Source organism: Macadamia integrifolia, chromosome 3, assembly GCF_013358625.1.
Source record: "Macadamia integrifolia cultivar HAES 741 chromosome 3, SCU_Mint_v3, whole genome shotgun sequence".
In the NCBI taxonomy this organism is placed as follows: Eukaryota; Viridiplantae; Streptophyta; class Magnoliopsida; order Proteales; family Proteaceae; genus Macadamia; species Macadamia integrifolia.
Window position 1 is genome coordinate 22172350 of NC_056559.1, and position 62940 is coordinate 22235289.

A 62940-nucleotide genomic window follows, 5' to 3' on the forward strand; every position below is an offset into this window, starting at 1 on the left:
ATTCCCTCACTACCCACAAAAAATGATTGTTGCTCTGTTTCAGACACGATGCTAGTTCTTTCATTTGGTCATCTCCAAGTCCAGAAATGCTTCCAAATGATACATAGACAACAGAACCAGTTTCCCTCATGTTTAGCCAGTTCATGCAGGTGTCTGTACAGGGATTGAAAAGATTGAGACCATAATCTTCATCGCCTTCAATTCGCTTATCGAGGTAGATGGATGGCACAGTTGGTCCGATGTCTTCAATGGCCAAATCTTTGCCATTGAATTCACAATCTGTTGCAGAGGATGCAACATTACATGATTAGTTTATATATAGAAGTAGGAACACAACTCAACTTTCTTATCCCAACTAAAAGGGGTTCTTTCTCCTATCAGATCTATTTCAAATCCATACTAGTAAATCACAGTTTCTAGTTCTAAGCTATATGCATATACGAACACCAAAGTTCTCAAAACAGGACTGGATCCCTTTCTGTTTGTATCAAGTAACAGATAATGCCTACCTCCTGCTCCAGCTTATCAAATGAGTTAAAAAGGACCAAATCTGCCTTTTCGATGTTGGAAAATTGGTTTACAAATAAGGTCAGCACCCCCGGGTACGATCCATTTCCAGAAACAAAAGAAGGCAGATCGGTGATTGCAAGTGGTGGCAATCCAGGGATGGAATTGACTGTGCCGGTCACTGGAAGTGTGAGTAGACCCCTTTGCACATAGTAGTAAATGCCGCAAACAGCGCAAGATTGGGTGAAGAAGGCAGCACCAATTAAGTTGAGCTTTTTGGCCACATCCAGAGCCCAGGGAAGAAAAGGGTCATACACAATACAACTTATAGGATCACCTAAGCTTTCTTGTTTCTTGATGAGTTCTGTTAAGGTCTTTGAGCCCACCATCTTAGAGCGCTCAAAGTACTCCTCAATGCTGTCTTCTTCCCCGCGACCGTCGTCATAGCCGTAGGAGAACGTCTCGATTATTATAGGCCTAGTTGGGGCGTGCATAGTCGTAGATTTGGCAAAATGTCTGGTGATGGCCAGTGTAACTCTCAGCCCTTTGGAGAGCAATCTCTTGGAGAACTGGAGGGGTGGGTTAATGTGGCCTTGGGCTGGGTAGGATACAACTAAAACATGAGCATGATGAGCACTCTCTTCCTTCTCCATTCTTAGGAGTTTGTTCTTATGATTCAAGAGTTCTTTATGGGTTATTTATATGATCTAACTAGTGTGGGAACTGGGAAGAGCGTCACTGCTTGCATTAGCAAAGGGGATGCCCACTGGTTAATTAAGACAAACGCTTGGGTCTAGCCGTTGGATGCCGCCTTGGACGCCCAAGGCATTGGAGATGATCTTTTTCCTTAGAACCTGTTGTCTAACGGCTTTATCAAACAAGGAAATAGTAAAACCAGATTGACCCATCCTAATCATACTCTAACTCTATGGTTGAATTGTAAATATGCAATCCTAAAAGGGATGCAAAAGGTAATGGTAAAAACAAAAAAATAAACAATATACATAGGTTTAAGAGGTTCGACAAGATTACCAACTACTTTGGTGAGATGAGATTTTGTTTCATTATCAATGGAGAATAAGGTTACTATAACACCGTGAATCTAGAAGCAGCTGAATTCCCAGTGTTAGTATCTAGTTGACATGGAGGCTAATGGCTATTCCATTATGGGTCACCATATACAGCCATAAGAGGAAACAACTGGCATATTCAACAACCAAGTAGGGGGATGAAATGGCCAGAAAGATGTGGAACAAATCCCACACCTAGTGGACTTAGAAGCTCAAGGGTTTAGGCTGCTAGTGACAAAAAATAGGGTCACCGGTAGGTTGCCCAGTTGACAACTGACCAACCAGTTAGACCTACCAGAGGCCTCACAACAAGCAAAAATTGGGATATTTTGCTGTGGGGCCCACACCACTACACATCAGCTCACCATTTTTGCCCCATATTTGAGGGTCATTATGCTGATTGTATATTACCTCTCAGATCAGCAAGAGGTGGGACCCACACAGAGATATTGAGGAATAACCTCATTAGGTTATTTTAAAGACTTAACCAAACACTCAGGTTGTTGGCTATATATGGAAACCCCCACCCCCCTTTCTCTTATTCTTTCCATAGAATTCATGGGTAGAAAGATAAGGATCGAGAAGGAAGAAGAAGAAGGGGGGAAAAGTTGCAGCTGTGTTGCTACTGCCATGCCATGAAGCTATTGTTGCCTTCCTAAGATGCTGCCAGATGGTTGCCAGTGTGGCTACTATAGTTGGGAAGGTGCTTAAGAGCTCGACAGTTACACCAAGAGCATTGTTGTTACACCGACAAGTCCTAGGAATTGGGAAAGAGGTAAGATTCCTCAACCAACCCTGTAAATTGGTAAGGGTAGAATTCGGCTAGTAGTATAGGGTCAATGTAGAGTTAAATTGGAAGAGGGGAATTAGCAGTGTGGACCCAATTCAGCTCCCTACAACTGAAACCCTAATTTTGGGACTTGGATTAGGACCCAATTGACTGTACAATTGTCCCAGTAACCATATAGATCAAGGGGCTTTGGCCAATTGGGAAAAATTGGTTGTAATTGGAAGTGGGATAAAGCCACACATATTCCAAATTTTGTCTGGGAATGGGCAAAAAATATAGCTGGATCACCCGGGCAGGAAAATTGGGCAAATTGGGACCCAATTGACCCTGTGCCCAGTGAATGATCTCAAATTGGAATTGGACAAAAGTTCCATTAATTTCAATAAATCTAATTAAAGGTCAATGGGTGATGAATTAAGTGGGATGGATATCTGTCTGCTCATTGAACAGAATCCCAATTAATTCCCAGAAAACCCTACCGGGAAGAAATGAACTCAATTAGGGTTCGAGGGAATTGGGCTGCAAATGGCCAAATTGACACCTTACTCATGTTAAATATCATATAAGGAATCTGTTGAGTGAAAATTGGAGCCCGGAACCCAGGAATTGTTCCCGACAGATTTTGACCATAGATGGGGCTGAATTCTATTTTTTGCAAACCATTTCCGATAGGTGGTTGTGGCTAACCGGTGGACACAGTCCATACCTGTTGATGGGGGTCCAAAAGTACCATTGGTTGCCCTCGGTGCTGCTTTGTGACTTCCATTGCCTCGGGCATGTGTAATGGGCATGTGACAGACTTAATTTGCTCAAGAAGGGGGATATTTTAGGAAGGCAAGAATGAAAAGAGAATATTTGTATGGAACCTAGTTGTGTGAGAATCCCCACTCAGTCATTCAGAGGGCTTGGAAATTAAAGATTACCTCAACTTAGTATTAGAAGACAAAAATGCAGTATCTTGATCCTGTTAGGCAGATAGAGGACTTGTAGTTATAAGGGTTAGGTCAGCGACCTACATATGAGTTAGGAAACCAAGTTGGCTAATTAGGTCAGTTGGTTGGAAGATATATTGATTTGCATCTGTGCCTATGCTCAATAGTTAGTTTGAATTTGGGTAAGGGAATTCAATGGGATCTTCAAAATAGAGCTATCCTTGGATAGTAAGTAATGAAACTAAATTTAAATATTAAATTAATAAAATTAGGCCTAAGATACACGGCGAGGATACATGGCGACGAGAATCCAACGAAAGGACATTAGATTCAGGTATCAAGGTGAGTGAGTATTTGATTTATTTTGTGAAGGTTTTTTATATATTTTATTTTTGTGTGCCTATGTGTAGTGCTGTGAAACTCTGTTTTGGTTATATTTTGTATAAATTATATATAGTGCACATGTGGCATGGTCTTATTGAGATTGATGTAACCGTGGTTTTGTGGATGTATAATAATATAGTTAAGTGGTAATGATTGTAACATTAATGGTCTGAGGCACGGTGTGGCCAATGGAAGATTCCGGTTCCGTGGGCTCAGAGATCAGTTTTGTAATTATAGTCACAGTTAGATGATTGGATGCTATGGGTTTCTATGGATGCATGTAGATTGCATATAGTTTAAATCACATCCCAATGCTGTAACCCTTGCCAATAAGGGGTAAGATATTGGCTAATCCCACTTGGTGGTAGGTCATGAAGGACTACTATGCCTGGATATGACGTACTGTATCATTAGAGGGCACAACATGGTACGACATATTGTACGCATAATTGTCGGACAACATGGGAGACCGATCACGGTGTGGGATTCAAGGGAAATGACTGTCAGAGTTATTTTTTAGGAGTTGACTTGGGGACCGAGGTTCTTTCTAGGACTCATTGACTCTTGCCTGCAACTATCTTGTATCCTTAGAGCCCGACGTACTGGGAAAGGGGATACCACTTATGTTGCTTATAACACTTATACACTTCATTGAGACCTAGTAATTAGAATGGATATAATATAAATAAATGGATCATGTGGTTATGCATATGTGGCTTCATAGATTGTTGCTATTGTGAGCATGTGTTTAACATCATATTTGGATGTGTGTGCTTATCTGCTCACCCCTCACTGGGCTTGTGAAGCTCACTCCTCGTGGATTTATATTTTTAAATGGTGGAACCGAAGCTGAAATGGATAAATGATCACCAATGGTCATGGGGCTGTGACTGCAAGGCACAATGAAGAAGATTGTGATTTCCTTCTTTATTCGTATTTGATATTTAATTATTGTAAGGTGTATTTAATTATATGTTCTATGGGTTAAAGTTTGTTGTGCCTGTAATTTTATTGTTATCACTGTAGATTTGATCATCACAATTTATATTAATTTATGAATTTTTATTAGTGTACTTTGATTTGTAGTAAATGATTCCGTGGATTTGTAAGGTAGTAGACTGCTTTTGTGATCCTGGTGGAGGTAGGCTGATTGGTTGAAAATCCAGTGTCGCATATCTTGGCTAATTTGAGGCAGGGAACGATAGAGTAGTATCAGAGCAAGACACTCTTTATTGACTCTATAAAATACGAGATTGTAGGTGTGATGGTGATCAGTTATGGAATTAAAGTAAAAATCTCAAGATAAATACGAAAGCCTCACGTACTCAGAAGGCATGTAAATCTAATGCAATAATAGGCCTCTCTAAAGCAATAGGTTTCACAGAGAAATTACCCCAATTCTCTTGGTTGGCTGGAGTTTGGAACCAAATGATATCAAAACCCTTGTTCTACATCATCTTGGGCTTATAGTCCTAACTTTAGTATTCTGACCTTGAGTGGGACTATCTGAAAAGACCAATGTTTCGATTTTTGTAATGTTTATATTTTGCTTTGAGTTTTTGCTCTGCTGATGGCCATGCCAAAGGTGGAACAAAGATTTGAAGAGTGTTCTCATGTATTCTTCTATTTCTTCATTTTTCAATATATTCATTTGTTGACCTTTAGCAAAAAAATCAAAACTCTCGCGACAAGCCATTTAGTATATAGGAATGGTAGCCACCTTGCTACATGTGAACCGTGGTGAAGACATGGTGATCTACATACAAGAATCACCAAAATGAAGTAAATAGAGTGCACAAATAAAGGAAAATACAAGAAATCCATAAAATGATACCCTAGGTTATAGTTCTTCTTGAGAAATGGAAATTTCACCATAAAACAAGGAAAATGCGGAAGAAGGAACTTACTAGTGACTTCGTACGGAGCTAGAATTGCAAGGAAATAGCCGGGAGAGTGGTAGCACGAAGTGGAGCGGAAGACTAGTGAAGGACCACTTGAAAATCAGAAATTTGAAATGAAGAATAAAGCTCTCGGCCATTGTTTAAATAACAAAAAAAAGGCCACTGGCAGGCCGATCATGGCTCCTAACCCGCCGGTTGGACCTACCTGTGGAGCTAAAATTTTCCTGCTGATATTTGTGTTGACATAGTGGAACCTATAGGAGTTGCCCTTGGATTTGTGACAATGAACTTGTAAATTTGAAATACCTAAGGAATGAGTATAAAGGCTGGGAATTGAGGAATAAATTGAGAATTTTCAGGATGTTAGTAGATCAAGTGTGGCATGTATGTATAAAAAAAGAAGAAGAAACATCTATGCTTGGTAGATGGAAATTAACTACCTTAATGATTTGAGGATGGATTTATACATGTGGGAGTGTGGTACGACCTTAACGAGAATTTAATTTAAAATTTGTGGAATAAGAGTAAACTAGGTTATGATATGTGGAGAATCGGGATATTTTCAAATTTTCCTATGTAGACCCAAAATAAAACAAGTGGATGATATGAGATTTACCCAACAATATGGGTTAAGAAGGAAGAAATGTATGGAATATTGGGAATTTCTAGAGTTTACGACTGGCAGCCTGAAACTTGCACTGTCAAGAAATTGTTGAAGCTACCATGGATCTAATAACTTGAAATTTAAAAAAAAGAAGAAGATAAGTAGTAGTGTTGGTGGATTACTAGACGGTATAAGTATACCTAGAGTCTGGTATGAAGGTAAGCAATATAAATAAGGATGTGGATGTGAATGGTCTAAAAGAAGACCAGAATAGATTAAATTGGGATGTGTATATGATACACTAACTTTGTGTATAAAGTATACTGAATGAAGTGGAGACCCCTATAAATAGAAATCCCGAGTCTGACATATGCACCAAAGAAAAAACTGAAATCAGGAAATCAACCAAGTCGAAAAGAGAGTGGTATCCTCAGGAATTCTGTAATCCACACGGAGATTAGGAGTATGTATGGTGGTGTATATATATATATATATATATATGCACTTTGGAAACGAATAAAACACCTATTGGAAATGAAGAAGATACTGCATAAGCCAGATAGATGTAACAAAATAAAGTTGGGAAGATGGAGTGATATATTTATTTTCCCTGATTTCTAAAACATTAAGGAAAAAGAAACTGGTAGGGACCAATATAACCAGAAGATCTGTTATTGTGCTTATTAGAATTTATTTCTGCTAACCAAACAAGTAGCCATGTTAATCGTAGCACATGTAAAGTTTAAAATGTGTAACTTAGAGACTAAGAGTGGTATTAAAGTGAATATGATGAATCCTCGATGATGAACAACTTTACAAATTTCGAGGACGGAATTTTTATAAGAAGGGGGAATTGTAACACCCTAAATCTAGAAGCAGCTGAATTTCTAGTGTTAGGATCTAGTTGACACGGAGGCTAATGCTATGCCATAAGGAGAAACTGTTGGCAGATTCATCGGCCAAGTAGGGAGATGAAACGGCCAGAAAGATATGAAACAAGTCCCACACCTAGTGGAATTAGAAGCTCAAGGGTTTAGGCTGTTGGTGGACCAAAAATAGGATCATCGGTAGGTTACCCAATTGACAACCGGCCAGCCGGTTGGATCTGTCGGAGGCTTGAAAACAAGCAAAAATTGGGATCTTTTGCTATGGGGCCCATGCCCCTACACCTCAGCTCACCATGTTTACCCCTATATTTAAGGGCCATTACGCTGATTATATATTACCTCTCAGATAAGCAAGAGGTGGGACCCACATAGAGATATTGAGGAATAACCTCATTGGGTTATTTTAAAGACTTAACCAAACAAGCCCTTAGGCTGTTGGCTATATATGGAAACCCCTTCCCTTTTCTCTTATTCTGTCCCACAGAATTCATGGGCAAAAAGAAAAGAGGTAAGGAGAAGGAAGAAGAAGAAAGGAGGAGGGAAGAGCTGCAGCTATGCTGCTATGCTATTGCCATACCATAAAGCTACTGTTGCCTTCCTAAGATGTTCCCAGAAGGAACCAGATGGCTACCAGTGTGGCTACCACAGTTGGGAAGGTGCCTGAGAGCTGAACAACTGCACCAAGAGTACTGTTGCTACACCTGCAAGTCCCAGGAACTGGGAAAGAGGTAAGATTGCTCAACCAAACCTGTAAATTGGTAAGGGTAGAATTCGGCCAGTAGCATAGAGTTAGTGTAGAGTTAAATTGGAAGAGGGGGATTAGCAGTGGGGATCCAATTCAGCTCCCTATAGCTGAAACCTTAATTTTAGGACTCGAATTGGGACTCGATTAGTTGTACAACTGTCCCAATAACCCTATAGAACAAGGGGCTTTTGCCAATAGGGTAAAATTGGTTGTAATTGGAAGTGGGATAAAACTAGACATATTCTAAATTTTGTCCGGGAATGGGTAGAAAATATAGTTGGATCACCTGGGCAGAAAAATTGGGCAAATTGGGGCCTAATTGACCTGAATTGACCCTGTGCCCAGTGAATGAACTCAAATTGTAGCTGGAAAAAAGTTTCATTAATTTTAATAAATCCAATTAAAGGTGAATGAGTGATGAATTAAGTGGGATGGACCTCTGTCTACTCAATTGGACAGAATACCAATTAGTTCCTAGAAATCCTACTGGAAACAAATGAACTCAATTAGGGTTCGAGGGAATTGGGATGCAAACGGAATTGACACCTCACCTATGTTAAGTATCACATAAGGAATCTGTGGAGTGAAAATTGGATCCCGGAACCCAGGAATCGGTCCCCGCAGATTCTGATCACAGATGGGCCAGAATTCTATTTCTGCAGACCATTTTCGACAGGTGGCTGCGGCCAGCCAGTGGACACAGTCCATACTACCGGTGGGGGTCCAAAAGTACTGTTGGTTGTCCCCTGATGCTGCTGTGTGACTTCAACTACCTTGGGCATGTGTAATGGACATGTGCCAGACTTAATTTGCACAGGAAGGAAGATATTTTAGGAAGGCAAGAATGAAGAGAGAGAATGTCTGTATGGGCCCTAGTTGTGTGAGAAACCCTGCTCAGTCAATCAGAGGGCTGTAGAAATTACAGACTACCTCAGTTTGGTAGCGGCAGACAAAAATGTAGTATCTTGATCTTGTTAGGCAGAGGACTTGTTGCTATGTGGGTCAGGTCAGCGACCTACATATGAGTCAGGAAACCAAGTTGGCTAATTAGGTCAGTTGGTTGGAAGAGATATTGATCTGAATCTGTGCCTATGCTCAATAGTTAGTTTGAATTTGAGTGAGGGAATTCAACGGGATCTTCGAAATAGAGCTATCCTTGGACAGTTAGTAATGAAACTAAATTGGAATATTAAATAGATAAAATTAGGAACCTAAGATACACGGTGATGATACGTATTGATGGGAATCCAACGAAAGGACATTAGATTCGGGTATCAAGGTGAGTCAGTATTTGATTTATTTTATGAAGTTTTTTTATACATTTTATTTTTGTGTGCCTATGTGTAGTGCTGTGAAACTCTGTTTAGGTTGTATTTTATATAAATTATATATAGTGCACATGTGGCATGGTCTTACCAAGATTGATGTAACCGTGGTTTTGTGGATGTATAGTAATATAGTTAAATGGTAATGATTGTAACATTGATGGTCTGAGGCACGGTGTAACCGATGGAAGATTCCGATACCGTGGGCTCAGAGGTCAGTTTTTTAATTATAGTCATAGTTAGATGATTGGATGCTATGGGTTTCTATGGATGCATGTAGATTACATATGGTTTATATCACATATTAGTGCTATAACCCTTGCAAATAAGGGGAAAGGTATTGACTAATTCCACTCAGTGATAAGTCATGGAGGACAACTACGCCCGGATAAGACGTACTGTATCATTAGAGGGCACAACATTGTATGATATACTGTACACATAACTGTCGGACAACATTGGAGACCGATCATGGTGTGGGATTCTGGGAACATGGATATCAAGGTTACTGTTTACTGGTTGGCTGGGGAACCGATGTTCTTTCTGAAACTCATTGACTCCTGTTTGCAACTAACTTGTATCCTTGGAGCCCAACGTACTGGGAAAAGGGATACCACCTACATTGCTTATAACACTTATACCCTTCATTGAGACGAATAATTAGAATGAAGAGGTTCTTCTTACGATGGCCAAGGCAGTTGGGTGACCTATTGCTATTGATCGAAGGACAAAGGACTCATATTATGGCCATTTTGCGCGTCTGCGTTGATGTAGATGATTCACAGCCTCGGGTGGAGGAAATTTATGTTGAACGAGAGCAAATATCCTCTCCTAATCTATTTATTTTCAAGCAAGTGGTGGAATTTGAATCCCCACCATCACGATGTGCTTTATGTCATCTTTTTGGTCATAGTCCTGAGGGGTGCCCGTTCAAGAGAAACGAGAGCAGTATGCATGAAGACGTTCCGAGTGTAGCCCATGCTGATCAGAGACCACTGCGCATGAGACGGGAGTGGCGTCCTCGTCAGGCTCAGCCGGAATGGTTCATCCACCTATGGAGTCACCGCCGCAGGAGGCCGTGCAATCTGCTGAGGCTGAGGTACAGCCAACGATGGGAGTTCCTAATTCCCAGGAGAATTACGCCAATTTAGGGAACTTCTTAGTGCGTGATTCTCCCCAGTGGCAGTTTCCTACTGGGAATGGGATTTCTACCATTCCGGCTGTCGTCTCTAAGGGGGTTTCTTTTTTTTCAAATCCTATGTTTCCTATTTTGAGGGAACCCAACAATAATGGGCTTGAGAATGTGGATACCGGTTCTGACCCATGCTCACATGGATCAGGCACTGATGGATTAAGCATAGATGGGGACTGCTTTGAAAAAGGACAGCTGGAAGTTATACTTCAGGCTCATGAAAAATCAGACGCTACCTTACTTCCTGAAGCTTCCTATGCTGCCATTGAAGTTGAGGATCATGGTAGAACATCCATTGTTCACCATGATCTCTCTATGCATTCTCCCTATGCTGCTGAAGACTCGTTCACCACCGTTCCTCGAAGAAAGGGTAAGGCCAAGCCGGGGATGTGTTTACCTGCTGCTTATGGACAGCAACGCAGACATGGAGGTAGAGAGCAGAACTCCACTTTAGTTATTGCTGAGGGTGTCAATCGTCGCACCACTAGGCTGTCCAATAAAACTGTTCCTCAATGAAGTGCATCTTCTGGAATATTAGAGGAATGGGCAATGGTCGCGCACGCGTGGCATTGCGGTTATTGATTAAGGAGCATAACCCAATTTTTCTTTGTATTGCCGAGCCTAAAATTGATCTTATTAAGTGCCCAAGAAGTTTCTTTCACACCCTGGGTTACTGTTCAGACTTTATTCACAATGTTAGAGACTCTGCATCTTCAAACATTTGGTTCTTATGGAAGGAGGGGATCAAGTAGCCTGTGGTAGTTCTCAGCTCTGACCAGCATATTTCAATGTATATGGAGGTCAATAGTATTAAATTCTTTATGTCTATGATTCATGCCAATTGTTTTAGAGCAATTAGAAGGCAGCTTTGGTGCGATCTCTGTGGTTTAGTTGGATCGGCAATCCCTTGGCTTGTCATGTGGGATTTTAACTGTTATTTTTTCTCCCATGAAAAGAGAGGCCCGGGTAAATTTAACACTGGTTTTGCTGAGGATTTTTCCTCTTTTATGGATGCTGCCTCTCTATTTAGCATCCCTTCCACTGGCATGAAATTTTCTTGGACAAATAATAGAAGATTGGGTAGTGTTAGTGCTGTTCTTGATCGCAGCCTATGCAACCAAGAATGGTTTGATGCTTTACCAGGAACTTCTCAGCAGATTCTTCCCCGCAGCTATTCGGATCATTCGCCAATTGTCCTGAACCGTTTTGAGGTTCCCTGCCCTCCAAATGCTCCCTTCCATATGCAACGGTTTTGGTCAGAGCACAGGGATCTCAAGGACACTGTCAGGTCCTCCTAGACAGTTCCAATTCATGGCACTTCTATGTATGTGGTTCTTCAAAAGTTGAAGCGCCTGAAAGGCCCTATTCGGGAGTGGGCCGGATTAGTATTTCCTAAGATTGACGTGGAGGTTGGTAGCAGGTCTGCAGCTCTTCTATCCATTCAACAATCAATAGAGGCCAATGGTATGGATGATGATCTTTTCTCTCAGAAATTGCAGGCTAAAGAAGAACTAAATAAGGTGGTTTTGCTCCATGAAAAATTATGGCGTGAAAAATTTAGGATCAAGTGGCTTAGAGAAGGTGATCGCTGCTCCAAGTTCTTTCACTTTTCTACGAAGATTCGAAAAAATAGAAATATGATCAGAGAGATTCAGGATGGTAATGGTGATATTCTGACTGAAGTGGATGCTATTGGCTAGCATTTGGCTTCCCATTTTGAAGATTTTGGCAAAAAGGGGGTTTCTACTTGTCATGATTCTCTTTTATCCGTCATTCCAGAAATTCTCACCGAAAGGGATAATGATTGGCTCACTGCCATTCCTTCAGATGAGGAAATAAAGGGGCTGTTTGGGACCTCGATCCGTCAAGTGCGCCTGGTCCCGATGGATTTCTTGGAGTTTTTTACACCACATACTGGGATATAGTAGGTAAGGACATCTGTCATACTATTAAAAATTTTTTCACTGAGGGGATTATTATGAAAGGAGCAAATACTAACTTTTTTACTTTGATCCCTAAAGTGGATAATGCATGTAAAGTGGGGCAATATTGCCCTATTTGCCTTGGGAATTTTTTTCTAACAATCATTCCTAAGATTATGAGATCCAGGCTAAGCTCTTTCCTTCCCCATTTGATATCTGAAGAACAAGGAGCCTTCCACAAGGGTAAAGTGATTTTTTCTAATATTGGAGTTGCTTCTGAGCTTGCAAATATGTTCTCGAAAAAGTGCTATGGTGGCAGCTTAGGGCTAAAGCTTGACATTCAAATGGCTTTTGACACCTTGGAGTGGAGTTTCCTCTTTGCTGTTATGGAAAAGTTTGGGTTCAACCAAACTTGGATAAAATGGGTTGAGAAACTTTTTTCTTAAACAAGAATTTCTGTTCTGGTTAATGGCGGCCCTATGGGGTTCTTTGGAGTTGAGAGAGGCCTTCGTCAAGGGGATCCTCTACCTCCCATGCTTTATATCCTTGCTGAAGAAGTCCTCTGTCGTGGACTTAGAGATCTTAGGGACAAAGGGCGTATAAAGTCTATTCCAGGTCCAAGGAATGTTTACACCCCATCCCATCTCCTTTATGCTGACAATTTGTTGATATTTATGAGTGCAGATTTGAGAGGAGTCAGATGTATTAAAAATTTCTTGGAGATGTATCAAGCTTTTTCGGGGCAGTTCATCAATCTGGAAAAAAGAAAAGTTTTCCTGAGCTCCATTCCAGCTGGTCGCAAACACAGGATCAAAGAAATTCTTAACATTCCTAGCTGCGACTTCCCTACAGGTTATTTGGGCATGGATATTTTTAAAGATAGAGTTAAGAAGGAAAGGATTCTGCCTCTCATTGATAAGTTTAAAGCTAGGCTCGTTGGGTGGAAAGGAAGGCTCCTTTCTTTGGCAAGGAGAGTAGAGCTGGTGAAGACTGTGATGAGCAGCATTCCTTTACACAACTTCTCTATTTATCTCTGGCCTACTTCATCTATTGCTCAGATGGAACAATGGATCAGGAATTTTATTTGGAGTGGGGATGTGGAAAGTTCTAGGTCAATTACAGTAAAGTGGGACAAGGTATGCAAGCCAAAAAATGAAGGGGGTTTGGGTATACGTCATTTGGGAGAGATCAATCTGGCCTTGATTGCAAAGCTTTGCTAGTTTATTCGCACTGACTCCTCTGAATTTGCTTCATTCCTTAGAGGTCAATTTATGACAAGCAAGGGTAGCCTCAAGAGGTATGCCTTCTCCTCTTCTATTATTTTTCGTCTTAGAAGGGTTTGGGAGTTTGTTTGTGATGCTGAGCGATGTATTGGTGGGGAAGATTCCAACATTAAGTTCTGGTATGATTGTTGGGTTGGTGCACCTCCTCTGGTTGATGAGATTAATTCAACTGATCCATCTATTTGCAGTCCTTCGTCCCTTGTTTCTGATTATATTCAGGATGGTAATTGGAACTTGCCTTTGCTCCATTCTATGTTGCCTACAAATTTCAGTAATTGTGTTGCAAGGATTCCTATTCCATCTGTGGATGTGCCTGATAGCCGAATCTGGTCCTTGACGAAGTCAGGGAAATTCTCTGTTTCTTTGGCATGGGAAAAATTAAAAACAGGTATCCTATTAATGGCTGGTGGCGTGTGATTTGGCTAAAAATTTTCCATCCAAGATTTTCAATTTTTGGACGGCATCTGGTGTATGGATGTCTCCCAACTGAGGATTTGATTTCCAGAAAATCTGTTCCTCTTGTCTCCAAATGTAGTCTTTGTGGCAAATGCGAGGAAAGTTTCAGTCATTTATTTTTGGATTGCGATTTCTCTGTGACTATCTGGAACACCTTGCTGAATTTTTTTTTATCAATGATGGAGTGGGTTCCCTTCTATTGAAAGTCTTTTCTCTTGTGGAAGAGAAAATCAGCGGCTGTGCATTGCAAAAATTTGTGGTCTTCTCCAATTATGTTTGTTCCTTTTCATATATGGGCAGAGAGAAATCGAAGAAGATTTGATGAGATTGCCATGACAATAAATCAGATTCACCAAGTCATTTTGAAAGATCTCAGTGATTTTTCATCTGTTAATCCGGTGCAAGTTAACTCGGTTGTTGATCTTCTGTTAACCAAAAAGCTCAACATCTCAACCTCTATGTCTCGTGCTAGACATATCCAGGAATTGTTTTGGGTGGCCCCATCTAATGGATTTCTCAAGCTCAACATTGATGGATGTTCTCTTGGAAATCCAGGCCAATCAGGAGCTGGCGGTATTATCAGGGATGGTAATGGATCAAATATTATTTGCTTTGCTATATACGATGGTGTTGGTTCCAATTTCATGGTAGAATTTGCTGCCTTTTTCCATGGTTTGGAATGTGCATTTGGGAGAGGCTACAATAAACTTTGGATTGAGTGTGATTCCCAATCAGTAGTGAGCTGTATTAAAAACCATAAAATTCCCTGGTGCTTTCAGCAGCAATAGAGATACTTTTGGCACTATCTGGATAACTCTGACTGGGTAATATCCCACTGCTTCAGAGAGACAAATTCAGTCGCTGATAAGTTGGCCAAGCATGCTGCTACAAGTCGCTTCTCACACATCTGGGACTCTGCTCCAAGCTTTATCCTTTCTGATTTTCAATGGGATAGTCAAAATAGGCCTCGATTCAGATTCTTGTAATTTTCTTTTGCCTTCATTTGTGCTTTGTTTTTTTTCTCTGCTGATGGCAATGCCGAAGGTGGAGTAAGATTTCAAAGAGTTATTCTTGTACCTTTCACTTCAATAATAATACAATTTTGCTGACCATTAGCAAAAAAATGAGACCTAGGAATTAGAATGGATATAATATAAATAAATGCATCATGTGGTTATGCATATGTGGCTTCACAGTATGGTTGCTATTGTGAGCATGTGTTTAGCATCATGTTTGGACATGTGTGCTTGCTTGCTCACCCCTCATGAATTTATGTTTTTAGATAGTGGAACCGGAGCTAAAGTAGACAGATGATCAACAACGGTTGTGGGGCCGTGTCTCCAAGTGTAACGCCCCACCTTCCGTAAAGGAGATATGGAGGTTAATAATCCAAGGATTATGTCTCCAGGGTTGAACCGTGAATCAATTGAGTGATAAATAAAAAGAATAAAATTTTAAATATATATTAAACACAATATCAGAATAATAACAATAGAAGTTTTTAAATTAATATTTAAAAGTCATAAAGGTCTCCAATTAGTCAAAATTTAATAATATCATCCACAACCAATTAAATCCTTTATAAAAAATTATTACATCCATAATTTAAATCTTTAAGACTAATAAAATGATCCATAATCAACTGAAATAATAAATGTTCTGTACGTCCCCTTTAATCTCTCGGTTTTCGCCACTAATCAACATGTCAGAGTGCTCTCCATATGGGTAATGATTTAGTTAAGTTTCTAGGGAGGAACATAGTAAGTAAAACAACATACAATATCCATAAGTTTAAAAACATCAGCATAGAGCAATAACACATGCAATAATATTTTAAAATCAAATATGCAACATTTATGCCAGTTTACAAGGTCAATTATTCTCAATCATGTTCATTTAATTAATTCATTTACTTTGTTTGCTAGGTGCCCCACTTGCTCTATGGCTTGTATATAAGGGTGAAACAAGGCCGGGTTGGGCCGAGTTTTTTAAAAACGTAACCCTAGGTCCCAAAATTCAACCCAACCCTAACCCAACCCTATCGGGTTCATGCTCAGGCCCAACCCTACCGGGCTCAAGGTTGGGCCAGGTTGGGTCGAGTTGACCCTAGCTAGTCTTTTTAGTGGAATCACATTCCGATAAGTATGATTCAATTCCGATTTCAATTCCTAAGATGAATTGAAATTCGAATTTTTAATTAAAACCCTAAAATGAATTCTTCTATTAAACTATACTGAATGTGATATTTTATCATTCTTTCATGGAGATTTCATGTGCCCCTATTTTTCCATGTGACCCTTTTTTTAATCCCCTCCACCAAAAGTCAACATATTAATACATAATCCAATCATTCACTGTTGTTAGAATTTCATCTTGATCTACAATAATGCTTAATTTCCACTATGTGAGGACCAAAAAACTCAAGTACTGCAAGCCCCCATCTCTCCTCATTCCTTATTTCATGGCTGTAGAGATGGGTTTTTCCTTTGGCTTTGTGCTCTCTTTTGACTATGTTGTTCTCTATCATATTCTTGTTACACAACAAACTTAATGACAACAACAAGAAACTCCCTTGGCTAGGAGAGACACAAGCATTCTACAAAGCACAATAATAATCAGAGTTAGACTCAAGGCTCGTTAAGGTTGGGTTGGGTTTTCTATGCCTCAACCTAGGCCCAGCCCAACCCTACACAGGGTTGGGCCAGGTTGGCCCTCATAGTTAAGTTAGATAGGGTTCGGGCTCAGGGGGGTTAGGGCGGGTTCGGATCATCAGGGCTAAACTTACACCCCTTCTTATATATATATCATCCCACACGCTCTGTGTCTAATTCATATCTGGACACCCGAGTGATAATTAAAAATCAAGGTCCCTTAGATGCCCCACGTGCTCCGTGATTTATACATACATCATCCCACACGTTCTGTGGACAATGGGTATCTTGATATCCAAGTAGGTCAATAAACAAAAAAGGGGTGATTCCAAGGGTAGAAAATTTAACTTGCACCACACGCTCTGTTGGCTGAATCTATGGAATGTCCCTCATGTTCTATGACTAACACTTGAACCCAGGGTCTATACAACTTAGAACCCGTTTGGTATCGTTCCAAAAAACCGTTTCTATCATTTTTTCGTTCTATTGGAACAAAAAAAAAGCAAAAAACTATTTGGTAACATTATGATATGTTTAAGTTTTTTTGAAACAAAAATTGGAAAAAAATGATTTGGAGGATGAAATACGGAACGACAAATTGTCGTTCTGACCAACAAGTTTCGTTCCAAAGTTGAAAAAAGAGAACGATTTTGAACCCTCGTTCCCGATAAAATCAGAGCCGAGGGCACACAGAGCAGGAGAAGAAGCACGATTGAAGCACCCGTCTTTCACTTCTCACCCTTTCACCTTTGCGCACACAAAGCAAGAGAAGAAGCATGATTGAAGCTTGAATCCTTGACACAACAGGTATATCATCCCTTTCTTTCTTCTTCTTTATTCTTCATCTTCATTCTTCTTCTTCTTCTTTGCTCTTCTCTCTTTTGTACGAACCCTAAAAAAATTTTGGATTTTTTACAAACCAAGTTCTTGTATCGTTCTTCTCAAAGGAGAACTCTGCTGCTCATCTCTGCTCGTCGATCGCATCTGGAAATCTCAGATCTCATCTGTGAAGACTCATCTCTGCTCATTTTCGCTCAAACATGTATGCCTATTTCTATGAAATTGTGATGTAGAATGGTACTGTTATGGAGAAAAACTAAAATATTAGGCAATTGGAGACTTGGGTTTTATAAGGTTAGTGGTTATATGTGGAGTCCAAAGTAAATGTTGACACATTTAGCTCTCGATTTCTCCTCTTTCTACTTGTTTAGTTTCCACTTTTTCTAATATGGTAGATTCATTCATATCTACTGTTTCCCCTGCTCTTCTATATAACTGTATGCCTTATTTCTGAAGTTACATTTCTTAAAAATAAGAGCTTATCACTTAAGAGGCTCAATTCTCAACTTTGAAGCATATAGCACTGATGGATTCACATGCCAGGAAGAGAAATAAATTCGGTCTTCTAGGTGTCATTCTCCAATCTTCATTCTTCTCTACTGCTACCATATACTATACCAGTAGACTAGCATTTAGTACTGCTTCCCTAGCAATCTATGTATTCAGAATTTGAGATCGAAGAAGCAATGGGTGGTTGGATTGGTTTTGATGGACCTTCACACTCTCCTGAATCTTGACCATTCCAAAGCTCCCCCAACCTTCACAAACTTAGCTTTTTTTCGAATCAAAAACAAAAAACTCATAAGACTATCTTTCCACCATACCACTCCATTTGGGGGAAAAGGTGCAGAAAAAAAAAAGAGGGGAGGGGGGAACAGAGTTCAGCACAGCTTCAGCTTAGAATATCATAAAGACTCGGTGAAGAAGTGACATAGGCAGGCCTTGTTTGATTATGGTTCTTCAGTTTGCTTCAATGAGGAATTCATGGTTCATTCTACTTATTACTTCTCATTGTCTCATGGTATCTGTTAATGGTATTTGTTGATGTAATATTCATTACATGGTTGTTAGTTAATGGATAACTGAATGTAGCTTCTCTGGACTTATATATGGAGGGTATAAAAGTCCGATTATAAAGTCTTGGTTACAAACAGAGGCATACTAGAATTAGTACAAGAAATTGTTATTCTGCATGCATATAATAAGTTTTATTTACAAATGTTTGTATCATATTCAGAAGATGAGCTTTGTTATTTCTTTTTTTAGTGTTCAGTCTTTTTTAACCTAGTATGCTAACTTTTTACGCTAACTTATAATATCTAGCTATTATGTCTAGAAGTAGTATCCCTGCCGTTAAGTGGTTAGAACTTGAGACCACTGTTTTCATTGAGGTAATAAGAAAAACTGTAAAACATGGTCACAAATCCGGTAATTCATTTAACAAAACTGGATGGGAGGACATTACAAAGCAATTTCAAAAGGCTTTAAATCATACAGTTGGGAGAGAACAATTACACACCAAGATGAACAAGTTGAAACACGAGTAACAACAATTCAAGAGACTATTTGACACAATTGGATTTGGGGGGAACTCAATGACAAAATCAGTCATAGCTGATGATGAGTCCGTATGGGATAGGGTAATACAAGCACAATAGATCTCACTAGCTAGTTGAATTATTTCAAAATTAGATTGCAATGAGAAGTACATCTGAGTGATACAATGATTGCTTATGCAGGAAAATCTAGGTTGGTTGAAATATAAGAAGTGTGGACTAAACAACTGGCCAGATTTGAGCATGAAATTTGTGGATGCCTATGCTAGAGAAAACTTAGGGATTGACAATGCTTATGATTTGGATGACATCGAAGCTGATAATACTATTGATATTGAGCAAGTCTTTGAATCTCATAGTACCCCGGTGCATTTAGGCATGACTGACCCCTTCTATGAGGGTACTCCTACTCTAACTCAGACCACCACAAAGCGAAATCTTGATAGGACACCCATCGGAAGAAGAAAAAAGAGCGCCAATAAGGGAGATAGCCACGTCAAGGACTTGTATCGGAAGCATTTATCCATTAAAATTGAGAAAGTATCTAGTACTTCCGTTACATCTCCTGTTCGTGGTGGGAAAAGTACATCTCATCCTCGAGATTTCAGTGTGAGTGCATGTGAAGCGGCATTATCCTCCATACCGGATATGTCAAAGGAGACATACTTAAATGCCACCAGTCGTATGTGTGCTGATCCTAGTTGGAGGGAGTTGTTTGTCTGTGCAGAGCCTATTAAGAGGACTTGGCTTTTAGATACCTTGGAGTAGTTTAGGGGCAATCTGTCCTTTGTCTGATTCTACTGTTGAGACTAATTATGATGGTTATGTTTGAATACTACTTTTGATAATTTTGGATTCAGGACAATACTTTCGATGATGGCTACTTGTGTTTTATTTCTTTTGTTTTTTTTTTATTGATGTGTGTAATGTTGAACATGTGTTTTGGGTTGAGACGATGTGTCAGATTGTTATGTTTTATAGTTATTTGTTTGAAATTGATAAGTAGTTGTAAATTTATTGCAGTTATGTCAAATGCATTATGTGAAACTTCTAGTGATGAAGAAGATATGATCCTTCACATGGGAATGGAATTACTGAGTGAGACTGTATATATTCTGGAACCATGTAGGGATAATATATTTTCAGGTGCTGTCATGATGCATGAGGTATTGAATGGGCATACTAACAGATGCTTTGAAGAGTTTATGATGGAACGTCATGTCTTCCTCAACCTATATAATTATATTAGACATAGGGGGTGATTGAAAGACACGACCAACATCCGAGTGGATGAACAACTTGGAATGTTCCTATGGATTGTTGGGAAGGGTTCAAGTAATAGGGACACCCAAAATCATTTCAACCACTCAGGAAAAACAGTTAGTCGAACATTCAATGTTATCTTGATTACAATACAATGCCTGGCTAAGGAGAAAATCAGACCGCCAAATTTCAGTATGATACCGACAGAGATTGCACAAAACCCGAAATACTACACTTTTTTCAAGGTAAATATGTTAATATGATACTGTTTGTAATTAAATATATGAATATTTATATTCTCATATGCAGTGACCATTTAATTATTACTATATGTCATAGCACTGTATTGGCGCCATAGATGGTACTCACATCCATGGATAGTTTCAAGAGATGATCAAACTCGATATAAGAATCGAAAGGGGATCACAACTCAAAATGTGATGTGTGCATATTCATTTAACATGCGATTTATATACGAGTATGTGGGATGGGAAGGTAGTGAAAATGATTGTCGAGTACTTGAACAGGCAATAAGTGATCCTCGATTGAGTTTTTCACATCCACCTCCAGGTATTAACTTTATTCTAGTATATTAGATTAAAATTTGAGTGTATGCGTAATAACATATATTATTTTTCATCTGTAGGAAAATATTATGTTGTCGACTCTGGGTATGCTAGCCAATCTGGATTTTTGATACCATTTAGGGGTGAGAGATACTATCTACCGGACTACAAAGGGCGTAGAAGATCCCCAAGAATAGCAAAAGAGTTGATCAATTATAGGCATTCATCATTTCGGAATGTCATTGAACGTACATTTGGGGTATTGAAGAACAAATTTCAAATTTTAAGACTAATGCACCAGTTCCCAATGAAAGTTCAGGCATCAATCGTACTGGCATGTTGTGGGCTACACAACTATAATCGAGAAGAGCATATTGTTGATGCTGAATTCGTGGGGATGAGTGATGATTTAAAAGTCGCAGAAGATGACTTGAATTTGCCACATGAAGATTTCGTTGATCATTCTACAGTATAATCAAGTCAACGAAATAGGATAAAAGAGATGAATGCCACTAGGTTAAGAATTACAAATACAATGGCTAGACAACAAAGGATGCCAAAACTACTAGTTGAAAACTAAAATCGATAATTATTTTGACAAAATTGAAAACCTAAATTGATGTTTCTAGTGATGTAGTACTTGTTTTATGTTACATTTATGTATGTGGTACAAGTTGATATATTATTATGAATATCAAATATTTTGATGCTATATTAACTTCTTTGATATTTAAATTATTGTTACAGATGACTTCTTCTATGCCCCCACTCATAATAGCAAATTATGAAATTTACGGGAAGAGTTGTGCTAAGTATACAATCAAGTTGGGTAAAAATATTGTAAGAGAATTTTTCAAGTGTCAAGATTCATGTAATTTGTTCATGTGGGTGGACCAACTACATCTATGCAGATGTAGTAAAGGTCAATGCAAAGTACGAACTATGACGAAAGGTCTAAAAAATGGACAGTATTTTCTATGTTGTCCAAATTCAAATAAGATGAAAGACATCCTCCATGCATCCAAGTCTATAAGATGAAAGACATCCTCCATGTATTCAAGTCTTTAGATTTGGACAAAAAGTGAAAAGTTGGGGAATTATGTAATAATTAACTTGGACAAGGAATTATTAATTCTATACTTTATTCATCATTTTGAAACCATTTTTTTTTTTTTTTGGTATGTAATACTTTATTGTCCTAAAGGATTAGTAATCTCTAAACCTATTTTAATGTTATTTCTATAATTGGTGACTTAAAAAAAAGTTTTTAAAACAAGCAGTACCAAACTGCAGAACTGTCGGTTTTTTGTTCGGAAACTGTTCCAGAAATAGATTCACCAAACAACCTTAAATCGTTTAAAAACGGTGTTTCGATACAGAAACTGAAATTTCTGTTTTTGACACGAAACGGAGTTTCTGGAACAGAAATGATACAAAACGGAGCCTTACACCCTTCCATGGCCCCAAAATTGCAAGTGTCAAATGTCATAGGTCTTATTCATTATTTCCATAATTTAAATGCACATGAGATGAAGCGAATAACCAAGTGTGTACATTTTATCACATGCAATAACACATGATTTAAAGAACTAAGCAATTCATTTCTCATTCATATTTTAAAACATATACTTCAGTCCATGTACATACATTATGTATTAGAGTATTTAAAGAGCATTATACTAACATATAAAATAATAAAAATTACGAAATTAGCCTTTAAGCATTCAATAATACACATGATTATGTAAACAACCTCTAATTCATATACTCATAACGGAATGAATGAAGACAATAAAAAAATGCTAAATTAGCTTCTAAATTACTAGTTTATGATATGATAGATTTAATCTAGTAGAGAGATCTAATTTAACCCCTAAAACCATGAAATCATGGTAATGCCTATTTAATTGACAAGGAACAACAAATCAGCCCCTATTGTCATAGAGACAAAATATGATCAATTTAATTAAGTGAATATACCAAAACAGTCCCTACAAATTATAAATTAGAATAGGAAAAAATTTACTAATACAGTCCCTAATCATTAAAATCAAGGTAACATATATTTGATTCAAATAGAAATGCTAACAGCCATTAAAACCATTAATCGAAATAGTACCCAACATTGAACAGTTAGAAAGAAATAGATTGATTAACTTATAGTGTTAACAACCCCTAAAATCATCACTAAAACAGTCATATCATTTATCACTTTGAATGGAATGAAAATGATAAATTAGTAGTACTAATAGCCTCTTAAAATCATCATTAAAACCATACCTAACATGGATAAATTATAATGGAATGAAAATGACCGATTAATAGTACTAACAACCCCCAAAATCATCACTCAAACAATACTTAATATGGAATATTTATATAACATAGAATCCATCAAGAACAATACTCAACAACCCATTAGAATCGAATTTAAAATAGCATAATATCGATCAAGGGTGAGTACTAATCAGCCCCTAAAACTTAATATGTAATATATATATATATATATATATCCACAAGGTCTTAAAAGAAAAGATGGACATAGATATATACAACAAAAATATATTTTCATGCAAATATAAAAAGATTAAAGAGTAGGAAAACCACATGCAATATGGAAACTACAAGGATACAAAACCCTAAGAATTTATTTGAGGATTAGAAGGGTAAAAAAAAAAAAAAATGTAGAGAGAGTGTGATGGTTCTACTCGCTAGGTTGACGATGTAGCTAGATTCATTGCTTAGATAAGGGTATTCGAGCTCTTCCTAGGAGGGTAAACCGATGGTGGATACAACCTATGTTACTTCTTCTCCTTTTATTCTCTCTTCTTTTCCTATGGATGTAAACCATGAGGAAGGTTGCAGTTGGTATACCTTTTCTCCGTTTTTTTTCTTCCTCTCCTTCCTCTATTTTCTTCTCTCTTTTCAAATTAAAAAAAAGATTGATAATGATGGTTACCTAAATTTTAGGAAAAGAATACTAATCACCCTATAAGCTTTCCTAATTAGAGGTGTAAATCAAGATATAAGTAAGATTGATGACGGTTTGGGACTTTGGGTGATCAAATCTTTCTTTTTTTTTTGGTAACACGGGTGATCAAATCACCACCCTTAAAAATGTATCCTCAATCCGTCCTATGAGTCATGACGTTATCCCTTTTCCAATCACTCAACTACTTACCAAAAAAAAAAAAAAAATACCAATTTATCTCCAATTAAATAAAATAAGTAATCCTATTACTAATATAAGGGTAATATTTAAGGATAAGATCGCATGATTGATTGGCTTAATTATCAATTCAATCATCAATTTAGGTTGGCCCACCTCAAATACCATTGAAATTAGATTTTGGAAGATAATATCCCTCCCTTAGATCTATATAAATAACTATATATATATATAACCATATATTACATAATAATAATAATGATAATAATAATAATAATAATAATAATAATAATGATGATGATGATGATAATAATAATAATAATAATAATAATAATAATAATAATAATAATAATAATAATATACATGAACACTATAATGCAACACACAGTAACATATATACAAGAGATAAATAAGGGTAAATTTAAAAGAAATGCTAGTGGCATTACAACAAGATAGTGTGAAAAAGATTGTGCTTTCCTTCTTTATTTGAATTTGATATTTAATGATTTTAAGGTGTATTTAATTATATGTTCTGTGGGTTAAAAGTTCTTGGGCCTGTAATTTTATTGTTATAATTGTAAATTTGATCATCACAATTTATATTAATTTATGAATTTTTGTAAGCCTATTCTGATTTGTAGTAGATGATTCCGTGGATTTGTAAAGTAGTACACTACTTCTGTGATCTTGTTAGAGGAAGTCTCAGACAAAAAGACTGAAGCTGGGTAGCAGGGGCTAATTGCAATTGTATGTAAGATTACATTACACACCCCCAGCAAGGCTAGCAGGAAGATCTATATCCCTTTGTACCTTTCAAACCTTCTGGAAAGTTATATCTAGTCCCAATTAACATTATAAGGCTATGTTTGGTTGCCACGTGGAATGAAGTCACTTTCACTTTAAATTCTGATGGATTTAATTCAAGTTAACATGGTTTATGTTAAGCAAATAACCAAAATAAGGTGATGTAAAGTATTTGCTACTCGAAACCATTTTCATTATTCATATACGTGATAAGGTTCTCGGAGCCAGCAGACGAGCAGAGTACTCTATGCCTTCTTACATTTTGATGGTTTTAATCATTATTTAATTTTCTTAAAAAATAAAAAATAAAAAAAGATTAATAATCTATGTGAGGAGGTACAGTGTGGCTTAGTGTCAGTGAACCTTTTCCATTCATATTTTAATGATATAATGGCAGTGAATCCATTTGAGTAGAATTCCCAGGCAATAAGATTCAGGGCAAAACAAAATGAAATGGTTGTTTTCTTGATGGCTAGAATGATTTCATTGACTGGTCCAAAAATTCTACATAAATTTGTGTTTAGTATAAGAAGACTTTGGATAATCAAAACAGAAAATAATTTCACTCTTTTGTTTTATTTAGTTGGAAAAGAACTTTAAACCAATCAGGTACAGTAAATGACTTGGAGTCATTTGAGTGAAAAGTTGGGCACTCCGCCGTGCTGCCCAGACTTTTATCTCTCTTCCACCTTATGCAAAAGATGTCCATGCCCATGTGTGTCCAGTACTGTCGTTGGTTGGAGTCACTACCTCCAGGAAAGCTAGATGTGTGCCAAACCTCTGCCCCAATCCAAATTATGGAGTTACACCATTTTATAGACACCTTGAGGGGGCACCACATAATAGAGCAACAAATTCTTCAATGTTCCTGTCTGAACTTCCACCTTCATCTACTGCCTCTTTCGCAAGCTCTTTCCATTTGATAGCATTATTTCTAATCTCCTTTCCTTTCTCTGCTCCTTGCATAACTTCCCTTATACATGCTTCTATCTCTTCCTTTATTGCCACCCCCTTTTCATCCACCTTAGCTCTCAAACCCATTCCCCAAACATCCTCAATATATTTTGCATTCGTTGGTTGATCAGTCCATTGTGGCAATCCCACCATTGGTACACCTAAGCTCAATGATTCCAATGTTGAATTCCATCCGCAATGTGTCACAAAACAACCCACTGCTTTGTGAGACAATACCTCCAACTGAGGACACCAAGGGACCACCAATCCCTTCTCCAATGTCTCTTCTACAAAATTGGTTGGAAGCTTATTCTTCTCTGATTGCCTCACTACCCACAAGAAATGATTATTGCTATCCTTTAGGCACAATGCTAGTTCTTTCATTTGCTCAACTCCAAGTTCAGCTAGGCTTCCAAAGGATATATAGACAACAGATCCAGTTTCCTTCATGTTTAGCCAGTTCATGCAGGTGTCTGTGCAAGGATTAAAAAGATTGAAACCATAATCTTCATCGCCTTCAATTCTCTTGTCGAGGTAGATGGATGGCACGGTTGGTCCGATCGTCTTCAATGGCCATATCTTTGCCATTGAATTCACTATCTGTTGCAGAGCATACAACATTACATGATTAGTTTATATACAGAATTAAGAACACAACTCAACTCAATTCAATCCAACTAAAAGGGGTTCTTTCTGCTATCAACTCTATTTCAAATCCATACTTGTAAATTATAATTACTAGTACTAGTTCTAAGCTATGTATACTAGCACCATAGTTTTCAAAACAGGACAGGATCCCTTTCTGCTTGTATCTATTAACAGATAATGCTTACCTCCTGCTCCAGCTTGTCAAATGAGTTAAAAAGGACCAAATCTGCCTTGTCGATGTTGGAAAATTGGCTTAAAAGTAAGGTTAGTATAGTTGGGTACGATCCAAATATAGAAACAAAAGACGGCAGATCAGTGATTGGAACCGGTGGCAATCCAGGGATAGAAATTTCTGTGCCGGCCAGTGGTAGTTTGAGTAGACCCCGTTGCACATGGTAGTAAATGCTGCAAACAGTACAAGATTGGGTGAAGAAGGCAGCACCAACTAAGTTGAGCTCTTTGGCCACATCCAGAGCCCAGGAAAGAAAAGGGTCATACACAACACAGCTTATAGGATCACCTGAGCTTTCTTGTTTCTTGATGAGTTCTGTCAAGGTTTGTGAGCCCACCATCTTAAAGCGCTCAAAGTACTCCTCAGTGCTATTTTCTTTCTGCCAGCCGTCGTCATAGCCGTTGGAGAATGTCTCGACTTTTATGGGTCCAGTTGGGGCGTGCATAGTCATAGATTTGGCAAAATACTTGGTGATGGCCAGTGTAACTCTGAGCCCTTTGGAGAGCAATCTCTTGGAGAACTGGAGGAGTGGGTTAATGTGGCCTTGGGCTGGGAAGGATACAACTAAAACATGAGCATGAAGAACACTCTCTTCCTTCTCCATTCTTAAGAGTTTGTTCTTATGATTCAAGAGTCCTTTATGGGTTATTTATATGATCTAACTAGTGTGTGAACTGGGAAGAGCGTCACTGCTTGCGTTAGCAAAGGGGTTGCCTACTAGTTAATTAAGACAAATACATGGGTCTAGCCGTTGGATGCTGCCTTGGACGCCAAGGCATTGAAGATGATTTTTTTTCTCAGAAGCTGTGGTTTAATTGCCTTCCCAAACAAGGAAATAGTAAAACCAGAATGACCCATCCTAATCATACTCTGGAATTCAAACCATTTTCATTATTCATTATTCAAGTTACCATGGTTTATAATAAACAAATAACCAAAATAAGGTGATGATAAGGTTCTCTATGCCTTCTTACATCGATTGTTTTAATTATTATTTATTTTTCTTAAAAAGAAAAATAATAATCTATGTGAGGAGGTACAATGTGTCTTAGCGTCAGTGAATCTTTTCTCTTCATATTTTAATGATATAATGACAATGAGTCCATTTGAGTGGAACTTCCAGGTAATGAGATTCAGGGCAAAACAAAATGAATGGTTGCTTTCTTGATGGTTAGAATGATTTCATTGACTGTTCCAAAAATTCTACAAAAATTTGTGGTAGAGAGCGGCAGTGGGTAGTATAAGAAGACTTATAATAATCAAAACATAAAATAATTTCACTCTTTTGTTTTATTTATTTGGAAAAGAACTTTAAAGCAATAAGGTACAGTAAAATGACTTAAGAGTCATTAAAGTGAAAAGTCTAGGCAGGCGGCCATGTTGCCCAGACTTCTCTCTCTCTCTCTCTCTCTCTCTCTCTCTCTCTCTCTCTCTCTCTCTTCCACCTTATGGAAAAGACGCTCATGCCCATTCCCTTGTGTGTCCTGCACTGTCATTTGTTAGAGTCACCAACTCCAATAAAGCTAGCTCTGTGCCAAACCTCTGTCCTAATCCAAATTACTTAATTATATCATTTTATAGACACCTTGAGGGGGCGTGACAATAGTAGAGCAACAAATTCTTCAATATTCCTATCTGAACTTCCACCTTCATCTACTGCCTCTTTGGCAAGTTCTTTCCATTTGATAGCATTCTTTCTAATTCCCCTTCCTTTCTCTCCTTCTTGCATAACTTCCTTTATACATGCTTCTATCTCTTCTCTTACTGCAACCCCCTTTTCATCCACTTTAGCTCTCAATCCAATTCCCCATACATCCTCAATATATTTTGCATTCGTTGGCTGATCAGTCGATTGCGGCAATCCCACCATTGGCACACCTAAGCTCAACGATTCCAACGTTGAATTCAACCCGCAATGTGTCACAAAACATCCCACATAGCCTTGTGGGATAACACTTGCAACTGAGGACACCATGAGACCACCAATCCTTTCTCCAATGTCTCTTCCACAAAATTGCTCGGAAGCTTCTTCTCCTCTGATTTCCTCACTATCCACAAGAAATGATTATTGCTATCCTTTAGATATAATGCTAGTTCTTTCATTTGCTCATCTCCAACTTCAGTAAAGCTTCCAAAGGATGCATAGACAACAGAACCAGTTTCCCTCTTGTTTAGCCAGTTCATACAGTCGTTTGTACATGGATTGAAAAAGATTGAGATCGTAATCTTCATCGCCTTCGATTCTCTTGTCGAGGTAGATGGATGGCACAGTTGGTTCGATCGTCTTCAATGGCCATATCTTTGCCATTGAATTCACTACCTGTTGCAGAGCATGCAACATTACATGATTAGTTTAATCCAACTTTCATATCCTAATTAAAAAGGGTCAGCGATATGGAACTTCTTTCTCCAATCAACTGTATTTAAAAAAACCCGTACTAGTAAATTGTAATTACTATTTCTAAGCTATGTATACTAACACAATAGTTTTCAAAACTGGATTGGATCCCATTCTGTTTCTGTTTAGAGAAAAACAATGCTTACCTCCTGCTCCATCTTCTCAAATGAGTTAAAAAGGAGCAATTCTGCGGAAAATTGGCTTAAGAGTATGGTCAGTTCCACTGGGTGCGATCCATATGCAGAAACAAAAGATGGCAGATTGGTGATTTCAAGGGGTGGCAATCCAGGGATGGAATTAATTGTGCTGACGGCCACTGGTAGTGTAAGTAGACCCTGTTGCACATGATAGTAAATACTGCCAACAACACAAGATTGGGTGAAGAAGGTAGCACCAATTAAGTTGAGCTGTTTGGCCACATCCAGAGCCTAGGGGAGGAAAGATTCCTACACAACACAACTTATAGGATCACCTAAGCTTTTTTGTTTCTTGATGAGTTCTGTTAAGGCTTGTGTGCCCACCATCTTAGAGCGCACAGGGTACTCCTCAATGCTGTCTTCTGCCGGGGGAGCTTCGTCGAAGCCGTCGGATATCGTCTCGATTCTTATAGGTCCAGTTTGGGCTTGTATTGCCATAGACTTGAAAAAAAACCTGCTGATGGCCAATGTAACTCTGAGCCCTTTGGAGACCAGTCTCTTGGAGAATTGGAGAAGTGGGTTAATGTGGCCTTGGCCAGACAAGGTTACAGCTAAAACGTGAGCAAGATAAGCACTCTCTTCCTTCTCCATTCTTAATTAGAGTTTGTTCTTATGATTCAAGAGGTCTTGATGGGTTATTTATATGACTCAATTACTAGAGTGGGGAAGAGAGTCAATGCTTGCCTCAGTAAAGGGGTAGCTCACTAGCAAATTGAGATAAACACTTATGTTTCAAAACTTAGAATCTGATCAGAATTGGTCGAATCAGGAATCAGTCAATTCGGATTGGAAACTTAGAATTTGATCAGAATTGGTTGAATCAGTCAATTTGGATTAGAAACTTAGAATATGATCAGAATTGGTCGAATCAGAAATCAGTCAATTCGGATTATAAACTTAGAATCTGATCAGAATTGGTCGAATCAGTCAATTTGGATTAGAATCAACCATGAAGTCTTATGATTCAGGTTTCAAATTTTCTCCAGCTGCTAGGGGGCCATGTCTTGGGTGCATGCCCGGGTCTTACGCTAGGTTGGAGAGAATTTGAGTCTATTTATATGACCAAAATAGAGTAGGAAGAGTGACACTGCTTTCGTTAGCAAAGGGCCAACTCAGTAGCTAATTGGGACCATGGTTTTAAGTATCGGTATCTGATACGGCCAAATTGATTGCCCAGTAGGGTAAGGACACGCGTCGCGCACCTGGACACGTGTTACCCACCTGACAGAGGCTGTAAGGACTCTACCACGTTAACTGCGTGAAGAGAATATCCCCACGAAGGGGATAGGACGTATCTGAGTAGAACTCTAAAAGGAAAAGAGGTGGACTCGAGGACTCCTCCTCCAAGGAAAAGGGAAACCCTAAACCCTAAAAGCTATATAAGAGGCCCAAGAAGAAGGAAGGAGGTAAGCATCAATACCCACACCATTACTCCTGTAACAAAAACTGTGCGGCCGATCCCTAACTTAAGCGTCGGAGGACTAACCCCGGACAAAGCTCCGGGCCTCTACCGTTTGTGCTTGTGCAGGATCAGCTCATACGGATTTTGGGCAGCAACAGATTGGCGTCGTTTGTGGGAATGACAGTAATGGTGGGGAGAACCTACAACCGTAAGAAGACGAGAGCAGCATCGAACATGAACATGGGGGAGGAGGAACCTTCAGGAGGGCTCCCTCCCTCGACGAAAATTGGACAAGAAAGGGGCAACGATGATCGGGAAGGTTCTGTGAGGTACCATCGTTCGGTCAGATATTCGGTGTGCGGAGATAGTAATCCTTCGCCCCCTCCTGGAGAGCAGGAATATGTGATAAGGGAGCAGTTCGAAGCCCTCTAGGACAAATATGACCGAATGGCCGAGGCAATGAAGGAAGTCTCCAAAGCTGTCTCTCAGAAGACCGGCGGAGCGTCGCAAGGCCCCCACATCCAGTCTGAGAGAGCTCGAAACAAGGACCAGAGCAGTACAGGATCGATAAGGTCCGGTCATAACTTTCGAAACCGAGCAATGAGGGAAAGTCCCGCACCCAGGGGAAGGGCGCGGCGTGCCGCCAGAGACCCACATGGGGAACCATGCCAAGGAGACGAACAGAGGCAAGAGGACTCGGGGTTAAAGCAGATGATCCTGGACCTGAAAGATGACGTCAAGAAGGTGGCAAAAAATCAGACGGGAGCTCGTGAGCCAGACCTCACTAATAACACGACTCTAGCTAATGAGGTCATGAGGGACCCGTTCCGATCGGCTTTCGCCTGCCCAAGTATGACACTCATGATAGGTCTGGGGACCCCGTCGATCATCTAGAAGGCTTCAAGGTTGCCATGCAGTTCCATCGAGTCTCGAAAAACATTATGTGTCGCGCCTTGCCATTGACGTTCAGAGGAGTGGCAAGGCTATGGAACAACCGTCTACCGACAAAGTCGATCCACAGCTTCAGCGATCTAAGTTACTTCTTCGTGAAGGGATTCTCCAGTAGCCAACCCCTTCAGAAGACTACGTTGAACTTGACCAACGTCAAGCAACATGAAGGAGAATCACTGCAGAACTACATGAAGCGCTTTCAACAAGAGAAGATCACGATCAGAGGTCTAGACCCGAAAGAAGAGTTCACAGCCCTGCTGGGAGGCGTCAAGGATAAGGAGCTGAAAAGGTCTTTGGCGAAGCATACACCTAGGAACCTGGCCGAGCTAAGAGTTCGATGCGATAAGTACACCCAGATGGAAGAAACCCTTCAAGCCGATGAAGAAGTCGAAAGGAAGACGGGAAGGAAAAGGATCTCAAGGGGCGACGACAAACCCTCCGAAGAAGGCAAAAGACAGAAGTTTGAGTGCGGTCGGGCACCCAGTCCACCAAGGAAGTTTGAGAAATACGCACCCCTGAACTGGAGACGAACGGAGGTACTGATGCAGATAAAGGACTCCCCGGATGCCAGAGCCATGAAGTGGCCAGGGAAGATGGGACGGCACCCCGAGAGACGCAATATGAACAGGTATTGCCACCTCCACAAAGACCACGGCCACGACACCGAAGATTGTTGGTACCTCAAGGGGGAGATAGAAGGAATGATCCGAAGAGGATATCTAGGCCGATTTGTGGACCGCGAAAAGGAGGATGCCCAAGACGGTAATGACCGTAGGGATAACCGTCAGAGAGATGGCAGAGGCCGCTATGAAAGAAGGGGGCCTGCCCGCAGAGGCAATCAGGAACGACGAAGGGACCAAACACCCGAGGAAGCTAACCATCGCCTCCTAGATGAGAATAAGAGCCCAACTAGAGTAATAGCGACAATTTGTGGAGGCTTAGCCGCTGGAGAAAGTTCAGTCTCGGCCAGGGAAGCAAAAGCCTATGCGAGAAGCGTGCATGTGGCTGAATGGTCGAACAAGAAGGCGAGGATGGGGACGATTATTTCCTTCTCAGACGAAGATCTGGAAGGGGTGCACACCCCGCACGACGATGCCCTGGTAGTCACCATGACCATAGCGGATTGCAGAGTGAAGAGGATCCTAGTGGATAACGGAAGTTCAGCTGATATCCTGTTCCTAGAAGCTTTCCGAAAGATGGGCCTGGACGAAAGAAAGTTGAAGAAAGTCGAACACCCGTTGCAGGGATTCTCCGGTGCCCCAGTAAAAGTGGAAGGATAGATTGAGTTGCCATTAAGAGCTGCACCGGAGATCGCCAAGTAACAGTCATGATCAAATTCCTGGTAGTAGGCATTACCTCGGCATACAACGCCATACTAGGGAGGGTTGGTTTGAACCTACTAAAGGCCGTCGTCTCCACCCCCCATCTCAAGATGAAATTCCCAACCAAGAACGGGGTCGGGGAATGTCGAGGCGATTAGGAGGCATCCCCGAGGTGCTATGTCACTACCTTGTGGGGAAGAGAAAAGGTGAGCGCTCCCTATAGAAGATCTACGCGATGACGCCAGTTATCAACGGGGGAGCCGGCTGAGGATCTGGTATAGGTCAAGGCCGAAGAGGGGGATAGCGCTTGGCAATTCCAGATAGGGGCTACAATGCCAAGGCAACAGCGAGAAAAACTCGTCTCATTCCTCCGAAACAACTCTGACGTCTTCGCCTAGTCGGCTTCAGACATGCCTAGAATAGATCGAAAGGTAATAGAACATCATCTAAATGTTAACCCGATGAAGAAGCTGGTGCAACAGAAGAAGAGGACTTCCGCCCCCGAAAGGCAGCAGAAAATAGACGAAGAAGTAACGAAGATGCTGAAGGCCCAGTTCATCCGCGAGATCCAATACCCGGAGTGGATATCCACTGTGGTGATGGTCCCGAAGGCAAATGGAAAGTAGAGGATCTGCATCGACTTCACCGACTTGAACAAGGCCTGCCCGAAGGTTGCATACCCCCTGCCGAAGATAGACCTCCTCATTGATGCCACGGCAGGATACGAGGCGCTGAGCTTCATGGATGCATACTTAGGGTACAATCAGATCAAGATGTCAGAGGCTGATGTCCCAAAAACATCTTTCGTGACCGAGGGAGGACTATACTGCTATGAAGTCATGCCCTTCGGGCTAAAAAACGCAGGGGCCACCTATCAAAGGTTGGTGAATAAAATCTTCAAGGGGATGATTGGAAAAATCATGGAAGTGTACGTGGACGATATGCTCGTAAAAAGCTTAAAGGCGGAACGACACATTCAAGACTTAGAAGAGGCGTTCCAGGTGCTGAGGGGTACGGTATAAAGTTGAACCCAGCAAAGTGTGCATTCGGAGTAGCCTTGAAAAAGTTCCTCGGCTTCATTGTCTCGGAGAGGGGAATTGAAGCCAACCCGATGAAAATACAAGCCATTCGGAATATGAGGTCACCCCAGAATGTGAAACAAGTCCAGGAGCCAACAGGTCGGGTCGTCGCCCTAGGGCGATTCATGTCTCGGTCGGCAAACAGGTGCCTCCCCTTCTTCAAAGCACTGAAGGGGACCAAAAAGTTTGAATGGACGGAGGAGTGCGAAAAGTCCTTTGAACAACTGAAGGAGTACCTGGCCGCACCCCCACTGCTGACGAAGCCAAACACCGGGGATACCTTGCAGCTGTACCTTGCTGTATCAGCAGTGGTGGTAAGCGCAGTTTTGACGAAGGAAGAAGGAAGGCAACAACGGCCAATATACTACGTCAGCCAAACCTTACTAGATGTCGAAACAAGATACAGAAAGACGGAGAAAGTGGTGTATGCCCTGGTAACAGTGGCAAGAAAGCTGAGGCCCTATTTTCAATCGCATACGTTATGCGTACTCACAGACTAGCCCCTGAAGAAGATACTGAAGCGGCCGGATATGTCCGATCGCCTGGTAAATTGGGCCATAGAGTTGGGAGAATTCGATATCCAGTACAAACCGAGAACCGTAATTAAAGCACAGGCCCTCGCAAACTTCATCGTCGAGACGACGCTCCCTGATGATCCCCAGGAGTTTGCCGAGGACCGAGGAGAAAAGGCTTGGACATTGTACGTGGATGGTGCTTCCAACAATGCAGGAAGCGGCGCAGGAATCATATTGGTCAGCCCCGAGGGTTTCAAGATAGAATACGCCCTATGGTTCGACTTCGATGCCTCCAACAATAAAGCAGAATACGAAGCGTTAATAGCCGAAATTAATCTGGCACGGGCTTTGATGGTACAGGAGCTGGTGGTGTATAGTGACTCACAACTCATGGTACGACAGGTGAATGGAGACTACAAAGCCAAGGAACAAAGGATAGCTGGGTACTTGAAGACAGTGCGAGAAAGAATAACAACCTTCAAGGATTTTGAGATAAGGCAAGTGTCACGGGAAGAGAATGCTAGTGCTGACGCACTATCGTAATTGGCCATCTCCGACTTCACTGACCTCAGACGATCGGTGTATTTTGAAGTGCTACCACAGCCAAGTACCGAAAGACCCCAAGAGGTATTACCTATAGGCGAACACGGCCATAGTTGGATGGATGCCATAACCGAATACCTCAAGGAAGGAAAGCTCCCAGAGAATAGGGACGAGGCAAGGAAAGTACGAATGAGGTCAGCACGCTTCCTTCTGAAGGACGAGACACTGTACAAAATAGGGTTCACCGTGCCGTACCTCAAGTGTCTGGACCCCGCCGATGGCGAGTACGCACTTCGAGAGGTGCATGAAGGGATATGCGGCCAGCACCTGGGAGCCCGGGCCTTGGCACATAAAGTGCTAAGGCAGGGTCTGTACTGGCCGACAATGAGGAAGGACACGAAATCATTAGTTAAGAAGTGCGTCAAGTGCCAGATGTTCGCCCCCATTCCCAGGCTACACTCTACCGAGCTCTCATCTCTATCGAGCCCAATACCATTCGCCATGTGGGGAGTCGACATCCTGGGCTCATTCCCCCTGGCCACGAGACAGAGGAAATTTATCGTGGTGGCGGTAGACTACTTCACGAAATGGGCAGAAGCCGAAGCACTGGCGACGATAACCGAAAAGAACGTAAGGGACTTTTTTCAGAGGGTGGTAGTCTATCGATTTGGAATCCCTCGGGTTGTGGTAACGGATAATGGAACTCAGTTCGCCAACCCGACCTTCGGCTTGTTCTATGATGCCCTCGGCATTGACCACAGGAAAACCTCTGTCGGTTATCCACTGACTAACAGGCTGACAGAGGTAACCAACCGTACACTGCTTCAAGGAATAAAGAAGAGACTGGATGACGCCAAAGGACTATGGGCAGACGAGTTGCACCACATCCTCTGGGCTTACCGCACAATCGAGAGATCGGCCACCGGAGAAACACCCTTCATTTTAACTTACGGCACTGAAGCTATACTTCCAGTGGAGATAGGGGCCGTAACCCATCGGATTCAGTACTACAATGAAGAGGAAAACGATGGAGGGCTCCGAGCAAATTTAGACCTCTTGGCCGAAGTCAGGGACGCCTCGCAAGAAAGGATGGCCACTTACCAACAGAGGGTTGCGAGGCACTACAACACCAAAGTTCGAAAGAACGAGTTCAGAATGGGTGACCTTGTCCTCAAAAGGGCTGAAGTATTAGACCCGAGACATCAAAGGAAGCTAGCTCCAAATTGGGAAGGTCCGTATAGAGTCTCAAGGGTAATACGACCAGGGTCCTATCACCTGGAGACTACGGGGGGAGAAAGGGTACCCCAATCTTGAAACTCTGAGAACTTAAGAAAATTCTATCAGTAGTGAGGTAGCAAGCACACTTGCTTTTGTAATTTTTACAATTTTTACAATTTTTACTCCTATGCACTTTTAAGTTGTAATTCCTCATCCTAAACTCCGGAGGATCTTATTCATGAAAAATACGAAAGTTGGTTTACGACAATTGAGAGGAATTCTCCTGTCTGGTGACCTTAACTCTACCGAACGGATACAGCCGAAGGTCCTCACCTCAGTCGAGGGCTTAGGCAAAGGTCGAGCCGACCTGATCGAAGGTCCTCACCTCGGTCAGGGGCTCAGGCAAAGGTCGAGCCGACCTGACCGAAGGTCCACACCTCGGTTGGGGGCTCAGGAAAAGGCCGATCTGAGCTGACCGAAGGTCCTCACCTCGGTCGGGGGCTCAGGTAAAGGCCGAGCCGATCTGATTGAAGGTCCTCAGCTTGGTCGGGGGCTCAGGCAAAGGCCGAATGGACCTGATCGAAGGTCCACACCTCGATCGGCGCAGGCCAAGGCCGAGCCAAACTGATCGAAGGTCCTCACCTCGGTTGGGGGCTTGGGCAAGGGCCGAGCTGACCTGACCAAGGGTCCTCGTCTCGGTTCGGGGCTCAGGCCAATGGTCGAGGGGACCTGATCGAAGGTCCTCAATTTGGTAAGGAGTGATGACGGTCGAAGGATCTACCCTCGGATGGACCTTTGAATCAATACCAGAGTTTAAAAGACCCTTCGGCCGGAGCTGAGGGGGAACACAACACTTGGTGAAAACCACGGTTGTTCAAGATCCCTTAAAAGTCCATAGCCCTCGGAGTCGGGAAACCTCTCAGATAAGCTGAGGGAGCGGGACCGAGCTGTGCTAAAATAGACATGCAGATCCTTAGGCTGCCAACAATGGGTTTTGACCTTCTTGCACCTACCTACGGGCTAAAGATCACCTTACCTGAAAGAACATGAAAAAGTTGAAGTCAAAGCATACGAAGGAAAATACATTCATTAAAAAAAAAAAGACCTGAAGGCTGAGAGTACATAAAAAAGACCCGAAGGCCGAGAGTACATAAAAAAGACTCGAAGGCCGAGATTACATGAAGAAGCCCGAAGGCTCATATCAAAAACAAAGCTTAAAGGCTGAGCCAAGACCTAGGGTGGCTTCAGAGGGCTTCCATCGGATTCATGGCCTCATCCTCGACATGGTGGGTCTCCCGATCGGAGCCATCGTGACCGGGAGTCGGAGGGACCTCGCGTTGTGGCTGAACCTCACCTTCCTCACTGCAGCATCTACCATCGACATCGGCAACCTGGGCCGCCTCAATACCCTCCTCTTTGAAGATGAGCCTGTTGTCCTCGAAAGAGACCCCTGGGTAACGCTCGAGGACCCGGACCTCGGTAGCCCATTGTGAACCCAGGGGCGATGGCACGTTTAATCTCTTCCCGAAAGTCCTCGGAGGATCTATACTTCTTGGCCCCTCGGGCCTCGGCCTCCTGAACCCTTGCCTTCATCTGTGACTTCAGCTCCGCAAGCTTCAGATCGCATTCCTGGTGCGTGAGGAGGAGGTCCATTTCCAGGTGCTCCACCTTCTCGAGGAGGACCGAACGCTCATTCTCCAGGACTGCCTTCTCTCGTTCGGCGATCTCGAGGTCTCGGCCCATAGCTTCAGCCCGAACCGCCAGCTGACCCATTTGGTTTTGGGCCTACATGAGACACCGATGGTCAGAATGTTATGGTGAAAAATAAATAAAGGTTAGAGGACCGAAGCTTACCCTGGCCATATAGATGCAGACATTGGTTATCATCGCCGCCATCCCTTGTCGTTGAGGTTCGGCTGCATCTCAGGGAAGACTGCCCTTCATCACCAGCTCACGAGCAACACGCCCGACTGCCAATGTGTCGTCTTCCTTGACCGACCACTGAGGGATAAATCCAACTTCGGCCCTCACGTTCCCCACCCTCGGGCTTCTGAAGTCCGCGACGGGGGAGGAGTCTTGGGCAGGCATGTCATGGCCTGGAGCGACGAGGGCCTGGACTGCCTCGGCGCTTGGTCCCTCGCCCCTAGATCTTTTCTTCAGAGTCTCGGAGGAGGGCCCCTTCTTCTCTTTCCTCTTTGGCCTCTGTTTCTGCTAGGCATCCCGTGCCCTAGCCTCCCTTATTTGGGCTTGCCTCGTCACTGCGGCAGCCCTAGCCTCGGCCCTGGAGATTTGCACTACATGAAGAAACGAAGGGAGTCAGTACGAAACACCGACACCCGAGGGAAATAAACTTGGGCTGGCCTTACTCACCAGGGCTAAGCCCGAATCTGAACAGTATGGCGTCAGACTTAAGGCAGTCGGCCTCGACTGGAGGGCAGGTTTCTTGCCTCCTCGCCATCGCCAACGACTCAGTGTCTGCCCCGAAAAGGGCAGGGGCGGAGTTTACCTCCCTCAGGTCAGGGATATCCCAGACGGTGTCGAAGGGCACCCCCTCGGACGACCTCACAAAGAAGAACTTCTCCTTCCACCCGTGGATCGACGTTGGGTAACCACTTAGCAGTCCAAGGTCCTTCCGGGGGAAGAAGTAGTACTAGCCCGAAAGCCCCTTACAGGCCTGAAGGAAGAAGCAGTTGATGAAGAGAGGGAGGGAGAGAGACCTCTAGTGCCTTGAGAAAAGGACGACGAAGCTGAGCACCTGCCGCCATCCGTTCGACGTCAGCTGGGTCGGACAAATCCCGTAGTGCCGAAACACTCGGGCGAAGAAGGGATGGAGGGGAAGCCGAAGGCCGGCCTTAAATGCCTCCTTATACAAGCACAACTCTTCAGAGTTCCGATAGCTGGCTCGATCAGACGGTCTGGGCAATCGGAGCTCGAAAGCGTTTGAGATACCGAAGGAGGCCCTCCGCTCCTCCAGTTCCAGCTCATCCATGGTGGATACGATGTGGAGAGCCTCCACCTCTAAGGGTTCCTGGGTCTGGGCTCAGGAATCGAGCATCCTCTCCCTAAATCCTGCACTGTTTGAGCCACCCTCGGACCCAGACGGTGATGCCATAGACGATGAGTCACGGGCAGAGGGCAAATCGGTGTAGTCCGAGGACATTCCTCGGACCTCCCCTGGAGTCCGACGCCTATGGTTAGACTTTGTCCTCTCGGAGGACGATGGACTGTAGCCCGATGAACAAGACATGGAACTTACTTTCAGAGTATTGCTAAACTAAAGAAAAGCCGAGACCGAGGGTAAGCTCTCCAAAGGAAACACTGAGACCGAAGGAAGGCTCTTCGAGGGAAAAAGAAAAGTGCTCCACAAATGGGCCCCCACACTATATAGATGGAAGAAAAATGGTACGACTACCCGAGCATTAATGGCGCCGCCACGTCACCGAGTACGAACCCTCGAGGTTTGCGCCCGAACGGACCTGATCGAAGGTCCTTACCTCGGTTGGGAGTTCAGGCAAAAGTCGAACGGACCTGACCGAAGGTCCTTACCTCAGTTGGGAGTTCAGGCAATGGCCGAACGGACCTGACCGAAGGTCCTTACCTCAGTTGGGAGTTCAGGAAAAAGCCGAACGAACCTGACCGAAGGTCCTTACCTCGGTTGGGAGTTCAGGAAAAAGCCGAACGGACCTGACTGAAGGTCCTTACCTCGGTTGGGAGTTCAGGAAAAAGCCGAACGAACCTGACCGAAGGTCCTTACCTCGACTGGGAGTTCAGGCAAAAGCTGAACAGACCTGATCGAAGGTCCCTACCTTGGTTGGGAGTTCAGGCCAAGCCGAACGGACCTGACCGAAGGTCCTCACCTCGGTTGGGGGCTCAGGCCAAGGCCAAGCGGACCTGATCGAAGGTCCTTACCTCGGTTGGGAGTTCAGGAAAAAGCCGAACGGACCTGACCGAAGGTCCTTACCTCGGTTGGGAGTTCAGGTAAAAGCCAAACGGACCTGACCGAAGGTCCTCACCTCGGTTGGGAGTTCGACCAAGGTCGAACGGACCTGACCGAAGGTCCTCACCTCGGTTGGGAGTTCAGGCCAAGGCCGAACAGACCTGACCGAAGGTCCTTACCTCTGTTGGGAGTTCAGGCAAAAGCCGAACGGACCTGACCAAAGGTCCTTACCTCGGTTGGGAGTTCAGGAAAAAGCCAAACGGACCTGACCGAAGGTCCTTACCTCGATTGGGAGTTCAGGCAAAGGCCGAACGGACCTGACCGAAGGTCCTTACCTTGGTTGAGAGTTCAGGCAAAAACCGAACGGACCTGACCGAAGATCCTCACCTCGGTTGGGAGTTCAGCCAAGGCCGAATGGACCTGACTGAAGGTCCTCTCCTCGATTGGGAGTTCAGGCCAAGGCCTAATGGACCTGATCCAAGGTCCTCACCTCGATTGGGAGTTCAGGACAAGGCCTAATAGACCTGATCCAAGGTCCTTACCTCGGTTGGTAATTCAGGAAAAAGCCGAACAGACCTGACCGAAGGTCCTCACCTCGGTTGGGAGCTCGGTCAAGGTCGAACAGACCTAATCGAAGGTCCTCACCTCGGTTGGGAGTTCAGGCCAAGGCCGAACGGACCTAACCGAAGGTCCTTACCTCAGTTGGGAGTTCGGCCAAGGCCGAATGGACCTGACCGAAGGTCCTCACCTCGATTAGGAGTTCAGGCCAAGGCCGAACGGACCTGACCCAAGGTCCTTACCTCGGTTGGGAGTTCAGGAAAAAGCCAAACAGACCTGACCAAAGGTCCTCACCTCGGTTGGGAGCTCGGCCAAGGCCGAACGGACCTGATCGAAGGTCCTCACCTTAGCTGGGAGTTCAGGTAAAAGCCGAATGGACCTGACCGAAGGTCCTCACCTCGGTGGAAGTTCGGCTAAGGCCGAACGGACCTGATCGAAGGTCCTCACCTCGGTTGGGAGTTCGGCTAAGGCCGAACGGACCTGACCGAAGGTCCTTACCTCGGTTGGGGGCTCGGGCATGGCCGAGCTGAACTGACCGAAGGTCTTCACGTCAGCTAACCGAAGGTCTCGATCGCAAGAAGAACTAAAGCCGAAGCAGAAGGAATAAGGCTGAAGGGACGCAAAGAAAGAAAAAGAAGGAAGAAAAGGAGAAAGAAAAGAGAAAAGATGACAAAAAATTTGATTACTCCCATAGGAAGAGTCTCATGCGGGAGTAAGGGGGCTCCTGATACGGCCAAATTGACTGCCCAGTAGGGTAAGGACACGCATCGTGCACCTGGACATGTGTCACCCACCTGACAGAGGCTGCAAGGACTCTACCACGTTAACCGTGTGAAGAGAATATCCCCACGAAGGGGATAGGACGTATCCGAGTAGAACTCTAAAAGGAAAGGAGGTGGACCCGAGGAGGACTCCTCCAAGGAAAAGGGAAACCCTAAACCCTAAAAGCTATATAAGAGGCCCGAGAAGAAGGAAGAAGGTAAGCATCAATACCCACACCATTACTCCTGTAACAAAAACTGTGCGGCCGATCCCTAACTTGAGTGATTTCAGGGGTAAAACAGTAAAAAAATAAGTACTTTTTTGAAAAACAAGGGGCAAAAATGAATGATATGCACCGATCCTCTCCGATATTAATCCGGCAGAGCAATACCGGTACTGATAACAAGAACTAAATCCATAATTGGGACAGATGCTTGGGTCTGACTTGGCCATTGTTTCAAAAATTGGAATCCAATTTGTCGATTCTAATCAGATTTTGAAAAATCGGTTGATTCGGATAATTGGAATCAACCATGACTAGTTCGGTTGATTCCGACCAATTCTGACCAGATTTTGATTGATTTCAACTGATTCCGGTTGATTCGGATTGAAATCGGCATCGATTTGATCCCGGATTCTGAATTTCATAACTTACTCATGAAAAAACAGTTCCTTCTAACCATCTATTTCTAATCATCTGAGTCTCCTGGCCTTTGTTGCCAAGATTGTGTAATAAGGTGTACTTTGTCTTTGTCCATCTCAAGTCTCCTTGTGGCAGTAGGAATTTCTTCCCCCTCTTTCTGCTGATGGCGCGTAGTATGATTTGTTATCAGAGGAGTACCAATATAAGACCGTTGTATGGATGGAAGTATTCCAGAAATGCAGAAGACGAACTTTTGATGCCATGACGTTGAAGCAAATGAACCAAGGTGGGTTGAGTCATATCAGAAGGCACTCTCCTTAAGGTCTGAAACGCCCCCTACAGAAGTACAATTGGGATTCCTGCGTTTTACCTCCAAGATCAAACAACCCTGTGATCTCTGTCTGATTGTACACAGACTTTGATCATTTGGGAGAGAAAGGCTAGGCTCACCAAGCATGGTTTTGTAACACTGTTTTACGTAACAAGTAAACAGAGAACAGAGAAGGAGGGGAGAAGACAGAGAGGAAATTGTCAAAAATGTATCTTTTCTATTCTGTCCAAAACAGAGTATATAGATATTCATATGGGTGCTAACCATACACTATACAAAGGCACTTGTCCACGTAGAGACACCTCTCTGTATTCATATAGACATGTCTATGTATGGACACCTCTTTGTATGTATGGGTGTGTATCTACGTACCTATACGTATTTGAATTTAAAAAAAATTCAAAATTGGTGTGTGGTGTAAAAAGATAAGAATCCTTTGATCTGCAACAGCACCTGTATCTGCATCCTGCCTCGCCCTGGCATGGAACGTTCGGTGCAGCTTGGCTAGTGCTTCAAAAGCACCCCAGGAACACCCCCCCCCACACACACATGACAGGGAGAGTATCACTTGCACCCTTAAGTAACAAGTCTATATACATACCCACATTTCCAACTCTCTTTTTCCAACGTGAGACTAAACAACTTGTTCTAAAGGAACATTTTTCATTCAAAACTTCCCTCCGACACTTTTGAGCTCAAGACCCAAAATTTAAAGTGAAAATTAAAGTAAAAAGTAAAACAAACGGAGATGTCACAATTATGAAACTTATATTAGTTCAACATCATCTCTATTTTCCACATCAACCACTTCTTGGAAATTATGATGCCTCTTGAAACAATCTCTTTCCATTATTTCTCACATCACTCTTACTGTTTCCTTGACTTGTGGTGCTTTGAGGATACTCTAAAGATCTCATCTATTAAAGTCTTTCTCCATATAAGGCCCCCTTTCTTTTTAGTATCAACCCTACCTTTACCTTTCTCCTCCTAGTGCTGCAACTGTGCTACTTACCATTCAAACTCTTTGACTAATTTTGTCTCGGCCCCAACACACCACCCCCACGCTGCCCGCACCAAAAAAAAAAATAAAAAAAATGGAGCAAGCTAGCACGGTACCTCCATTTGAAGCCGATAGGCCCTATCCATCAAGGGGTGAAGGTAAACATGCTAAGCTCAATAGTGAAAAAGAGAAAAAGGTAGATCAAATACTAAAGCTACGTACTATCTTCGATCATGTTGAGAGGCAAAATCCTCTTCCCATGATTTTTGCATCTATGACTGTGTGATTGGGAATCTTAACCCACCCAATTCTTTTGGTGATCACCTTATATCTCTCTGGAGAAAATACTTGACAAGACTGTCATTGTCACAATATTGAAGTGGGGTATGAGTTTTCCTTTTCTGCTTGAGATTTGAAAGGCTTACCCATAGTTTATTAAAGTTCCCTAGAAACTAAGCAGATTTTTGGAAGAACAAGATAACTGAAACTCTTCCTGTCATGGAACTTTTCCCAGACTCCCCTGATGCTAAGATTAGCTAATGGAATTACTACTCTCCCTACAGACGAACCCGCTGCTCTCCAACCCTGTAAGGGTAGTGAACACAGATGATGCGGACCTTTTTGGGTCGAGTCTCGGTTCTCTCTCCCCTATCTCTTATTCTTGGGGGTTTTGGGTCCTTGCCACTCATTCTACCTCTTGGTGACAGAGGGGGATGGGGAAGCATGAGTGTGGGAGTCGAATCTAGGATGAGGGCCTAAAACCCTATTGTGGAGCTCAATTCCAGTTAAGGGATCGAACTTGAATTTCACTTCATATACATAGTCTTTACCAAAGGTTCAAGTTTGTATCGGGTTACTGGGGTGGGAAAGTGTTAGGCACCCACCCATCCAGAAAAGTTGATCGATGCTCGGATTTTGAATATTCTCTCACAAATTTATAGGACTTGGCTGTATGACTATACTTGATAGATTATTCTAGTAGTATGCTTTCATGAGAAAATTGTAATTCATGCTATTCTATTTTAACATATGACATAATGTTGGCAACAAATCACAAGGGTCTGTCTTCTACTATGGGTTGACCGTAAAATTGTTGGCAACAAATTGCATGGTCTATCTGCTACGATACGCTGATCGTAAAAAGTTCTTCTGCAATCCAACTTGTAGAAGGTTCGTATGGGGTTGCGGGCGTGCCAGAATCATCCAGACTCAAGAGAATGTTTTTGACTTCTAATTAGGAGATGTGAGCACTCCTCTTGCCTCGATCACTCCAAGGACTTTTAATGTTCTTTGCAGAAATGTGATGCAAGGATTAAAAAAGATGAAGACAAATTATGGTAACTCATAGATAAGGGAAAAATGTAATATTTTCTCTGTTGATATTCAATATACCACAAATACGATCTGCTGTCTCTGTTGATGAACATACCAGAAAAAAAATTTTCTATCTCTGTTGATATTAAACATACTAGGAACGTGATATGTATCTCCGTTGATGTAAAACATACCAGAGAGTGATTATTACACTATGAAATGAAGTACAAAACTTGAAAGAAGTACAGGACTTCGAAAGGAAAATATTAGTATAAAAAAAGGAAGAAAAACGACATGAAAGATAAAAAACGGAATGAAAGATAGACTTGATATCTGAGTTTGTTTGATTTGTTGATGATCCCTTCCTCCTTCCACCATAGTCTCTTTTATAGTTTTATTTGAAAGATCCTCCTCTTTTGGCAGTTTCGTAACTGTAGGAACCCATAGATCATGTCTTTAGTGAAGTAGTTAATTGGTTGTAACTGCCTTAACCACTTAAGCCACATCTGTGTAACTTCCTTGGAACTAAACCACGTTTGTACAAATTATGCTAATTGACAATCGGTTAAGCTGACCGAAAAGTCAAAATAGATTAGCTGATCGTAAAAATTCAAAATTAGTCAGCTAATCGTAAAAATTTGAATTGAACCATGTTTGTACGAATTATGCTGATTGACAATCAGTCAAGCTGACCGAAAAGTCAGAATTGGTCAGCTGACCGTAAAAAGTGAAAATCGGTCAGCTGATCGAAAAAGTCTCAATCCACTAACCGTGCTTAGAATTGATCAATTCATAATCCAAGTTCCTCATCTATGGTTTGACTGTAGTTAAAAACGGTTGATTCATAATCCAAGCTCCTCATTTTCAGTCAAGCTAACATAAATTTTACTTGGAGCCAACTCATGTTGGTATAATTTCTATCTCTAAGACTTTTTCGTGCAACGATCAGTCCTTTAATATAGGTTCCTTATCATCTGATTGGTTAATTGCCTTGTGCATTGACCGTGAATCGTCTGGTTCATAGAAATTTCAGATTGTGATACCGACACATAAATAGTGTTATATTATGCCTATGGAGATTGAAGGACTTATCGGAGTTCAGTCGTTGATGACGTTTGAAAAGGGGAAAACCTCACTGCTTTGAATGTGAACTTTTGATTAATTGGTCAAGTTAGGTGTGCGGGCTTGACCTTCTTCACTTCTTGGAAAAATCGGATTTTAGAAGTTTCATGGATTTTTGCGAAAATTATAGGTTTTCAATGTTTTTCTTGCTATTTTTGTGAAAATTTTGGATTTGCTGTAGAATTTTAAGATTCTAACAAAATTTCTAGGATTCAACCGAATTTTTGGGCCTTTTAGGATTTCAGGGAAAATTAGGGTTTCTAGGATTTTTTGGTCTTTTGTATATTTTTGGACATAATTTGTGAAGGAAGTGGTACACTATTTATAGAGGTGACCTAGGATGGCATTTTTGTAAATTTGAGGGCAAAAAAGATGAAGCTTTCTAGGCAGATCCACCAAGGGTTGTAGGATCTTGGGTGGATCCACCCAGAATCAGGGTGAGTCACCACCCAAGTATAGGGGATTTGACAACTGGACCAATTCTGTGACTTTTAGGACGTGCTGGGGGCTATTTGGACATCCAACTTTGCCATGTAATATATCGACAAAAAGGGATTTTCAAGTACTATCCAGTGCTACAGGACCAAGGATTTAGGGGACTGTATCAGTATCTATTGGTATCGGTGTACCGATATCAATACTGATCCAGATCAGATCGATGGGTATCAATCGGTTTTACCCCTGATTTTTTTTTTAAAAGTACTAATTTTTTACTATTGTACCCTGAAACGATAGGAATAATCTGATCCGGATCAGTTAAGGATTAGGGATCAGCCTCAATCAATACCAATCTGATAAGGTCGATACGAGACCAATACTTTAAACCATGTGTAGGACTCAATCTCGTTATTGGGTTGGAAATCATTAAAAATGTGAAAACAAGTAATTTTACCATTTTCTAGTGGGGGAACCAATGATTGCTTTTTAGGTCATCCTCGCACCATTGGCTAATACTTGGTTTGACATGTCAATCTTTGACATACCAATATCGGACTTTGTTGATTCAAGGGATTTTGGTAGGTTGGGTCGTATTTGTGTCTTTTCCTGAAAACCAAATCTTCCTTGAAAGAGAAAGTACAAGTTTCATACACATTCGATATTCATCATCATCGTCGGGTGGGTGGGTGGGTGGGTGGGTACAAGTCTCTTGAGATTCCAAAGTTGTGGATTGAATGTGACTCGGTGGCCGTGGTTTCCTTATTGTTTAAGCAGAAGGTCCCGTGGATTGCTCGGTAAAGATGGTCAAATTGTTTCAAGTATTTGAGCTCAGGGTGGGTGGGAAATTAGGCATCTTTAAACCACCAGTATTTCGTAATTATCCTCCGAGGACCGAGCCATGCACTAAAGCAACTCTAAATACCACCTCTCAAGCCTCACCTTCTAAGAATTCACGACATTCTTTGTCTCCACCATAATCTCACCATCCAAACCATAGTTGAAAAAAATGGGAACAAAAAATAAAATAAAATAAAAAAGGGAAACATATAGCATGGGTTTTAATCAGTGAAAAATTTCAAATGTTTCGAAAAAAAAAAAAAAAAAAAAAAAAAAAAAAGGGAATGGTAAAAAATTGATGGTGCAAGTTTTAAATGTGGAGATTAAAAAAAAAAAAAACTTAAAAAAACAAAAGATGAAATTATACTCATAAATTAAGGATTTATTACATGAATACCTGCATCTAATATTCAAAACAACTATGAAATCTAACATTAATGGCTGGTCTTATTTAGTGCTTTTCTTCTTGTGGTTGCAAAAAAATTCTCAAAAATTTGATGTGGGAGGGTTCTGAAGGAGTTGATCCTGCGTCAGATTTTTGCTGCAAGCCTGCAATTAGGAAGCAATTTCTAACTTGTAAATGTCATGTTATTCTGATGAGTGACTTCATCTGCTCCAGACGACTTGTAGTCACGGTTCTCTCTAACAGGACATCGGGTGCTTTGGAGATCAATTGACGCGGTCCTCCTTTTCCCTGGTTTAAACTTAATGTCAAAGGATGTTTGCTTGAGAATCCTGGTTAGGTAGGGGTTGGTGGCATATGATTCGGGATGCAAATGCTAAAGTTGTTTTGAGTTTCCAATCTTTCGAAGTTCTGTCCCACTTCATGAGTTGAAACCCTTTCTTTACCCTTCATTATCATTAGAGATTTCAAAGAACTTTTTGAGAACAAGGACAAATTTGAGGGTAAACTTGTTGCCTTTAATCATAACGTGACTATATATTCAACTTTAATCTCTTTTCTCAAAATTTTGTTTAGAAGAGATCTCACCATTGCAATTTAAGCCATGTGAGCAAGGCACCAAGTGATCTACCGGTCCATAAAATTTAAACCATAACCATGCCACATAGTAAAACAGGTGCTAGGCCTTGAGAGAATCTTTCTCTGGGGCCTAAAGGAATTCTAAAGGGAAAGTTTGAAGAGGGATGAAAATTAATACCCATCCATAATTATTAAGGCCTTCTTTAGTATCATTTTTCCTTTTGATTTGTACTCACAAAAATGGTTTTCGTTGTGTTTGGTTAGGGGTGTCAATTGGTCGGGCTAAGTCGGTTTTGGTCGGGCTTAATCGGGTTTGACCACTTGGAAGCCTTGCATCATGAACGCCCGTTTAAGTAAACGGACTTAGTTTTGGGGGGCATGGTAAGGTTTATAATCAGGCCAGTCGATGTCAGGTTTTAATCGAGCTTCCTTAAACGGGTCGTAACCGAGCCTTAACCGGGCTACAGACCTATTGAAGTTTAAATGGGCTCTAAACTTTCCTATCCTAAAATTCTTTTCTTAAGTTGGTTGAATGCCCTGAAATATTTGAGGCAAATCTTTAATAAAAAAAGAGAAATGATATGAGATTATGGTTGTTCTTACAAAGAAAAAGAAAAGATTATGACATTTATAACTTACAAAATAAAGCTTAATTAAATTAAATCTTATTACAAAGCAAATGTTAGGAAAGCTTAATTTGTTTTTTACTAATAGTGGCAAAATAGGAATTTTATGTAGTGTTAAAGAGGGTCGGGCTGAGTCGGGCTACAACAAGTCGGGCAAATAAACGTGTCGGTTAGGTCAGGCACCCGATGGGCTACCTACTTGCACCGTGAATGCCCGTTCAAGCCCTAAATGTTTATTAATCGGGCCGGTCCAGGTTAAGCTATAAATCTGTCGGGCACAGTCGAGCCTACCGGTGCGGACTCAATTCCTCAGAATTGACACCCATTTTTTTTGGTATAATTTATGATGCTTATTTTTATTTATAAAAGATAGAAAAAATACACATAACAAAAAAAAAAGGGTTAAGATTCATTTATGGTTTTTCGTTGAAAATCGCTCTCTCTCTCTCTCTCTCTCTCTCTCTCTCTCGTTCCCCTTAGTTTCTTTTTCTTCTTGGTTGAGTCCGACACCACCAGCACCTCTTCCCTCCAAAGATTCTAAACCTGCTGCCGTTGTTGCTGGAATTCCTCCTGTTTTTTGAGTTCTCACTTTTCAATCTCAAAGCCACCAACAACAACTTTAGCTCGGACTTCATTGTCTCCGAGAGCTGTGAGAACGCCCCCAATCTCATCTACAAGGGTGGTCGATTGAGATCTCTATTTTGATCCATTATTTCTTCACACGACGGAGCAAGAGGAGGCTTTTGCACTCCAAGATGGTTCAGAGTCTCACCTACTGGAGATCATATCTTTTTTTTGGGGGTTTTTTCTATCAGAATCTTGAAGAACTCTAATCTCCCAAGTTCCTTGATTGCTACTGCCAATCTTTAAAGAAAAAGAGTTATATAGAAGATGAGTGAAGGGTAAATCTCTTCATTAATTTCTTCAAAAAACTATTTTGCACATAAAAATACCAAGCCTATTTCTCACAAAAAAACCAATTTTGTCTTGTAACTACCAAACAATTTTTATGTTTTGATAAAAAATTAATTTTAATTAATGATTTTTTATTAAATAGAGAAAAATCATAAAGAAAAGAGATACCAGTAATGATTTTTCATTTACTTAAGAAAGAAGCAGTGACTTAATCCATAATACTAAACTTCATCCAAAGTGAAAAGTCTGGCCACAATGCCGGACTGCCCATATTTGTGTCACTCTTTCCTTCCAAACTCATGGAAAAGATGTTCGTGCCATGTGTGTCCTGCTCTGCCATTGGTTGGAACTGTTAACTCTAGGAAAGCAAGTTGCCTGCCCAATTTCTGCCTTAATCCAAATTACTGAATTAAGTCATTTTACAGACACCTTGAGGGGGCGTGACAATAGTAGACCAACAAATTCTTCAATGTTCCTGTCTGAACTTCCACCTTCATCTACTGCCTCTTTCGCAAGCTCTTTCCATTTGATAGCATTCTTTCTAATCTCCTTTCCTTTCTCTGCTCCTTGCATAACTTCCCTTATACATGCTTCTATCTCTTCCTTTACTGCCACCCCCTTTTCATCCACCTTAGCTCTCAAACCCATTCCCAAAACATCCTCAATATATTTTGCATTCGTTGGCTGATCAGTCCATTGTGGCAATCCCACCATTGGAACACCTAAGCTCAATGATTCCAATGTTGAATTCCATCCGCAATGTGTCACAAAACAACCCACTGCTTTGTGGGACAATACCTCCAGCTGAGGACACCAAGGGACCACCAATCCCTTCTCCAATGTCTCTTCCACAAAATTGGTCGGAAACTTATTCTTCTCTGATTGCCTCACTACCCAGAAGAAATGATTATTGCTATCCTTTAGGCACAATGCTAGTTCTTTCATTTGCTCATCTCCAAGTTCAGCTAGGCTTCCAAAGGATATATAGACAACAGATCCAGTTTCCCTCATGTTTTGCCAGTTCATGCAGGTGTCTGTACAAGGATTAAAAAGATTGAAACCATAATCTTCATCGCCTTCAATTCTCTTGTCGAGGTAGATGGATGGCACGGTTGGTTCGATCGTCTTCACCGGTCATATCTTTTCCATCCAATTCACTACCTGTTGCAGAGCATGCAACACAATGGGATCAGTTTATAAACAATATTACGAATACTACCCACCGTATCAAGAATACTACCCAAACTCAACTCAATTCAGTCCAATTTTCTTATCCTAACTAAAAAGGGTCAGCTATATGAATCTTTCATTCTCCAATCAACTCAATTTAAAACTGAAGTACTGGACAGAATCCCTTTCTGGCTAATGATATTTTTTTTTGCTAAAGATCAGGCCTTCGGCTTAATTAATCCCGATCCATACTGACCCCATAATCGCATGGATTGGATTATACCGGGTTAAATGAGAATCATTTAATTATTACTGAAAGCAGTAAAGAGCACCAAACACCACGTCTGGGTAACCCCAAGGAGGTAAGAGGAGTGGAAATTGAAACCACACACTTTCTAAGGCAAATGTCCCTTGTCAACTAGACTATCCATTGGGATTAGACCTCCTGGCTGCTGTCTACTTCCCTCTCTACCTTGAAACTAAGATGCATGCAAATTGCATTTCAGAGCGGTTATAAAGGGGGAATCAATGAATTTCATTCTTCTTGTGCTAGTAATAGATAATGCTTACCTCCTGCTCCAGCTTGTCGAATGAGTTAAAAAGGACCGAATCTACCTTACCGATATTGAAAAATTGGTTTACAACTATGGTCAGTGCCCCTGGGTACAATCCATTTGTAGAAACAAAAGAAGGCAGATCGGTGATTGCAAGCGATGGCATTCCAGGAATGGAAATGACTGTGCCGGCCACTGGTAGTGTGAGTAGACCTTGTTGCATATGGTAGTAAATGCTGCAAACAGCACAAGATTGGGTGAAGAAAGCAGCACCAATCAAGTTGAGCTGTTTGGCCACATCCAGAGCCCAGGGGAGGAAAGAGTCATACACTTCACAGCTTATAGGATCACCTAAGCTTTCTTGTTTCTTGATGAGTTTTGTTAAGGTTTGTGAGCCCACCATCTTAAATCGCTCAAAATACTCTTCAATGCTGTCTTCTTTCCGGCGACTGTCGTCACTGCCGTCGGAGAAAGTCTGGACTCTTATAGGTCCAGTCTGGGTATGTATAGCCGTAGACTTGGCAAAACACTTGGTGATGGCCAGTGTAACCTTGAGCCCTTTGGAGAGCAATCTCTTGGAGAACTGGAGGAGTGGAATAAGTGGCCTTGGGTAGGGAAGGAGACAACTTAAACATGAGCATGATGAGGTCTCTCTTCGTTTTCCATTTTTTAGAGTTTGTTCTTATGATTCAAGAGGCCTTTATGGATTATTTATATGATCTAAAAAAAGGTATGGGAAATGCATCACTGCTTGCGTTAGCAAAGAGTAGCTCACTATAGCTCATTGAGCAGATCCAAAGGCGATGTTTTGTAAATCAGAACCGGATCAGAATAAGTCCAATCAATCAATTCCTATTGAAATTGTTCAATAATTAATCATTTCAATTCCAGCCAATTTTGATCAGAATTTGATTGATTCCAACTCGACTGCCTATTCTGATTTTCATAACTTGGTCATCTTAAAAAAGAGGTTAATCTAACGAAGCCCATGTTAAGAATCCATAGCATTGTTTAAGAGCTTCACCGGTCATTTAACTTTAACTGAAAGCATTATAGAGCACTAAATATTATGTGTGAATGACCCCAAGAAGATTGGAGGAGTTGAACTCAAAATCACATGCTTCCTGAGAAGAAGATCCCTTGATAACTCGACTGTCCCTTGGGATTAAGAGGCCTTGAGAATATATCCTAAACAGAACATGCGAAATCGAATCGCCATGTGAGGTACCCCTCAATGGAAAAACCGGTCCACTCTCAGGCCCATTGATCACAAAAGTTTATTTCACCAATCTGACGTATGCCATAACCAACCCCGAGAATTTGGAACAAAAGCCCAACTACTACAACGCAGCATAATTGACTAGAATGATTTCATCAACTGTTCAAAAAATTCACCATAGATTTGTGGTGGGGGATGGCGGCTAATATACCAAGACTTCTGATAATCAAAACAGAAAATTCTTTCCCTCTTTTGACCAATTTAATTAGAAAAGAACAATTTAAACCAATCAGGTACAGGAATTTGTCGTGACTTGGAGTTATTTGAGTGAATGACTTGATATGAATTACTTAATTACATCATGTTACAGAAACGTTGAGGGGGCAAAACATACTGACAATAAAGTCTTCAATGTTCTTGTCTGAACTTCCACGTTCATTTACTGCCTCTTTGGCAAATTCTTTCCATTTGATAGCATTCTTTCTCATTTCTTTTCCTTTCTCTCCTTTCATAACTTCACTTATACATGCTTGTATCTCTTCCCTTATTACAACCCCCTTTTCATCCACCTTAGCTCTCAATCCCACTCCCCACACATCTTCAATATATTTTGCATTCGTTGGCTGATCGGTCCATTGTGGCAATCCCACCATTGGTACACCTAAGCTCAACGATTCCAAAGTTGAATTCCACCCACAATGTGTCACAAAACATCCCACAGCCTTGTGGGACAACACCTCCAGCTGAGGACACCATGAGACCACCAATCCCTTCTCCAATGTCTCTTCCACAAAATTGTTTGGAAGCTTACTCTCCTCTAATTGCCTCACTACCCACAAAAAATGATTATTGCTATCCTTGAGACACGATGATACTTCTTTCATTTGTTCATCTCGAACTTCAACAAGGCTTCCAAAGGATACATAGACAACAGATCCAATTTCCCTCATATTTAGCCAGTTCATTCAGGCGTCTGCACTTGGTTTGAAAAGATTGAGGCCGAAATCCTCGTCGTCTTTTACTCGCTTGTCAAGGTAGATGGATGGCAGGGTTGGTCCAACCATCTTCATTGGCCACAGCTTAGACATCCAATTCAGTTCCTGTTTGAGAGCATACAACACTATGTTAATTTGAATATGGAATCAAGAGTGCAACTCTGTTGAAAACAAGAACCTACAACGATGCTGAAAAGAATAAAAATCCTAAAAAACAATTAGATAATAGAATAAAAGGATTTACGTTGTTCAACAAGATTGCCTAAGTCCATAGTGAGATGAAATCTATTTAACTATCAATGGAGAATAGGGTTATATCTATGCATCCTAGCTTCTTTCTTAAATTACTTACAAAGAAAGAATCCTGGCTACAAATATATAGCAAATACATGTTAATAGCCCTTCGCCCACTTATGCAAGTGATAGTAAACATGGCATCATACCCAACAATCTTCTTAACTGGAGTCAACTCAATTGATCTTTTTTTCAATCAACTCTAAGCCTGCGTTTGGTAGTCATCCAGAGACATTTTTCCGTTCTATGAGAACAAAAAAAAGGGAGTAAAGCATTTGGTGTCAACTTGGTGTTTTTCAATTTTTTTGCAACGAAGAGGAAAAATAAAAACAAAACGCTAGAAACGCAAAATGATAGGACGACAAAACCTTGTTCCGTCATTTCGATTTCATTCTAAATACAAAAAAAAAAAAAGTGAAGAACTAGGGTAATCGTTCCTGAAACAGGTTCATAAACACTATTTTTTTGGTTTTAAAATGACATTTTGACATAAAAATAAAAAAATTCTATTTTTGACATAAAATACTGTTTCTGATACTGAATGATTAACAAAGGCAACCTAAGTAAAGCTGTGCTTGTGTACGTATAGTAAAAGACATGCTTACCTCCTGCTCCAGCTTGTCAAATGAGTTAAAAAGGAGCCAATCTGCCTTGTCGATGTTGGAAAATTGGTTTAAAACTAAGATGAGGAAAGTTGGGTACGATTCATATACAGAAACAAAAGATGGCAGATTAGTGATTGGAAGCGGTGGCAATCCCGGGATAGAAATTTCTGTGCCGGCCAGTGGTAGTTTGAGTAGACCCCGTTGCACATGATAGTAAATGTTGCAAACAGCGCAAGATTGAGTGAAGAAGGCTGCACCAATTAAGTTGAGCTCTTTGGCCACATCCAGAGCCCAAGGGAGTATAGGGTCATACACAACACAGCTTATAGGATCACCCAAGCTTTCTTGTTTCTTGATGAGTTCTGTCAAGGTTTGTGAGCCCACCATCTTTAAGCGCTCAAAGTACTCCTCAAAGCTCTTTTCTTTTGGCCGGCCGTCGTCGTAGCCGTCGGAGAATGTTTCGACTTTTATGGGTCCAATTTGGGCGTGCATAGACTTGGCAATATGGCTGGTGATGGCCAGTGTGACTCTGAGCCCTTTAGAGAGCAATCTCTTGGAGAACTGAAGCAGCGGGTTAATGTGGCCTTGGCTAGGGTAGGAAACAAGTAAAACATGAGCTCTGTCTTCCTTCTCCATTTCTAGAGTTTATTCTTGAGGTTCATGAGGCCCTTACGTTTTGGTTTATTTATAACCTAAATGGCGTGGGAAGAGCTTATATTGATAAACATCACTGCTTACGTAAGCAAATGGGGTGCTTGCTAGCTAGCTTGGCTGTCCTAAGAAGAAGACAAATTTAGCCGACGAGGCCGAGTTGTGCCAAGGGCACATGGAAATGATTATCCATCCAAAAAGTGGGACCCAGCTCCTTGTGATAGCGTTCGCTATCAGGTCGATTCAAAGTTAGTTGAACTAACATCAGGTGACGAGGCGATGATCCAATGTTTTGAGAGAGGATACGAAGAATGATGTGTTGATAGAGACATAGAGAGCGAAACGTCAACAACAATTGAATCATTGCCTAGACACATGGTGTTTGCCCAAATAATTACGGGCAAAACAAAAGTGAGGCACATAACACACATTGTATTGGCTAGGCATTTACAAATTGGATTTTGATAGGGAGTAATTAAAAATTCCAAAATGGGTTCACACCTAACTTATATGGATTAACAATTCAAATAGGAATTGGTGGAATTGGACCATCTGATTTCATTAATGCCTATTCCTAAAACAGATTCTATTAATGTCAATTCACAAAACCCATAAAATTGTCCATTAATGCATTGTGATATTTATTTTTTATCATTTTTTAAATAAAATACTATATGCTCAATAGAACTTCTCTCTTGTAATTGGATTTACAAGAAACTTAAAAAAACACTTTAGAAATCAATGATTTATGAAAATAGTTGCTTTTATTTATCATTCCATTTTATAAGGAGTTGATCTTGGTCCAATTCATGACTGATTACGATATGGAGTTGATCTTGGTCCAATTCTGGATTTACAAACCTTGGACCTAACTGCCTTGTCAAATAAGAAAATAGTCAAGCAACATTGATCCACCCTGATCTTTCTGAGGCTTAAAAAACACATTTTAGTTTTCGACAAATATGTCACCGACTAAAATGTGTTTGGGTTTAGGTTGAAGTCTTCTGAGGCAAAATGACTGAACTTGAGTAGTAGGGCTAAATGTATTTATGTATTGGTTGGTGCCCAACGTCCCATGGACTCCCGAAAAAAGACCCACCCTGAGGCCTGAGTGGGGATCTAATAAAATAAAAACAAATAAAAGTCCTATTGATCGGATTTGAATTTAGGGCCGGTTTGATTTTATTTCTAGAAACGGTTTTTTCGTTTTTTTTGTGCTAAGAAAAGGAAAAACACCCCATAAACCGTTTGATTTTTCTGTTTCGTTTCACTTGTTTTTAGAAACAGAAATAAAAAATTTATGCCTATTTCTATGTCTAGAAACAGGAATGAAGAAACAAATTATACTTGTTTTTTTGTTTCTAGAAACAAGTGGGAGCGACAAAAATGTGTGAAAAACCTGATAATTCACACGACCTACCCAAACCCGCAACCCATTGTTGAAACTTCTCGCTATCCAAATGCGATGGTTCCAACCTGGTTGTGTGAAGCTCACAGTTTCAGATTGCCTTCATCTTTCTGAAGCTCATATTCATGAAGCATACATGCAACTTCAACATCATGCCTTCACTCATGAGTTGCATTCCTACAACATCGTGCTTTCACTCATGTCTTGAACTCGACTACACTGTTGAAACGTTTCGGGAACCAGAAAATCAAACACCTTTTTGCATTTCCAAAAATCTTTTCTTAGCACAGAAATGGAAAAAACCGTTTCTGCTATTTCTAGACATAAAACAGGAGAAACAAAATCAAACGGACCCTTAATTACTCTAAAAGGCTTTAAGCCTTACATAAGTGAATGTTTTTTGGCTGATGTGGGTCAATTATCAGGTAGCATATTAGAAGTGCACAATGCATTTCAGAGATAATTACCTCAAATATTTGTATGGCTTTAGAGTTAGTCAATATGATACATGTGAAGTCTTATGAGGGAAGTATGGCGCTGAAATTAGTTGTTCAAAGATGTATGATACGCTTGATTGAGATTTTTTTTTATTTGATGTTCTTCAAAACTTTGGTTTTCACAGATTTTGATAGACCAGCTGCATCAAACTTTATTGTCTACTAGGTTATCGGTTCTCACTAACGGTGGTCTTGTGGATTTTTTTTGCACTAGAGTGTCAGAGGGTTACCCTCTTTCCCCTATTCTATTTATCATTGATGAAGAAGTCACAAGCAGGGATCATACTATTCCCAGTAAGGAATGAAAAATCAAATCTATCATGAGTCCTAGGAAGATTTCTACTCCTACTCACCTGTTATATGTAGATAATCATTTTCATATTTTTAAATGTAGATCTGAGAGGTGTAAAGAAATTGAAGCAATTCTTTGATAGTCAGAAGGTGAACTTGGAGAAAGCAAGATTTTCATGGGAAAGGTTCCCCTAAATAGGAAGCGACGTATTAGAGGAGTCATAAGCATTTCAGATTTAAGTTTCCAACTTGTTATATAGGGGTGGATATCCTTAAAGGTTGAGTGAAGAAAGATCTTATTATGCCTTTAGTTGATAAGTTCAAAGCGAGGCAGGCTGGCTGGAAAGAAAACTTCTGTCAATGGCGGGGAGAATTGAACTAGTGAAAAAGACAATGTATGGTATTTCCATTCAGAAATTCATAGTTTATTTATGACATCTCTTTTCGTGTTTTTGATGGAAAGAAATTTTATCTCTGTTGGGGAATTCGAATCTACTAGGGCAATTACGAAAATGGAATGATATCTGTACATAATTGAAATCGGAGGGTTGCCTTGGTATCTGTCGTTTGAAAGAAGTGAATCTTGTCATGCATACCAAGCTGGCTTGGTTAATTAAATCAAATGGCACAATGGTAGCTAATTTTCTTAGAGTGAGACATCTAACCAAAGAAGGACTCCGAAATCGTCATACATTCAGTCCATAGTCTTTTCATAAGCATGCTGTAAACTTTGGAAGAATGTAATGAAATCTGCCATGAGATTCGTTCTGACACCCTCATATTGCGTGAAGCACTTCAATGGCCTGCCGTTGTAATCTCTGAAAATTCCACCTGCTCTTGAACATCCCAGATTGCCAAGGGAGCAACCATCTACATAAGTTCAGCTTACAGAAAGTTGAAGGAGGGAAGGACCAAAATAATTCCAAGATTTTCTTTTGAGGAGACTTCACTATAGTGGCCTGCAACTTTTTAGACAAAACTAATTCTGCCATAGAGTGAATCCTACTCGGCGCTAGGAAGGAAAAATCTTGGAGATCTCTCAAGATTGACTTCGCCACACAAGAGGGTGGGGTGATGGTTGTCATCAAAGTTCCTTCTATTTCTCTCCTCCCAAATACGCATAGGAATTAGAACACAAAGAGGAAGCCATGGATTCTTACAAAGAACATCAGCTGTCTTTCTTTCCCACCAAGAAAAATGGTTCTCAATAGAAGGAAGCCAATCTACCTCTGATCAAAATAACCTAGAATCCTTGACCATACTCAGATACATAACTGCAATCCAAAAAGAGATGATTAAAAGATTCTACCTGGTTTAGACAAAGTTTGCATCTTGATGGAAATGGAATGGAACGCTTCTTTGTGCGAATACCTTCATGAACAAACCTCCAACCAAATGTAGATTGTTTAGGAGTCAACGGTGAACTAAGCTTCCACCTTTGGCATGGGTATTAGCAGAAAAGCACTCCAAGCCAAAAAAAAAAGAAAAAAAGAAAAAAGAAAAAAAGAAAGGAGAATACAAGGGTTAGGAAAACCTATACATCTAGGTCTCAATTAAGAATCCCAACTGAAATCAGTAGCTAAAAAGACCGGAGTTCCATCCCCATGATGTTATAGACATGTCTGTTGCAGCATGTTCCGCTAGTTTGTCTACAACACTATTGTGTTCATGGTAGCAATGAGATATAAACCATGAGATGTTATCTAGATACTGTCTCAAGAACCACCACTTTTTCTGAAAATATCCATGGGATTTTTGGTTCTTGACGTGCAACACAACAAATTGCGAGTCACTTTCAATCCAAAGCTTTGTATTAAGCATAGATGTTAGATCAAACACCAAGAAACACGAAAATAAAGAGTCAATAGATCCGCACGACACAGAGATTTAACAAGGTTCACACACTAGGGTGGTGTGCTACGTCCTCAGGCGAAGAAAAAAGATGTTTCACTATGCAGAAGAGAGATTACACCCAAGCAACGGCGAGAAAACTCGCCCTGAAACCCTAGCTCAAAAACCCCAAAATACAATGACTTTCAAAACAAGCAACAGTACATTATATATTCCAAGTCGCAGGTCGACCCATCGGTTCGCGGTCAATCCGATCGGCCCAACCCCTCTGCTTCCATCACAGATCTTAGAAAACTTCCCATTTGGATTGCTGCCAAAATTTATCGGATCGGGTCAATCTTCAAAACGGGTCAAGAATTCCAGACAAACTTAATAATAGACTTCAAGAGGGCCCCATCATTAACTTGTTCGGAGGTCTGGCCCCATCATTCTCTATGGAAGGAATCGTTCCCACCAACATTAGCTGTTCGAAGGAATCGTATCTCCTGCATCTCTCCAACAGCCCTGTAAGAGGTACTTCGAAGCTCTTATCTTGGTTGTTTTCTCTATCTCTTGACATCTAAGCTCCTAATATGTGGGACTTGAACTGTGTGGCTTATCTTCTGCCTTTTTATCATAGGGTTTCAGGTATATTTAGCTAATGCTATGGAGATGTTTGACATTTAGCTAATGCTATATTTATCTAGTAGTTCTAATGTTTACTTGACAGAGCAAGAGGTTGCTCATCTTGAACTAACATGTATTTTATTTTCAGATTCATCTAGGCTCATAATGTTTGCTGCATTTAGCTAATGCTATGGATATTATGATGCTTGCTTTATAGAGCAAGGGGCTGTGTTTCTTTTAGAGCAAAGAGATTTTCATTAGTTGTGTTTCTCTATGTTTCTTTTAGAGCAGTGGGATTTTTATTAGCTATGTTTTGTTTTAGAGCCATGGGATTTTTGAACCTTATGTGCTGAACTACAAGGATGTGCTTTTTTTCTTTTTTAAAATTGAGCTAGCTAGCTATTGCCCAATGTCTATTACATGGATTACCATATACAGGGTTAGAAATTAATTGTTTTTAAAGTCCACTTCAACTCTGTTATAGAAGATATTTGGTCTTACTATGGTATTCTGTTGTGGTGGAGATACTTTGTAGCCTTTGTGACTGGTTGTACTTGGTTCAGTAATGGTTGGGCTCTTTTTTTTTGGCTAGGAATTCATGTGTATTAAAATATGAAGCAAAAAGAGAATATACAAATAATACAAGAACAAAAATTTGAAATCAAATGAAAACCAATCCACCTTCGGCATTGCCATCAACAGAAAAGAACTCATAACTGAGATCAAATCAAACCAACAGAGAAAGAAAAATTATTTATATCAGTAATGGAGTAAAATTATTTAAATCAGCAATGGTTGGGTTCAATAGGGAAGAACATTCTTTCAAGTCCTTTCTTCTTTCCCAGGGGGCCGGCAGTCAAAAGCCCAGGATACTAGAATATGTTTCCAAAGAGGGGTTGGGGAAGGATTTGGAAATAAGTCCCCATTAATTGATTTGAAGCACATCAATTCCAACTAACTGAATCCAATGTGCTGTGAGATTAAAGCAACTGCATCTTGAAAGATATTTTGTTAGATCAAACACCAAGAAATACGAAAAATAAAGAGATAATAAATCTGCACGACACAGAGATTTAATGAGGTTCACACACCAGAGTGGTGTGCTACGTCCTCGGGCGAAGAAGAAAATGTTTCATTATGCAGAAGAGAAATTACACCCAAGCAGCAGCGAGAAAACTCGCCCTGAAATCCTAACTCGAAAAACCCCCAAAATACAATGGCTTTCTCAACAAACAATAGTACATTATATATTCCAAGTAGCGAGTCGACCCATTGGGTCGTGGTTAATCCAGTCAAACCATATTAGATCTCAGAAAACTTCCCATTCGGATCGCCACCAAAATATGTCGGAGCGGGTCAATCTTCAAAACGGATCAATAATTCGAGACAAACTCAAAAAATTTTCTTGCTCTAAACTGGAAACTATTCTTGAGGGAAATGGCATGAATCATTTTGCTCTTCAACATCATAGTTTTACTACTGTATAAAGGCTACTTAGGCCTAAAGTGATCTAAATCTCTTACTGTAAATCAATTGTTTTACCCCCTCAAAAACTTGTCTCCATGAATGGTGCCTATTAAATGATGATGAGATATCATGGCTCATTAGAGCTTGAATTTTTTTGATAGAACAGGAATATGCATACTATTAGAGTTACCAACTATAAGTAAATTACTAAAGAGACTCATAATGTTGATGTTTCGGCACAGAAAATTAAGACTAAGCATCCAAAGAAATTTCTAAATCTTCTAGAACTCCACCTTATTAAATTCATTAGCTGCAACTGGTTCCAAATATGTTTGATTTCAGCAGAAAAATAATGATGAATTTCAACAAAGATGTTCCAAATTATCTGCCAACGGATTCCAAATATGTTCAATTTCAGCAAAGATGACCTGGGAAAACTCCAGTTCCTTTGCCTTCCCTTCCACACTTGGTTCATACAACAAAGGAGAGAACACACAGGGATGGTTTCTTCTTGACATCACAGAGAACTATCCCTTCCCCATCTACCAAAGAAGTTAAGAGAGTTTGGAGAATGGAAAGCACACAAAGGAAACTGTTAAGTTTATCTCGAATTCTTGATCCGTTTTGAAGATTTATCCGATCCGACATATTTTGGTGGCGACCCGAATAGGGAATTTTTCTAAGATTTGTGATGGAAGCAGAGGGGTTGGGCTGATAGGCCCAAGCTTGGAGCCCATCATTGATCTCGTATGGGGGTGCGGGGGCGTAGCCCCCGCGGTATGGTTCGACCGGATCGACCGCGACCCGATGGGTTGACCCACAATTTGGAGTATATATATAATGTACTGTTGCTTGTTGAGAAAGTCATTGCATTTTGGGGTTTTTCGAGCTAGGGTTTCAGGGCGAGTTTTTCCTCACCGTTGTTAGGGTGTAATTTCTCTTTTGCATAATGAATTATCTTCTTTTTCGCCTGAGGATGTAGCACACCACCCTGGTGTGTGAATCTCGTTAAATCTCTGTGTCGTACAGATCTATTGTCTCTTTATTATTCGTGCTTCTTGGTGTTTGATCTAACAGAAACCCAAATCTTCAACTAAAATTTTCAAGAAGGCTTAACTGACTCTTCCCTGTTCAGTTAGATGAACATACTCATACTGGCTTAAATTGATCCAACCTTGGAAAGTTGCAGGTTCCATAATTAATAAGAAGTGAAAATAATTTACTTAAAAGTTGGGAAGGTAGAAGAACACCAAAAAAAAATATGTACAGAACTTTTTAATACATAAAGGTGGTTCTGATCAAACAAACATTTAAAGGCCCAATCTCTTATTTTTTGCTAGATCTCTACATTCCTTCCATAACCGAATGTCATTTCTAAGAAGGGCTTTGGTCTTTCAGTCTGAGGAACAATCCTGCCACCAGTGATGCCCTCATACCCATGCTTGAGCTGTTGTTAGATACAAAAGGCTTCTCATTCATGGAACACACTACACGACCCTTCTTCAATAGTGCTGGCAACCCTGTAATCTTTTTTTTTTTTTTTTTTTTTAAAATAAGAATC

General features: G+C 41.0%; 1 protein-coding gene and 4 pseudogenes across 1 annotated transcript; all 5 read right to left on the reverse strand.

The window, feature by feature from the left end:
- Nucleotides 1-1160, reverse strand: part of LOC122074239 — a 2066-nt pseudogene extending 906 nt beyond the window's left edge.
- Nucleotides 1161-25399: 24239 nt separating this feature from the next.
- LOC122074929 (UDP-glycosyltransferase 74E2-like) lies at nucleotides 25400-27285 on the reverse strand. Its single transcript, XM_042639923.1, has 2 exons — nucleotides 26635-27285; nucleotides 25400-26401 (listed from the first exon to the last, which is right to left on the reverse strand). The coding sequence occupies exons 1-2, from the start codon at nucleotides 27283-27285 to the stop codon at nucleotides 25661-25663; spliced, it is 1392 nt and encodes a 463-aa protein (XP_042495857.1). The 3' UTR covers nucleotides 25400-25660.
- A 966-nt stretch (nucleotides 27286-28251) lies between these two features.
- On the reverse strand, nucleotides 28252-29867 carry LOC122074240 (annotated as a pseudogene).
- Nucleotides 29868-50185: 20318 nt separating this feature from the next.
- Nucleotides 50186-52161, reverse strand: LOC122074241 (annotated as a pseudogene).
- Nucleotides 52162-52965: 804 nt separating this feature from the next.
- LOC122072700 lies at nucleotides 52966-55244 on the reverse strand (annotated as a pseudogene).
- Nucleotides 55245-62940: the final 7696 nt, after the last annotated feature.

Bases quoted from the DNA above. Each gene is read 5' to 3' on its own strand.
- LOC122074929 (XM_042639923.1), bottom strand. From the start codon at position 27,285: ATGGAGAAGGAAGAGAGTGTTCTTCATGCTCATGTTTTAGTTGTATCC. The intron at 26,402-26,634 runs GTAAGCATTATC...GCTCTGCAACAG, and splicing joins TTGACAAGCTGGAGCAGGAG to ATAGTGAATTCAATGGCAAA.